Source organism: Sceloporus undulatus, chromosome 4 (genome assembly GCF_019175285.1).
Source record: "Sceloporus undulatus isolate JIND9_A2432 ecotype Alabama chromosome 4, SceUnd_v1.1, whole genome shotgun sequence".
Taxonomy (NCBI): domain Eukaryota; kingdom Metazoa; phylum Chordata; class Lepidosauria; order Squamata; family Phrynosomatidae; genus Sceloporus; species Sceloporus undulatus.
In genome coordinates, this window is record NC_056525.1 from 191,617,892 (window position 1) to 191,689,980 (window position 72,089).

Consider the following 72,089-nt stretch of genomic DNA (forward strand, 5'->3'; position numbering starts at 1 on the left):
CCTGGGAACCTGGGCCGGGATGGTTAATCTGGAAAAGCCTGCCGGAAGAGATCCGTCTTGACCGCTTTTTTAAAGCTGTCTAATGATGTTATCTGACGGATCTCATCCGGCAGGTCGTTCCAGAGTTTGGGGGCGACAGCAGAGAACGCCCTCTGGGAGGTCGCCGCAAGCCTAGATTTTAGAAGCTGTAGTAAGTTCCTCCCAGAGGAGCGGAGAGCGCGTGGAGGATTGTACGGGAGGAGACAGTCTCTAAGATAGCTTGGACCCAAGCCATTTAGGGCTTTAAAGGTGATAACCAACACCTTGTACTGGGCCCGGAAGCTGATAGGCAGCCAGTGGAGGGACCTCAAAACCGGAGTAATGTGGTCCCTCCTAGATGTACCTGACACAAGCCTGGCTGCCATGTTTTGAACCAGCTGTAATTTCCGAGTCAAGCACAGGGGTAGCCCCATGTAGAGTGCATTACAGAAGTCAAGGCGTGAGGTTACCAGCGCGTGCACAACCGTCTCGAGATTCCTTACTTCCAGAAAAGGGCGCAGCTGGCGTATCAGCCGAAGCTGATAACAGGCGCTCCTGACCGTCGCATTTACCTGATTTGTCATCAGGAGCGACGAGTCAAGGAGCACCCCCAGACTGCGAACACAGTCGCTGGAGGAGAGTGTGACCCCATCCAGGACTGGAGGTTGCAACCCAATTCTTGGTTTCGGGGCCGCTATCATGAGCACCTCCGTCTTGTCTGGATTCAGTTTCAATCTGTTTTTCCTCATCCAGCCCATTACCGCCTGAAGACATAGTTCTCTGTGATAGCCTCTTCAGCAGGGCATGAATGCAACAGCAGCTCTCTCTCACTTGATCTCCTGAACCATCAAGTAATATTGAGAGGCATACAGCTCCTGAAACTAGAGGAAAGATTTATTCTGATGCTGCCTGGAGAGGTGCTGTTGTACTGAACCTTCATCAGCTGGCCATCTGGCTACTGGAGGCTCCGAGCAGCTGCTTGGAATTGGCATCACTTGAATGATTGCACCACCTTTTTTGCTCCATCCGGTGCAAAAATTGTGCCAAATCTCGGCGGAAGTCTTGTGAGATGGGAAATCCCATGAGACTTAGTGTGATGTTGTGCAGGCAAAAATATACCTACATGTGTGATGACTGGACATTTTCAGCCAGACCTACCACACAAGGAGGATACACTGTGTCAGGTACCTTTCTTTTTGAACTTTCTGCCATAAGGCTTGCCCAGGTGAGGGAATGGATGTGAGTTGTGTGGGTGGGTGTTTCATAGTGTGTGTGTGTGTTTGACTGAGTCTTTCTGAGTCAGGGTAGGATTCTAGGGTGGGTGAGGTTTGCATACGGTGGGGTCAGCGCTCCCTTCCTTCTCTTCTCGTAGTCCCTCCCCATTTCCTTTCCCTATTACCTGTCTTGGGCCTGGTAGATCAGGGGGATAGAAGATTGGTTGGAATCCCCAAGGGCTGGGTGGGGGAGATTTGTGGGTACACAGGGCAGCAGAACTGGGGGTGGGGAGGGAAGGTTGACTTTCTATGGCTTTGTCCCTCCTTATTTCTTTCTTTCCATCTTTCCCCTTCTATTCTCTCATTCTTTCCCCTTTTTTGCTCTCTTTTCATCCTCCTACTGCTGTCTACCCATCCTCCTCCTGATCTCCTTCTCTCCTCTGCCCTTCCCTGTATACGTTTTCCCCTTAATCTTTATTTTTGCTTCTTTAGCTGTCACTTCTTCCCTTCTTCTCTCTCTCTCTCTTTCTTTCCCCCTTTTTGTCCATGCTGTGCTTTTGGTGTGGCCAGGACAGCCACATGGTGGACTCCGTGTCTGCTCCTACTATCACCACTCATAAGAAAATCCCCTCCTCATCCTCCTTTCATCCTGCACTTCCACCAACAATACCTCACTACTTCCCTTCCCATGACTTTAGGAGCTCCCCTTCTCCTTACCCTCAGAATCTGCCCTTGCATCTCCCCCACATAATACTGCCATAGCTTCTCCCTCTTTGCATGCTCCTCCAACATTGCTACAACCACCTGCTGCCTCAGACATTGCCTATATAGGCAGCCCTTCTAACTCTCAGGCCTTTGTGTCCCTATCCCTTCCATCCTCCTCCCCTCCTCATCTTTCTTTTTTCCTTCTCTTCCCTTGCAGTGCAACATTACTTGTTACATGGTCTTCCCTAGTTACCTCCGCTTTCCTGTACCTGTTGTCACGGACTGCCCTGGGCCTGACTTAGAGACACAGTCAAAGGACTCAGACTCTGAAGACATGGAGGAGCCTGAGACAGGGGCAGATCTGGGTCTGCCTATATCAGCAGTCCCAGAGAAGACTAAGGAAGCTGTAAAAGGAGAAATAGACTCTAGGCTGCAAGTGCTAGGACCTGTGGAGTGAAGACAGGTCAAAGAGTCTTAGGGGCATTCTTCCCGGCTAGAAGCCAAAAGGAGAGCTAATAGGTTACAGCTAAGCAGAGGCCTTTTAAAAGACACCCAGGTGCAGAGGTTCTTTGCAGCTGACAATCAGCCTTGCAGCCTTGTTGTTTGTGTGTTCCTTGCTCTTTGATTCATGACTCTGGTTATCTGACCCCTGGACTTGCCTTATGACTCTGCTCTTGCCTGTGATTGACTGACTGGTATTGTGTGACCTTTGGACTGGACTCTGGGTTATTTCTTTGTATATTCTCCTGCTGTGCTGCCTTCAGTAAAGGTAAGCAGGACACCTGTGGCTCTTTGGGAATTGGCAGGATTCATTGTGATTGTCTTCTAATCATTCATGGCCTCCTTGACTTTTTTTGGCATTCTCCTGCACTGTCGATCCTTCCTCACTGGGATGTGCGTGCACCCCCCTGATCGAGGTGGGTATGCTGCTGCTTTAAACCAACCTTGCTGATTTCACTGTTGCACTCATATTTCTGTAGATCCAGCATCATGCTGTGGAGTAATAAAAAAGCAACAACTACCAAAACCAAAAAACAAACAAACAAACAAAACCAAAAAACTGATGCTGATGCCCAATGGTCATTGCTGCTAGTAGAGTTATTTGCATGGACAGCATTGCCAAGGGGTTTAAGGCTGTGTTTGCCCATTTCATACAACTGGACAGCAGGAGGACTGTTTGGGAGAATGGTTCACAGGTGCTGACATTGGAGGAGGTTCAGCAAATGGCACCCAAAGTACCTATGCTCCCACCACCTTTGGCTGCTCCTACATCAACACCATCAATCTGGCTCCTCCATCATCACTCCCAACATGGATAACACTTCCATCAACTCATAACCCCATCATACAGTGGCAGAAAATGTAGCTCTCCCCTCCCAACCTACTATGGCAAACCTACTTCAGTCCATGCAGGGACTGATGTCAACTGTCTGGCCCACACTAGTGCATGCAACTCCCTCATTGTCATTGGTAATCTCTGCACCACCACCTGGTCAGCATTGCTGAATCGGGTATTCCTGAACTTTACCAGCTCATTCAGGGCTTAGTCAAGGCCATCAAGACTGGTAATGCCCCCATCCTCTGTTATGTACTGCTGCAACACCACCCCCTTGCAATAGCAGTCGCATCCATTTCTGCAATGGAGTCACATACCTCTGCCAGTTTACCCTCCTGCTAGCCTGTGTCAGTTTGTGTGTCAGGCTCCCAAGAGGAGGGTGCACCAAAAGCAGTGGGTAGCGGGTACCCTCCAGAGGGTAGTCTGGCAGTTTGTCCTCCCTCTTCTGCACTAGCACCACTGTCAGTCACAGCAGTAAATGCAGCACATTCCTTCCCTATCCTGCCTTCCTCACCTAACCCATGTCTTTCTTTGCTTCTGGAGGGGAGCACCTACTACCAGGGAGAGCATTTGGAAGGTTGCATACATAGATATTTTCTCCCCCATTCTTTTGGGACCTAGAGCCCAGGGTGTTAGTGAAGGATAGGGTTTTGCTCAACTTTCCCAGGAAGTTGAAGCAGTTGACAGATCAGAAGATAGAGAAGAACTTTATTAACTGACTGACAGGGTGGACAGTTTATCTGGGGGTAGTATTTGAGATGCAGTCACACAGGTGCAAAGATTTGGCCAAGTACCAGGATATCATGTTAGGATGTCTGTTAGGATTTTAATGCAGTCATGTGTAAGAGACAGGTGTACAAGTATGACCACTGATGCAATACCTGTGGGCATCAATATTTCAGCACTACCTCTTTCAAAACAACGGGCCCCACCTTGGGTAGCAAGGACTCCAACTCCAGTTAAGCTCTCCACACTTGGTTCCTGTTTGATGCTTTTCATAATCTTGTTTGAAATATCCTTAACACAAAGAAAACAGACTTCTTATCCAAAAACAATGTTCTTTTTCATGCATCCTACACACCTCTGTGCACCACACAGGATGTGATGGCTTAGTGGTTAACATGCCAGTTCTGACAGTTGGAAGATTGTAAGGCTGGCAGTTGGAGGCCTGAGTACTGCATGTCACTAGTCCCAGCTTCTTCCAACCTAGCAGTTCGAAAGCAAGCAAATGCAAGTAGATAAATAGGTACCATTTTGGTGGGAAGTAAAAGCATTCAATGCAGTCATGCTGGCCACATGACAGCCAGAGCAGTCCTCAGACAATGCTGGTTCTTTGGCTTAGTAAAGGTGATGAGCACCAGACCCTACAGTCAGTTATGACTAGACTATACCTTTACCCTTCTCTGATGTTATTCAGATCAAAATCATTTCCACTTTTATATAGTATTGATCATGACTACTAGTCACTGATAGCTCTATTCTTCACAAATTTTGCCCACACACCTTTAAAAGCTGTCCAATCTGGTAGCCCTCATCAAATCTATTGGCAGTAAACTTGACATTTTAATTGTATATTGTGTGAAGAAGTACTTATACATCTGTTTTTTTTAACCCTTCAGCCACAGAGGATGGGCAGGGGAGAGATTATTATTATTATTATTATTTATTATTATTATTATTATTATTATTATTAGTTTATTCATATAGCGCTGTAGATTTACACAGCGCTGTACATGCAAACAATAAAATCAATAAAAATGGAACCTGCCAATGGCGTATATTCTACAAAATACATATAAAACAATAGATAATAATACAAAATAGAATTAGATAAAAATAAGCAGACAACAAATTAAAAATATCAAATATCAAATCAAATATCAATTTGTCTTCTCATCTACTTTTTCCTTAGTAAACTGTGAATATTGCAGTGCATGAATAAACATTTTTAGGAGTAGCTTGCTATTTTTATATTTGAGAAATAAATAAAGAAAAAAGACTAAGAATCTACAAGCTGGAAATTTAATTTACACTGGATTTTATAATGAAAATGCCTATCTGATGATATTAAAGTCTTAAGTCAAAGTTAATACCTACCTTACTTTGAGAGTTTATCTGCATCTCTATTTATCAGATCAATATCCTAGGGGGGAAAATCAGGTGGCGTCTGACAACAAGATAGTACAAGCAATATGTTTTCCCCCAACATGCTCATTTATTGAAAAAGAAGATTAACACATCTAAGAGTTGTTAATTTTCATAGCAATAGCTAGGTGAAAACCTAAATTAAAACAGACTGCTGCTGTTCTGCTACTGGTTAATTTCTCCATTAGGTGTTCTGCACTTCCCGACAAGTTCATCAAACACGCAAACCATGAAAGTCTTTTCAAGTGCAAAAGTATATCCTGCCAAATTGATGTCATGACTTCCTGTACTGTTCCTTGCAAATGCTGTATTATTTTTCTAATGATGTGTAACCTCCTTCTGTTTGGGATCATGCTAACATTAAGCTATTTAATGGCATACACAATCATGTTGTTTTACATTATGTCAGCTGTCAACAGCTGACACTGCATTGGAATGGTGCACAATTTATTATGGATATTTTACTTTTAAAAATCTGTCTTGAAGGAAAAGAGTCCACGGAAAGCTGGAAATATGAAACTCAAGCCATGAGGCTTAAGTAAGCAGGTTTTGGAAGGTAGACAAAAATGGAATAAAAGATTCGGACTGAAGCCTGAGGGGAACAGTAGCCAAGCATATGGGAGGGACTGCAGCAGAAAGGTGATATTTTGGGGTGCTATTTATACCCATAAACCCAAGCGTAATCCATAAAGGTTTCGTGAGAAACCAAAACCTTGATTGCCCCTCAAGGCAACCTGAGAAAGTTTCCAAAGTGGAATGTTTGTTTTGAGAGGGGTTTGATTTTGATCAATGATGAATAATGCACTTACAACACTTAGACAAGATCTGGAGTCCCCAGGACTGAGAGGGCAGGGAAGGACTGTTTAGGAATATTCAAGACATGAAAGGAGGATTCCAGACTTGCTTGATTTGGTATAATAGCAAGCTCCTCACTCCACATGGCTGGATCTATGTGTCACTCACAGTACCTATTTCAATGCTATGCATGCCATCACAACCACATTTGTTCATGCTGGCACCTACTGTTGTATCAAACAATCACTGGAATAATAAATATATTAAGGGATGTTCAGATCTTAGAAGGCTCAGGCCCATGGCCCCCCAGACTGAGTCTAGCCATCTAGCATGTGGTCTTCCTCTCTTTCTACTGCTCCCTACCTTTCCTAATGTCATTGTATTTTCTAATGAAACATGCCTTCTCATGATGTGGCTAAAATACAACAATTTCAGTTCAAACATCCAGACTTCCAGAGAGAGTTCAGGCTTTACCAGTTCTAGAACCCATTTGTTTGTTTTCTTGGCCATCCATGCTGTCCTCGGAAGTCTTCTCCAGCACCACATCTCAATTTTATTTCTATTAGCTTTCTTCACTATCCAGTTCTCACATCCATACATGGTGATGGGGAATAAAATGGCTTAGGCTATCCTCACTGTAGTGTTAGGGCAGAGCCATCAGCAGTAGTAGCAACTGTTCAGAGTGATTGTCTGCTGATGTTTGCCCCTCTTTGCGTAGTCAAGATGAACTGCCCATGGGGAAGGTGTCCTATCGTCTCAGGATCATGCTCCATGATTAGACACCAGGTTTAAAGCAGCTCTACACAATATGCCAAGCTGAAGCTCATTTTGGAGGGTTGAGTCAGAGGTGAATTAAGACTGAGCTGCCCCCCCCCATCAGCCCTTTTTGTCTTCAGACTTCAACCCACCTGCCCACCCTATGTGCAGTATGAACTCTGCTGGTCATTTCAGGGCCATCTTACTTTTTCTGAGACATTCCATATGTAACCTGTTGCATACTGACCAAATTCCAGTAATTTAATACAGCTAGGATTATGTGAATGGCAGAATATCTTAATAAATTCCATCAAAATCCTTCCCCAAAGCAGCAGCAGCAGCAGCAGCAACAACAACAACAACGTCACATGTAACATGTAAATATCATATGTAAATGTTTCTTCTTAATGAAGGGCTGATACAATAAGGACACCACCAGTTGTTCATTTTTTGTGTGAAAAGCGTCATTCCCTCATTCTACATTCAAAGGCTGACATCTCATTAACAACGGAAATGGTAATAACAACTAAAGCTCAAGAAATGTAATCTCTTGCAAATAAGCCTCCAATGAATTTTGAAGAATAACAAAAGCATTGAGGCCTGAATCCAGTTTTTGGTTCCAACTAGAGATGCTTTGAATCAATGGAATGTACTTTAGTCTACATTTTACCAAGTTTCTATTGATTTAAGTAGTCTATTCTGTTTAGGACTAACAACTGAATTTAGGCCAAAGTGCACAGAAAGAGTCCCTTAGCTTTTATGGAAGAAAGGCATCTTTAAAATGCATGTTTTCTCTGAGATGATGAGAAATGATTGTGAGGAAGTGTGTGGGGAGAGAAAATAGAAATATGATATGAGCATTTTGTTTTGAAGGATTGCAACATACAGTATTTACAAACCTGTTACATAGTATGAGGTAGAATATTTCATTAAGGAACAGTGGCCATTTAGCCTGATAAGAAGAGAAAAAACTATGCATTCTCACATTTGAAGACTCTGTAAATACACTGTTCAGAGACTTATCTGCCTCAGTCCATTTCTGTTATATTTTTATTGGACATTTTATGTTTTGCTTACCCTTCCTCTAGATTCCACAGAGCACAGCGAAAGCATATATTTGCACAGGAAATGAATTCCTGAGAAAGAATTTTTCCTCTTATCCTATAAGCTTAATTGACTACATCAGCACAGATATACAGTGGGGAATGGGTTGGTGATGGGAGGAAAGGCTGAGAACCATGTTCTAAAGATAACAACCTGTTGTTACTAATTGCATGAATTTGCTTGCCATTATCTTAAGATATCTGAGTGAACAGCAGATTAAGACCATGACAAAACTTGGGAGGCTTTGAACACCACATACCCTTATGAAAGGTCTTGCTCAGGATGCTGCCTGACCACCCTTTGCTAGTTTGATTGCTTCCTAATGGTCAGAAAAGATTGGCTGATATTTCCTCTATGGGTAGTCCAGGCTTTAACAAAGGTGCCTTAATGTTGCTTTAATGGCCATGGATGTTCTCCTGAATGGGCAATCTATCAGCAGGTGGTCTCTGAACACACAGCTGTGTTTTGTGTGTGTCTGTGTGTGAGAGAGAGAAGGAAGGAAGGAAGGAAGGAAGGAAAGAAAGAAAGAAAGAAAGAAAGAAAAGGAGAGGAGAGGAGAGGTGATAAAAGTCAGTTTGAATTTGGAAAGGAACAGCTGAGAGATTTTTTTTTTAAGTTGAAGTTGGGGTGATTTCTTATGGAATTACTCTGGTGGTTTGGAGGCATTTAATGCAGAGTTAAAAGGTCTGTTGTTTTGTTTGTTCCCACTATGCTTTCCTCATGTTTTTTTGATTTGGACACATGCAATGAGACATTGCAAGTTTCCAGCAGTTCATATCAAAAGAAAATAAAGTGTGCCCCTTAGAATGTCTTATAATATAGGCTAGTAGGAAGTTCATAAATGCATTATCAGAAAAAGCAAGTATTTCTCTCTTCCTTACCACCAACATTTCCCAGAACACAAAAGCAAGTTAGTGCTGCATATTTCCTACACCACAATAATCTCTGGCAATCCTCAGGTTCAATGTGGATCACCATCATAAGAAAACTTTACAAGAGAGGCAGGGCTTGTATGCATTCTGAGCACACACACACACACACACACTTACCTTGTACTTCAAAGAAGATTACAGTACAAATTTTGACTTCAAGTGAGGCAGAAAGTGGGTGAAAAGAATGGGTGTGACAATGAATGTAAGTAAGCACGTTCAATTAATTATTTTTACAATTCTAAATATGCACCAAGCCACAGAAAATAAGAAAGGATGCTTGATAACTTAAAACTTTGAGATCCACAACTCTTAGATATCTCTCATGTGCAATAAAAACAGTCTAGCTACTGGATTTTCAGAATTTCAAAATGTTATCACTAGGAATCTACTTCTGCTTTTGCACAAAACAGATTCCACTGGATCAGATTCCAGTAATTTTTGCACATTTTAAAATGATTTTTCAGACTTGGGAATTTTCGTACAATAAAAAAGAAAAGAAGAAAAAGATTTGCACAGAAAACCTGGAGTTTTGTACAAAAGGAAACAACTTTGTGGATTAAACAGTGTAAAAATGTTCTGAATTATGTAGTGTCTCATGCCAATGTGGCCATATTCTCAGTGAGGTGCCTTGATAAATAAAGTACAATAACATCCAAAATCCACAAAACAGCGATAACTGTATTGGACCAGCCAAAATGTACAAAATAGATGATGTGAGCTTTCAAAGCTCCACTGGCTTTTTCAATAGGTGACAAAGTATTCCAAAGTCCATCAGATAAAATTTGAGTTCCATTGAATGCATTGGAATACTTTGTTCCCAGTGCCACATGGCCAGGAGGAGGAGGACTAGGGGGCTAGATCAGGTCTGTGGCAACTGCACACCACAACCTCAATCTGGCCTATGGAGAGTGCAAAAAGGAGCAGCAAAAAGCAGCTCTTTTTTGCTCCCTCCAAGAAGGACCATAGCTGTAGCAGTGCGGCTTTATGATGCCCCTTTGGTGCTGCATCATGTGGATGCAGCACCAGAGAGGCATCATGATGGTGCACACTGTGTGGACTGGCACACACCAAAATGATGCCTCAGGGCAAGGTTAGGCCATCCAGTGTGCAGACACTGTGCCCTAGCTCCGCCCACAGGCTGGCACAAAATGCCGGTCTGTATAGGGCCTTGCTTGCATAGATCTCCCTCCAAGAACAACATGCCAACAATACCTTGAGAAAATGCAAGCCTATGACTAACATTGTCATTTTATAATTTTTTTTCTCTTGTATGATTCTTAATACCTTTGCCTGATGAAGAAGTCAGTGGCACCTTTGAAGCTTGCATCATGTGTTTTGTGCATCTTGGTTCTATGAATAAAGATATCAATGTTTTGTGGATTTTGGATGTTATTGTGCTTTGCTATATGGGCAACATGGCTAACCCTGAAAGTGTTTGATACATAAGGATATTCTTCTTCACTGATGGGAAGCTATTATGAGTATTCCTCACTGCCTTTGTTGTGACACAGTTCATAACACTTTAAACATATCAAAATGCACATACACATCTTAACAGGAAAATACACTGAAATATCAATTTTGAGAGAAAACCTGTAGTTTGAATGGTCATTTTTACAAAACAGCTGCAGAATAAAATGAGAAAGGAAGGAATGGAAATGTGGATAAAGATATTTGATAGTTAGCTGGATCAGATATAGGCATATTTTGCTTTTCCTACCTGTGACAGAAAGACTGAAAGATGTGTGCTAACTCAAAAAAACAAAACCCTGCATGTGTATTTCCATGTTTTTGATAGAATAATATTGCGCATTACAGTGCTATGGAGAAATGGGAATATGGTTGGGAAAATGGCATGGTTTTTGTGTTTGCAAGGCTGGAAAGTAGATCAGAGTTTTTAAATACAATGTAACACAAAAGAGTGCTAATCTAACAGCAAATAGTCAGTAGCCACAGTTCTCTTGTGCATGTTACATTTCCCCTGATGGGAAACTATGCCAGTTTATTTTTCAGTGGGGTTTGTGTGGGACAATTTCCTGGTTTATGGTGAGCCTAGAGTAAGTTCAGAGGAGGAAAGGAAAGTACACCAGTAGGCCTCTGGCTTTCTGCTGAAGTTACAGGGAGGTAGTGCCACTTGAGCAAACAAAGACATATGGCCAGAGGTAAGAGAGAGCAGTCTTAACAAATTAGCATGTAAACAACATTTTGCATTGTATGTTTTGCTGCAGTGATGCTGATTTTACAACTGAGCATCTGCTTAAAGTCTTTAAAAATAACATTTTTTTAAAAAAATTGTTATGATGCAGAACTATTCTTTCTCTTTCTTCAGTGTTTCTATTGGAATGATATCAGCCAACCGATCTACTAAGGCGTTTGTCCTCAGCATTATAACTGAAGTATTTAGCAGCCTAGACACAAAATTTAGAAGATTTTGGTCGGTTACAAACCGGCATTTGGGACGTCCGGAGGAGGCCTAATACAGACTCCGTCCGTACAAGATGGCGCCGGCCCTTCTACATGGCCGGTGCCATCTTTGCGTATCGGACGCTGAGCGTCCATACGCGTCGCATCCTTTGTGACTCTAAAAGAAGTTCCATTTTGGAGCTTCTTTTTCAGTCTGCACGGGAGCCGCGCTGTGTGAAGGCTCCGGCTCCCCCGCGGACTAACCAGCGGCGGCGGCAGACGGCCGCAAAGCGGCGGTTTGTATCCCGCCATTGTTCTCCTGTATTAAGAGAGAGAGAAAGTTTGAGAGAGAAAGACAGAGAGAGAGAGAGAGAGAGTTCTGATGTGGTTCAGAGTATCTTCCCAATGAAATCAGATAATATATTCTTAAGTTCACAGAATGGACATATGAAATTTTTCAAAAGTCAGTAAAGCATGTGTGTGTGTTTGTGTTCTCATTGCCTTTACTGAAGCCACTTGGGTCTTAGGCTTCCCCCACCATTGCTAAACTGTTAAATTTACAGCTGCAGTAGCAACTAATTCAGAGTTTGGAAAAGTTAGTTTTTCCAGGCACAGCTCCTTGAATCCCCCAGACAGCATGGCCAGTATACCACACCCTTGGTACCTTCCACTGCAATTGCTCCTTGGAACAAGGTGCACACTTCTTATCTACTTGTTTTGAATGTAAAATGCAAGGAGAGGTTATTTCTCATACAGTTGTGAGAAATTCAGAGAGAGGGTGTGGGGGAGAACAGGGCAGATAGGGGATGTCAAAAATGGGATGTATGTGGTCCATGGGCTTCATATCTCCTTCCCCAAAGTAAAATATACTTTGTATGAAAGCATTACAGGAGGGGAATGGTGAAGGAAAGTAGGCTGTTAAAACTGGTTCAATCCAAATTAGCTGACCTGCCAGTAATGAAATCTACTAAAATGGGATTTATTTTCATATGTTGCAAGGCTGACATTAAACAGGGAATGTGCAGTGCTGTGAGCCTGTTCACTTGCTTTTCCTTTAACATTTTATGTATAGAAACACTGTGATGTGACACTGCTGTTCTATTTCTTCCCCTTTCTCTTTTGCATCTAGCAGACGAAGGGGCAGTCTCAATAAGATGACTCCTTGTTAGTATTTGATGTAAGAAGAAATGAACAGACATCTAACCTAATTTGTCTTTTATAAGGTTGAGTTTGACACAAAAAAATAGCCTCAAAGTTCCTTAATTTCCATTGAATGAACTTTTGAATGATGAATCAACAGTTATGGAAACCCCATTGATTCAATAAGTCTAGTTTTACGGAGAGTATAACTAAGATTCAGGCCCCTGTGTCATAACATCTTGTGTAATTTTGAATATTCTGTCAGGAGAACTCTTAAAACTGATTTCTTAGGTATCAGTTAACAAATCAAAGTTCATGGTAACTGCTATTTTACCATTTTCAGTTACCATTAGCATTTGCATTTATAGGCACACCATTTCATTCAATTAAACAAAGCTAACAATACAGACTGGTCAAATCATTATGAATCTTCAGCTTTTAAAAAAATCAATTCACACAACAGACCTCTGATTTTGACAATGGATCCATTCACTCAGCACAATTATAGGACTATATTCCACTTTAATTGTCATGACAAAATCCCATGGCAACAGGGGATTTGCAGGCTAGGGAGGGGTATTTAGAATTCTCAGCCAGAGTGCTCCAGTGCCTCACCAAACTGCAAACTCCCAAATTCCACAGACTGTTGCCATGGCAGCTAAAGTGGAATTATAATGCTATATTTGTATAGTGTGAAATGTCTTTGCAAAGTAGGGATGAAGTAGGGAAGGAGAGAAGATGCCGAGCACAGAAAACGATAAGGTTAGGATTAATTTGCTTTTGAATTTGATATGTTAAGGACTGCTACATTGTACCCAGTACAGTTTTAATAGGTACTCCACCATGATGTTTGTTTTCTAGAAATCCCTCTGGCTGGCTTGCATTTGTTTAAATCAAAGCTGGAAAATTTCCCTATTGTCCACCCACCCCTCCAGAACAGGCACCAAGTATGATTATGTTGTGGTATCAACATATTTATCTTTCGTTGAGCTCTGGTTCATGAATATGTAGAATGAAGGTTCCATAAAAATGTGACCGCACCAACAATGCTTAATTTTTGAAAAATCCAAAAAAGAAAATTAATAAAAAGAAAAGAAAGCATGAGTAGATCCTTTAAGAACAGTGGCACAGCTGTTTATATAACAAGATTATTTCTATAATAGTATATCAATTTAAAATATTTATTATTCTCTAGTATTGTTATTTTAATTATGTGTGTGTGTGTGTGTGTGTGTGTGTGTCTTCTTTAAAGAGTGAAAAGAAACAAGCACAGAGACAGAAGTAAATACTGTCTGGTCATTGTTTCATCCTCTTTTTGCTTTTCAGTCAAGAAATTGCTGAGAAAGGTCATATATGAACCCACCCAAGGGGGATGGAGAAGTGTCTAAAAAATAAAAGGAAACAATGATATGACTCTGAGGTAGACTGGGGTTATTTTCCACCTAGGTTCCACAATAGTAATGGTTGGTGCCTGCTTCTGCCTGAAAATGCACTCCTCCTTAATTTGGTATCCTTTTGCTCCAACACTGCTAGGCTCAGTTCTACTTTTACCACTCTCCAGACTTGGATCTTATATAGTAGGGCTGCACAGCTTTCTGAAATTTTGGGGATGTTTCTTTCCAAACCATCAATTTTGCTGCAGATTAATGTGACACATGAAGTGACACATTGCTCATCCCATCATAAATGGAAGGGGCCCTGCATTTCTTGCAGAGGGCCTAGAAGATCCTGTACATCAGAAGAATGACAACCAGAACATTAAAAGCATTTCTATCATTCAATATTGGGAAAATATTGAATAAAGTGATGGAATTTCACTAGTGATGGGGCTCTTTCAATCTTTATATAAGCAGAATATCTGGCAGAAGGAAAGTTGACTTTGACTTATAAAACCAGGTCTAACATCAAGTAGAGATGGAAGAAAAATTCAAAAATATTCAACAACAATGGCTGAAAAACTTGTTTTTTGAGCATCAAGAAAATGTGATGGGAAGACTTCTGGACTGATGAAAGTCCTTATAGTTATAATTTATTGAGGGCAAAATTTGCACGTGATAGTATTGGGCAGAAAACAGCATTCTCTGTACAGAAAACAATATTTTAAATATAGGATATAGCTTTAATACATAGATATACTATTTTACACAGCAGAAAAGGTTGCTTCTTGTACAGAAAATGATGTAATTTGGGACTTATTATAGGCAAAATTCACGTATGGTTCATTTGCACAGAAACAGCTTTTCTATGCAGGACTTTTTCACAAGGGAAAAATTGGAAGGTTAACCCAGGGTCAATCTGGAGTCATCCACGATATTTCACATAATTTTGAAAAGAATATCAAGCGACACCAAATGCAATCGTGGGTCATCCCAGAAATAGCTAAATTTGGAAAACTGTCAAATTTATAAATCCTTTTCCACAGTGAATTTGAATTTGTGTTAGTATGAAATGCATCTCTAGTTCATCCATGGGATTCCCCGTCCCCCCGTTAGAAACAGGAGACAATTCCCACGATCCTTTGTTGTTTGTATTTTCCTTCCTGTACTGCATTGCTGCTGAGAGCAAACCAGCTGTTTCAGGAAAGATTGAAGGGGGGGGGGGGGAAGTAAAGGCAAACCCCTTGAAGAAATCATGCCCAGAAAACCCAATGAAAGAGTCTGGCATATGTCTGAAACGACTTGAAGGCACATAGTGACAATATATAAACTCACTTTAATGCTCTGACAGGAAATGTTTCCAAATAAGAGGAGGAATAAGGTGGTGGTGGTGGTGGTGGGGTCTTTTTGGCTGGCTTCCAGATGTGATGCTGTCATCCTTGCACATGTGGAAACATGCTAATTTGCAATCAAGAAGCCGATGGGTAAGTGCTCATGTGATGAATGAATTCGCAAGTTGTTCTGCTTTCTCTTGGGATGTATGCTGTGTTTTCTTTGCGTGTGATGAGCTAATGCGTAATTTCATGCATTTTCAAATTGGCCCCACTTTCTTCTTTTAGGTTGGTGCTACATTCCTCCCATGTGAAAAAAATCCACAGAAAATAAACTCTGTCCAGAAATACATTTTGAACATTGTGGATATATCTCTGCCCAGAAATACACTGTGGGCAATAAAATCTCTGTCCAAAAATATATTGTGTAGAAATCCTTCTTAATGTGCAGAAAAAGCTGTTTTCTGCACAAAACAGCACATGCAAACTTTTCACAGAATTGTGCCTAATTGTGTACAGACCTCAAAAACTGTGTGGGTTTTTAAGATTTTCCCACAGTGACAAGAAAATTGCTAAAATTACTTATTCCTTCCTTCAAGAAGAAAATTAGTGAAGAGTTACTTCCCTACCTTTAATCTTTCAGCCATCTCACCTAAACTCCTTTGTTATTGTCATTGCCCACACTGGTACATGCTATCATACACATTTTTACAAATTGTTACTTTCCTGAATTTCCTTCAATCAAATCCTTTTGGCATCATTATAATGCTAGTGAAAAACAAGTTACAAACTCAGTCAATCCTACCTGTTTACTGTAGGGGAGCGGAGGAAATCAGAGGATGATGCTATAATAGTCTCAAATATTGGAATAGTATATTTTCTCTTTGCTAGAGAATTCCTAAATAGGCTTTTAGAACAAAATATTTTATGTACGTTCAAAAACAGACAGTCATTCCTATAAACAATAGAACTAATAATGAGCTGCTTAATGGAATAGACAAAAACAAGCATATGCAATCAGCCCTTCGTATCAGTGAATGCCAAAAACCATAGGACCTTAATGATTTTAATGGTGGCACAGCCATGTGCATGTGCTGCCATTCGGGTGAATGGGGGGAAGGCCATCTGCAGATGCTCAAAAATCCATGGATGGCAAGCCCATGCTTTGGGTGGCTGGACTGTGTTAAAATTGCAATGTGCATTTTAAACAAAATCCTCATTTTGGTGATCCAGTGAAGTTTCTTTCCCATGTAATGTCTTCATCTCCCTTCCTTTGTTTGTATTTGGATGATATTTTCAGAAGTAAGAAAAGGCGACTCACCTGGATTTCTTTTACCTGCCAAAGTTGGGGAAGTGGAGAGAGGAAAAAAACAACTGCAGTCTTGGTGGACCTGATTAGAAGGGGGACTATGAGCGGGTGTGATGATCCCTGAGGGCAAAGCCCTGTGCTTGGCTATTACTCTCAGGGGATCCCTTTTTAAAAAAAGAACTTTTCGCTGCCACCACCCAGTGAATGAAATATAACTATTTTTATACGTAGCCCCACAGCTACACCTCCCCCACACACACTGGGACTTGTGAGGGATAGAGAGAGAGAGATCTAGTTTCCTTTCTTGCTAACCAAGAGCAATCAGTAGCCGAGTTAATGCACGTGTACAGGAGCAGAGAGATAGCAGATGCTTTTTAAGAAAGAAGTTTATTTTAAAAAGGGATAGAATAGGATAGAAAAAAATTATAACACTCTTGCAAAGCCCCTTTGCCTTGCAGGTCAAAGAACATAGTTATAGAGTTCATTCCACACAAGCCATTGCTGAAAATAACAAAAGGCCTAAACGCACTAGCTAACACGTTCCTAACTACTCACGGAATGATGGGATTTGTAGTCCTTTTGAGTTCCTGGATGCAGGGAGGGCCCCTTGCCTCTCGACCTGCATTCCCCTGAGTCTGTGTCTCCCAGACTCCAAGAGACACCATCTGGTTCCCCCCAGGAGAGGACAAAGGGAGAGACAAAGAACCGCATGGCCGCAAAGGGCCTTTTAAAGATTTCCCATAGAAAGTTCTTGAATCTCACGGTCCTACTCTCTGATTGGACAGTTAGACCTTACATCAGCTATGATGCCACAGCTCATTAGCATGTGATGTCATTTCTCATTAGCATGTACCTCCTCCCAGATTAACCCTTTGTAGTTCAGGAGAAGTCCTCAGGTGACTGGAGGACCAGTCATCACAGCGGGATAAAGGAATTTAAATCTCAGGAGTTTGGATATGACTAGAATGGGTTTCTTCTGTTTGTTGAGATGGAATTGGAGTCTGCTTTCTTTGCTTGGGAAGTCTGCTGGAAAGGGCACAGAAAGAGATGTGCTGTGCCTCCTCCTATTTTGTCATCTGTACCTGCTACAGAAGACATGGCAGAAGATGTGCTATATTTCTCTCCTGAACTGTCTGCTAGAGAAGGGAAACCTGCCATAGAAGGCACAGAAGAACATTGTTCTTAACAGTTACCCTCTCTGTGCTCCTATGAAAAGGATCTGTCAGGTCATGGCAAGCCAGCTCATGCCAGCCAGCCCCTCCTCCCTTGACATCAGCAGCTGCCACCTCTCTTGGTCCCTCTGGAGAGGATCTGCACATTTCTATAACCTGGAAAAGGTAAGCTACTGTATGTTGGGTTTTATTCTTCAGAATTGGTGGTGGGTTGAGTAAAATCACTAATATTGTAGCTTTGTCAGCTCCACTAGAATTTTTCTGCCTGATAGCCAATGATTTCTTATGGAAATGGCTCCCAAATCAGTGCCAAATTGTATAGGAAATCCAGAAACACAGCCCTGACATAGACTGAGACCTACCTGGAGTAGTTTAGATCCTTGATCTGGAGATATCACAGATTGGATCCCTTGGGTTCCATATCTCCATCATGTGCTCTACCACTGCAATTTGCATACTATGGGTTTTTTTATCATGAGTTGAGAAACACAGATGATGCAGTGATGCAGTGATTTATTTGGGTATATAAAATGTTCTGCGTATGCTCAGAAGCACTTGAAAAATTCTGAATAAGAATTGTCAAGCCTTGATTCACTGATTGATCCTTCATGTCAACTGTTTATTGTTGCACTTGCAATGAATCAATGTCCTGTCAGTGAAATAAACACGTCATTCTTTATTAACCTTTGATGTTACTTCTCATTAATCTTTAATAAGGTGTTTAAAGGGTCTGTACATTGTGCACATGTTGGCAGTGATAGGATGGGAGAAATAATAGAGAAGAAATGCAGATAAGTAGTGAAACTTAATTGAAGATGTTCTGAGGAAAGCCTTTCCCAAATCGACTCTTTCCAGATGTTTTTGACTCCCATCATCTCTAGACAGCAGTCATTTTATGGGATTTGTAGTACATTTGGGAAAAGGTGCCAGGCTAGAGAAATGACAAAAGGAGTTCTTTTGAAATAATGACAATCCCTATGCCACTCTCTGTAAATTATATGTCTTCTATTGAAAGCTAGCAACTCAAGTAATCCAATGAATGAAACCATTTCAAACAACAAGTTAATCTCCCCATTTCTTATAGTCAGCATTAGCTAATTAATTTTTAATCTAAATGTTCCAAATTCTGCTTGAAACATCCCATCCAGAAGCTCACATGGCAAGCCATCACACTCTCCTAGCCCTAAAACACAAAGATATTCTCTTTTATTGATATTTTGGTACTGAGTTACATTTGTTACACTGAGAAAATTTCACTGTTTTTGGTGCTTTTTGATAATGAGGGTTTTCAGTGTATTTAGTCCCCCTTTTCAGGGTCCCTTAGCCTATCCCTTTTTTCTCTCTCTCTCCTTGTTTGTCTGTTGGTTATTAATTTCATTAACTAGTAACATTTGCTTTAACTTTACTTCTGCTGTCTCTGCTTTTATTTTTCATTCAGTTCCTTGTCACTCCTTAGTGTCCCAGGTTTTCTGCTACGGGGTTTCTTTTGAATTGTCTGGGTCTAATACAACTACAAATATTCATGAACTTGTCTTTTAAAAAGATTGCCATTTTGATATTACAGAAATCTCTGTGTGTGTGTGTGTGTTTGTGTGTTTTAATTCATGTTTTTCATCCCAATAGCATCACTGGGATTTGATTTTATTTGTTTTTCTTTAGTCTCTGTGTGGTTATCTCTCCACAGAGCCCCCAGATCTCCACATTGTGACATGAAGATTTTCTTATGAGTGTAACCCACTATGCAAAATATATTTGATTCTTTGTTCTTCACCCTAATAAAATGTATATTGATTGATGTAAGAATGATCAAATCTTTATTCATATAGTCCAATAACTCACTATAATGAGGAGGGTAACATCTCAAATTATTACTTTCCAATTGACATCAGAATTTATCATCTTGAGGAACACTGCCAAAAGAATACTAATTTTTTAAATTTGGTATCAAACCCTAAAATGCACAGTCATAGTTTCTGACATTCAAAATGGGAAGAAAATCTTGAATAACATAACTCTTAAAAAAAAAATTAACGTTGTATCTCACTAAATCAACATTTGGTTTGCCTTGATACCCAATATTTTAACCGCCCAGTATTTAAATAACAATTTAAAGTATTTATATGTCTATTATGCTATGCAAAACTACATACTGTGTGTGTGTGTGTGTGTGTGAGAGAGAGAGAGAGAGAGAGAGAACTAAACAATATAAAATGAACCCCCCCCCCAAAAAAAAAACCTTTTAGCTTATTCAGTTGTTGTTAAAGATGAAAGTAAGTTGGTCAGACTTGAGATTTACTTGGTGTGAAACCCATGTTAATAATTGCAGGTGCAACCAGTCAACAATATGTGTTGAAGGGGATTTTTAAAAACTCTTTAAGGTTTCTGATATTCAATCATAGTAGACTGAATTCAGCAGTTTACTTAATGACATAGTGCCAGGTAAACTCTGGTTTAGTAGCCCAAGTATTCACAACAAATAAGCAATTAAACCAATTTTATATAGGATTCTTATAAAAACATGCAGTGGCAGCAGCTGAGCAACTAACAACTACGGGGGCATGTACACTGTGGAAATTATTCAGTCTGACATCATTTAAACTGCCCCCGATGCGTCTGAAAATGACCCCACTTTTGCAGGAATTTAAATCCAGTTTTGGAATTTAAATCCAGTTCTTGCACGGGATTTCGGCACTTAGCCTCCCATGTGATCAACGCCAGAGACTGGTCCAAGTTTCATATTTCAATGGGAACTTAAACCCTGAACATTTCAAGTCCCAGTAAGACACTCTAACATTTCCCACTTGCTAATGCTGTCTTTATACTTATTGTAAGAGTGTGTATGTGCATTTCTTTCTGTGTAAAATAAATAAAGTGCTAACATGCTGGACAGAATACCAATAATACCATGGATTTTCATGCTCCTTATTTATTTGCAAGTAATCATGCTAGGGTTACAGGCATTTCTCAGCTTGTGGAAGCACTTAGGCTAACTGCAGGGGTCATGGTCATATGATGTTTTTATTCAGTTTGGCCTCATAAGGAAGTAGCATTTTAGTGAGCTCCATGTGCTATCAAACCTTCATTCCATATTTTAGTGTTTGGGAAGGCTGTTTCTCCCCCTTCCCTTTTCTTTTTTCAGTAAATATCTGTTCCCATATGTCATGCTTTGGCTGAAGGTTAGCAACATAAATCTTTCAAATGAAGAACAAAGGTCTACCAACCTTCTTTTAGTTCTCTGTGAGAACACAGCTATTTTCAAAACAGCAATTACCTAACACCATAAAAATACATCTTCCAATTCCCTTCTCAAATCAGAGACAGGAAAGATTTTTTTCATGGGGTAAAATGGATACAAATCTTCACACATGGGTGCAGAGAGAGAGAGAGAGAGAGAGAGGAAGGTGGGGTGAGTTTCATTTACATTGTCCAAGTATTCTTTGTGTCACAGTGTTTTGATCAATAGCTTTTCATTTTACATTCACTTTTCCAGTAGAGATTATAGGAAATTGAAGGCTACAGATCTGACATTTTCTGCAAAGAAAAGCTGCTGCCATTTTTATCGAAGTCTTAATTGCTTGCAGTTTGGATAACCTTATAAAGATCAAAGGGAGTATGAGAATAATAATACACAGCAATTATGCACCACTTTTAACCTCTGAAGAGCTTTACAAACATTAACATTTCACTGATGACTAAAATGAGTAGAGAAGTTAAGCCAAGGTACGAAAGAGAATGAGAATCAGTATCTTTTAGAGGTTTGCTTTAAATACATTTGCAATAGGATGACTGTGTCTTTGGACTACAATCTATTAAACAGGACATGGAGAAATTATTTTTTGGAATGCAGTGCCCAGAATCCTTAGCCAGTGTGGTTAGTGGCCATGATAGCTGAGGTATTCTGGGAATCATAATCTAAAAACGTAACTTTTCCAAACTCTGATATTAGATTTTGAATCAAGTGGGTGTTTCTTTTCTAGTATCTAAGTCAATCAGAATTTATTGTTACCAGTTAAATTTTAGTCTTTAGGAAACTTCAGTGTGTGACATATTTGTAGAATTATGTGAACATTTTATTTTGCTGCAGGATACACGACAGGGAAACTGCCTTATTTTATAGGATCTTTGGAGAATTTTAGAAGTCTGAAAACTAGGGTGCAAACTGGCACACAGCCACCACTCATGTATAGTTGGCATCCATTGCAGACACTGGTCCTAAACTCATGGAAGGAAACAGCACAACAGAAAGGGTAGAGCTAACATACTCATTCATATTCTCCTTTACACACTCATAATCATATGGAGAATTAGAACACCATAATATGGGTTCATTTAAAGTTGGATGCAGGGACAATGGGCAGAGTGGACCCATGCAAATGTTACAGACAAGAATGGCAAAAATGGATAGGCGCCTTTAAAACACATGGGAGAATGCAAAGTGCAAAGTATACATGTACGGTTCAATTCACTAAGATTTTCTGGATTCATCCCATTCTGAACCTCCCAGACTTAAAATGGAGCAATTTCTCATCAGAAATCTATCAATTTCTGGGCTTGAAATCCATTCTGTGAAAGGGAAAAAATCATGCCTGACAATTTTGCACACATTTTAAATATAGGTGAATATCAACAAACCAACAACTAAACAGCGTACATTCCTAAAATACGCATAAAAGCATTCTTCAGTCAGTGGAGTCATGAAATCATTAATATGGCCATGATTCTATTATTGTGCAACAAAACAAAACAAAACAAAACAAAAAACAAAAACAAAATAACCCCTCTCTTTTCTGTTTAAAAAGATGTGTATGGAATGAACTTGGAAGTCTGCATGAAGTTTTGTAAAGTTACTTTTTGGAGATTAGAACTTTTAGAATTATTCTGGAAGTTGTAGAGGAAGTTATGAATCCACAAAAATAAACTTGACTTATCTGTCCATCCCTCACACAGATTTATTGCAGAGCTTTTTACAGTTGCTAGTGCTCTTGACCCACCCAACCTCTTAGTCTTCTGTTTCAGCTCAGAGCTGCTCTTGTTGTAAAAGACAGGAAAAGATACATGTGCCTATGAATCTTGCATGTGTGCCTTTGAATCCTGTCATGTAAAGGAAAACCATCAAAACTTCCAAACACATTCATGTTCAGAATGCCAGTCTTCTTTTCATTAAGATCTGCTTCTGGAAGGTATATCTGCTGGTTCCCCATTGAGAGTGAAAGAGTGTCCCCTTCCTAATGGAATAAATCCCCATTTGTAGCCTTGCATGAGGTATTGAACTATAAGTGGTGACATTTGTATCCATAGAAAAGCTGTCACTGGTGCCATGGTCTGAAATTACACCTGCCTGGGAATGAAGCCAGAGATGCCAGATGCACAGAACTGCTGAGAAAGCCCTGAGTTTAAACATGATTGACTGGATGATCTCCTGCTGATTTTGAGAAACCCAAACCATTATCTGGAAACAGTGTGATGTTCAGGTGTGTGCTGTTCTCCACAGTGAAAAAACTTGGGGGTTCTGGTAAAGGAAGGCCACAAATGGAGCCTCTGGAAAGGATCGAGTTAGTGTGAGCTAGTCAAATGACATATTAAGAACTGTGATTTAAAAACAGGAATCAGCAGCTATGAGAATAAATGTACACTTAAAATTTAGAAACAATAGAGTAAACTAAGAAAAGCAAGGCAAATTGGGTACTTAATTTCTTATGTTTAGTTCTTAGAAAAGTCATTTTTAAGGGGATGCAGCTTCCAGAGTCCTATAATCAGTATGGCTATTGTCCATGATATTAGGGGTTTCAGGGAATTGCAGTTCAGAAAGTAACTCTTCCAAGCTCTGCTGAGGTATCTCTCATTATGACTCCAGGTTTCTGAAAATAAGTGTTTATCTTAGCATGAACCAGAGGGAATGATACTCTTCCCTCACTTACCATCTTACATAAAGGAGCCAACCAGACTCGGATTTAGATCAATAGTGGCAATAGAAGAGTATACCCAATTACAACTAGTGAGCTACTGTAAGGACTGGCTACACAGCACATACAACTCTGTTTCCACCACTGGTTTCTACTTCTGCTCTCTGTCTCATAGAATCTGATGCCTGAGGCGACTATCTCCTTTTGCAACTGAGACGGTCAGGTCTGTGGATGCTCTGCTGTTATTATTAATTTGATTGTTCTGTCTTGAACTAGATCGTGTGAAGGTTTAGACCTGCTCAGAAGGGTTGTGTGTCATCTTGACATGTGTAGTGCTAAGGCATGGGTGGGAACTCTGCAGTGCTCCAGATGTTGTTGGACTACAATTCCCAGTATTTCTCACCATTAGCTATACTGGCTGGTGCTACTAGGAGTTAAGAGTCCTACAACATCTGGAGGACCACCTTTTTCTCACCCCTGCTATAAGTAGTGAATTGTGTAGCAGATGTTTTCTCTCTTCATATAGTGTCACAAAAAGTCCTTTTACCAGTGGTAGAACATACCTTTCATGGAAATAAACTTCTGGATGATTACATGGACATCTTACCAATGAAAAGTAGTGGCCACAAATGTACAGATGAAGAAAGGATATGAGCAATATCATCAGAGAGGTAGAAGAACAAGTCATTACTAAGCTAGAAAACTAAGACATTACTAAAGGAGAAGTGGATTAAAATGTTAAGATACACATTTTTTCTGTGCAAATTGAAATAAAATATATTTTTATTATAAAAAAGAGTAAAGATGGAGATATCTGTGAGAACTATCCAATACAACACCCTTAGGATGTGCATTTGAAAAGCTTAAATAGTAGATAGATAGAAATGTGTACTGTATACACAACAATTTCATGTGCCTGACTGAATAAATACAGCATAGTTAGAATTAACTATTACAAAGGGGAATGCACTTTCTTTCACATTCCTCTTTGGGGTCCTTCCTTCCCCTTTCAGATTTATTTAGCACATTTTTTTCATGTCACTTCTGGGACAAGTAGCTACATTTTTGGGGACCACTGGGAAATTGAAACTGTGTCACCAAATCTCCAGAGGTTAGGTTGAGCAGCTGTCTCCATTAGCTTGCACTGGAGAAAAGAAGAGGGACATGCAAGAAAACAGCGGAACGAGGAAGAAATCTCTTACTGTTACCAGATGAGAGAGTGATCAGTGGGAACACATAGGTGATGCCACACCCCAGAATGGCCAGGAGAAATGCCAGCAGCAGGCACAGGCATGTTCTCCCCCCCCCCCAAAAAAAAACCTTTTCACGTTATCTGTTTTGATGGAGAACTGAACAAAGAATCAATCTCCCTTGCAGGTGGCCTTCTTACTATTTGGCATTTTTGTTCCTTTTGGAGTATGGTAGAAGAGATCTCCAATTCCCTACCAACACTGTTGCTTATTACCCTAATGTCAACAGCTGTAAAAGACTAGTGGGAGAATTTCCTCTTTTGAGCCTTTGCAAATAAACTAGGGAATAATCTTGCTCCAGAAACCCATATGTTAAATAAAAATTAATAGAATGACATGCTGAAGCCATCTGCAATGGAACAGTGATAGGTTGCTCTGGGACCTACCACAAAACTTAGTCAGTGTTACCTTCTTTTCCTACCCATTTGATCCTCACAAAAACTATGGGATTGAAATTAGTCTGAGAGATGATGAGTTGTATGGGGCATAAAGTGAGCTTCATGGTTGGGGACCTGGACTTTAACCTCAGTCTCTGTGGCCCTAATGTGATATTCTCTAAGATCTCTTATTAGTTTTGTACTACTTGAATCCTGTGTAAATCGAGTATCATATTAAGAATATATGTTGTTATGAGAATGTGTTCATGTTAGTGCAGCAATTTCACAGGAAGGGCGGGTCAGGGCAGATCAGGTCATATTTCTCTTGCATTGATTGGTGCAGTGGAGATCAACCATCAATGGATGTCAGTGGATGTCCCATGTCAGTTGGGAAATGAAGCCAATCTGGATTTTAATCTGAATTTTTAAGGAATTGTCCAAAATTCTGAACCTATTTTGGAAACAGATTCAGCACCTTGGATATCTCCTTTCAAGTCTCAACTCAGAGCAGACACTGCTCCATTGGCTTCCACTGACATAGAAGCCAGATACTGTTACTACTGATAGTGTTGTATATGGGAACATGTAACCATGCATATGTGTGTTTATTGGTTCCTTTGATCAAAGTCCTTTGATTTCTACAATGGCTGTTCTTGAAAGCTGAATAAGAACCAAATTGGTTTTGAAAAGTGTGGGAAATCAATATGAGTGACATTCTTGTGTTTTCCTTTTCCTGCACCTGTACCCTTCTTGCTCCGAAGCCTCCTCACAAATCCACCAGGATATGAACTCTACACATTACTACATGCAGATGATTTATCCTTAACATGCTGTACATGTTATATGTGGATGATTTATCATTAATATGCTGTACAAAGAAAGCAACTTCTTAGAAGCTAATCATTGTGACTGTGTATTAGAAAACATGTCCAGTGAAATGAAAGTGGTGGTGATAGAAAATGTGTTTTATCAAACTATTTTTGTTGAAAGATTTGCAAAAAGCTTTTTATGTTCCTGAAAGTGTAGTCACACACACCCTCCTTTTTTTTTTTTACTTGAATGTACCACCTGCTATTTCTCCCCACCCCCTGATAAAAAGCCACTCAGGTTTTTTTTCTACTTATCTGTCAATATAAAATTCTTGTTATTGTGCAAAAATGAGAAGGGAAGATAATACCCAGTTTCCAGAACTTTCAAGAAGAGTTTTATCTTGCATTTCCTGAAAAGAATAAAGAGAATACAACAGTTGCCTTTATAGAAACATTCTAAACACTAAAGAAGGGAGGGAGGTAAGAAAGGAATGAGAGTGGGAAAATGAGAGGGAGAGACAGACAGGTAGCCTATGGTGTAATTCTATATTCCATGACTCTGGAGTGGAGTCTGTCTTTCTTTTTCCTGTGGTAGCTCTCCATGGAACAAACAAACAAAATATGTTCAGACGTTTACCAGCTCCCTATAGGATGTTTTAAGAATTCCTGGGTTGTAAGAGGGAGGCTGGAACTGTTGATTGCAATGGAAGCATCAAGGTCCATTGGAATGGAACAGGAAGCTAGGAATTAAGTCCAAATCCTTTCAGTTCCACTTACTAATGTTACCATTTCTTGCATGCTGAGTAGGGATGCAAATCTTTACTTATTTCATTCTTGTACACAAAAATGTAAAATTTTAGTATTTTTTTTTCTCTTTCAAGACATGATTATGAAAGCTTTTGCACTGTTCAGTGACCCCTGGTGGTGTAGTGGTTAGATGTCTGTACTGCAACCACTCACAAACCACAAGGTTTGATGGAAGGATGCCAAGCTGAGTTGTGAGGTTGTGAGTTCAATACCAGCCAGGGGCTCCAGGGCAATTCAGTTTGGCATCCTTCCATAAGTCACCAACATGAATACCCAACTTTTTGGGGGAAGTTGACTTACATTTTTTTAAACTGCTTAGTACATCAGTAAGCAGCATAGAAATGTTATTGCTATTGCTATTGCTATTTTTCATTGATTTTTCACATGCCAGGCATCTCCCCAACACCCCCCCCCCACATGTTGGGGAAAATGGTTTGGGGCAAAACCCAACAGTCTTTCACAGAAAATGGTACTTTGCATCCATTTATTTATTTATTTTGCCCAAATGAATACTTTGGGGGGAGAATTCAAAAATGTGAAAAATAGTTGAGCATTTTTTCAGTGATGTGTTTCAATCAACAGACACACACTTCTATTACATCCATAATGATGAATAGATGGTATCACTTTTAATGTCTTATGTGGGTGTACTCTTTTTCTCACTCAGTCCATAGGGTATTTACAAAATGGTCATAAACATGAAATTTATGAACTTATATCTCATGGAGCTAGTAGTAAAGCTGTCTATTAAGTTGAAATTCAGCTTCTCAGGCAGCCATTTTTGAAAAGGCAGCAAACAATTAGGATTTCCTACCATTTTATTTGTTTTATTGTATTGTCCAAGGAAGGAATGTTTTGGGGCCCTGTACCTTGCATGCCACAATATTTTGGCTAGCCTTGAACCTTAAATTGCAGAAAAGGTTGCAAAAATGTCCAAAAATTCAAATAACAAATGTTGGAAATGTAAGAAGGAGATTGGGACCTTCTACCATTGTTGGTGGACATGTAAATTTGCCAAAAACTATTGGAAAGACATCAATGATCAAATTAATTTAATTATGGGAAGAGAGATAAAACATAAGCCAGAATGTTTTTTATTGGGAATATTTGAAGAGGCTATAAAAGGGAGAGAGGAAAAAATGTTGTATTACATGGTTGTTATGGCAAGGATATGTTATGCGCAACATTGGAAGTGTCAGACAAACCCGATTTTTGAAGACTGGATCTATAAACTCTAGAAGGAGTAGAAATGGACAGACTGATGCAGTTTATGAAAGATAAATCTAAAGACCAAGTTAAAGAAGATTGGGAGGGGTTTTTCAAATTTTTGGAATCCAAATGGGGCAAAATAGCTACATGTTTTGTATGAGATACTTATACGGATAAGCTGTTTATTTAAAGATATAGATTTACAGAGGACTGAGGTTTTAAGACTGTGTACATGATAATATATATGGCAATTTAGGGTAAGTGGATCTAGGTTAATATATTTTTGTGATTTAAGAAAGGCAATATTAATCAATAATAGAACACATACTGGTGAAAGGAAGTCAATTTATGTGTGTATGTAAGTGAGAATGGGAAGGGTAGACCCAGATGAGACTGAAGGGAATGTAAGAGGAAAACGGAATGATAAGGAGTTAGTAGTTGAGAAAGAAGAAGAAAGTGAAGAAGATTAGAGTAAGTAGTTAAAAGAAGCTAGGAGAGTTGAGGAAGAGGAAGTGAGAGAGTTAAGAAGGAAGATTAGGGTAGGATAGATAGTTGAAGGTTAATAGGTAAGAGGGCTAGTATAAAATTTAAGACGGTTTTCCTCTGGCAAATTATTATGAATGTATAAGAATGAGATGTTTGGGTTTTTTTTCTTTTTTCTTTCTTTCTATGTTTATTTGTTTGATGTTTTGTATGATGTTTATTTATTATCTAGTTGATTATAAACTTATTTATGTACAATACACAACTGTTTTAATAATAAAAATTTTTTAAAAAATTGCAGAAAAGGCATTTGTGCAAAATGAACTGATCAAGATTTGATATCTGAGGACTATTGTGTGTGTGTGTAATGTTGTTGTGTGCCTTCAAGTCATTTCTAACTTACGGTGACCCTAAGGTGAACCTAACATGGAGTTTTCCTGGAAAGTTTTCTCAGAGGAGGTTTGTCATTGCCATCCTCTGAGGCTGAGAGAGTGTGACTTGCCCAAGATCACCCAGTGGGTTTACATGGTTGAACTGGGATTCAAACATTGGTCTCCAGAGTCATATTCCAACTCTCAAACTACTACACCATACTGGCTAACTCACTCTCATACACACACACACACCTCTAGAGATCTGGAATTTGGAAATGCTATCCATCTAATGCTAAAATATTTTTGTCTTCTTTACTGATAATGTAAATGTGCAACCTCTCTTTTTCTTTCCTGTGCATCTTGGATCTTGGTCTCCTAGAGCCTAAAGGGAAAGGAGATGCAGTTTAAGTCAAGCAAGGTCAGGTCAGGTAGTCTTAGGCCTGTTACAGACTGCCAAAATAAAGCTGCTTTAGGTCTCTTTGGAGATATGCTATTTAAATGATGCATGGGTCCTAAGAATCCGGAAGCTGCACCAAAGCTGCACTCCAGTGCTTAGGAATGGAGTGTGGCTTTGGTGCGACCTCCGGACTCTTAGGACCAAAGCAGCTTTATTTTGGCAGTCTGTAACAGGCCTTAATCAAGTCAAAAAATGCAGATGTTTTTAAAATGAAATCAGGATGATGGACAGCTCTGAGTACCCACCCACCTCATCAACCCCTGCTGACCTATGGAAAGATGTTATTTTCAACAACAGGAGATGCTCTCTGCAGATGACTACTGTACTGCAGCTGTAACTGACCCCTCTTCTTTCTAATTCTGTTTCCATTTGCTCCCACATGGCAGAAGGAAAAGGAAACTCATTCTCTGAGTCCTGTATCTCCTAATCTTCTAATAATGATCTTTTTGGGGGCAAGAGGATGAGCGTATGTTGTCAGTGCCTGACTTGCTTTTTCAACTTATAAAATTATTTCCCCCTTTTTCAGTTTGTACAATTGTAAACATCTCAATAAAAATATAGTTAAAATCAAACAATCATTGCATCTCATAACAAGAAACTCAAAAGAACAAAAACAAAACAACTCTTTGTATATAATGGTGCTAGTGAAATCTTGGGGTCTTTATTTGTTTATAGTAAGTTGTGCTGATAAATTCAATGGGAAATTCATGACTCAAGTCCTAGACCAATATAGAAGAATCTTGTTTTTATCTCCCTTTTCTAAATGGTTAAGAAATCACTACATTTAACTGTTAATGAATCAGACTGTATTGTGATAAAAATATAGGCTGGAATTCTACATGCGATACACATATATGTTAGAACTCCAGGTTACACTTTCATAACTGTGATAGAGAATTTGCGTAGATTTCTGTATTTGTAGCAAGAATCTAGGCAGTTACAAAGGCATATGATATATTTAGGGGTAACCATGTTGATAATACAGTACAATAACATCCAAAATCCATACAACAGTGCCTTATCATGTACATGCTTGCATCATGTATTTTGTGCATTTAGGTTGGCCAATAAAGATATTACTGTTATGTGGATTTTGGATGTTATTGTACTTTGCTGTATAGCCAACATGGCTAACCCTGGTTATGTGTTCTGGATTTGAAGATACCACATTTTAGCAGCAATAAGGGTATCCTAAAGAGGGAGCCAAGGCACTTGGACTTTTTAACCTCCAACAAGGTTGTTGTTTTTTTTTAAACGGAACTACATTTGCTGTGTTTTACCAAAACAGCATCTAAAAGATTATCAGAGGCAAAAAGACATTAAAGAAATTAAATGTTCTGTGCCAAAGAAGGAGGTGGGTAGCCTCAGCACAGGACAGAGACAACATGCATCTCAATGGAGGTTTCTTAATGGACTTTACATTTTAGTTCCTGTAGTTTACAACCCACTCTGTTATTTGTTACTGATTGTTTTGCAGCTCTGGGTAGAACCAAGTGAGCAACTAAGTAGATGAAGTCTATGGATTGTATCTTCCAAAGAAACTGGTGATGAATATGGAGAGAAAATAATCAGAATAGTATCTATTTCTTACCATTGCAGAGGAACAAACAGCATTTTATGCATTCCTGTGAAGATGTAGAAAACAAGTGGGTGCCATGAAGGTTGTGGGATCAAATTTAGAAAGAATAAGCAACCATTTTAGGTTGATGAGATCTGTGCCCAAGAAGAGGAGCCAATGGCAAGGATATATGGGAGTTGTTCCCACTACGTTTTAAACCGGCTCTCAATCTGGTGTAAACCACAATGATTTCCACTTAATTTGAATCCCTGAAACAATGCGGAAAGGGGGAGCATGGATTTGACACTGCTTTAACTGCCATTGTTCAATACTATGGAATCCTAGGGTTTGTTGTGGCACTAGAGCTCTCTGATAGAAAAGGCTCAATATCTCACAACACTACAGATCTCATAATTGCATAGCACTGAGCCTGACAATAAAAGCAATGTCAAACTGCATTAATTCTGCAATGTAGATGTAGACTTAATAGCATGTTAGAAAAAATAATAATATTTCAATGTAATGCAAATAAAAAATTAGTTTAGCAATTGCAATATTAATTGGGGAACAATCAAATACAATCATGTATGTACTCCCTTACCCAGACCACAAGTTTGGAGTAAGTGACACTGTGAAATGGTGGCTGGCATCCTGTTAGTTAAGATGTTGTAGGTTAGACTTTGTTGTTGTTGTTATTGTGCATCTTCAAGTCATTTCAAAATTACAGTGATCATAAGGTGAACATATCACAGGGTTTTATTGTCAAGTTTCTTCAGAGGATGCTTGCCATTGCCATCACACTGAGAGAGTGTACATGGCCAAGGTAATGCAGTGAGTTTACATGGCCATGCTGGGATTACTGCAAATAACCTTGAACCCCACCATAAAATCCAGTTAGACATCTTGAGCCATGGAGGTCTATGTTGCTGGTGAACAGGGCACTGCAAGATTACATGACCAGCCCCCTCCTACTAGCAAGTGACAGTATGATGAAGAGGTGCAACAGGACTTTGTTCCTTGTGGGCAGAAGATAACATGATCCTGCCCTGCCTCATGTGCAAGGAGCACATATCTCAATTATTCTGAATATCTGACTGGCTTTCAGGAGTTGGATAGGATGATAAAGTGTAGCCATATGTTGTGGCAACATATCTGATGTAGGATTTTCCCCCATGGCTTCTCAGTGGGCTTTGTAGACAAGTGGTATTTTGAACACAGAACATTTTTCAATCCAGCTTCAGAACTTGAACCACTTCGTGGTACTGATGCAAGTTAAAGACATACTTGACTTGTCCTTGAAATCAATTAAGTTCACAAGCGTCCAGCAAATTCAAGTAGTAAAACTATTTTGCAGAGAATTACATTTAAAAAAAAGAAAAAGAACTCAGAGAAATACTTTGAGTAATCAATACAAACTACAGTTCTGCTAAGGCTGCTGCCTTCAAATGATTTACTGCCATGTAGTCCCCACTAAATTCCCTATGAATTCCTAAACATCTGCTCAGTGTGTATTTCTTACAGCCAGAAATAATGTCATAGGAGATTATCACATGGGGGAAAAGTGGGGGGGGGGAAAGAAAGGCAGAATTCCCGCTAAATTGTATGATTGTGTGGAAGATTTTTGCATGGCATCGCGCTTATCCCGCACTTTGCCCAAGAATAACCCAACATGCTCCTGCAATAAACAATTCATGGGTAACTCCCATGAATGGTTTCTTAATTGCACAATTGAAGCGCAATTGCGAGAGTGCAAAAGTCAATTGCGCTTCATTAGCACTATCGCAGGTGCAACAAGGGATACCCAGAATACACTGCAGTGGAAGCAATCTGTTCTCATTACCAGGATCAGTTTTGCAATTAATTTCACTTTTCTTTTGAGGTGTGGGACACACTGGATGAAAACAATGTGCTGAAGTAATAAATTCTATTTTGCTGTCTTTATTCTGTGCAGCCCCGGAAAATGATTTGCAGACATGTGCCATTGCACTGAAATGGTGCATGCATGAAATGATCAATTACAGTTTACTAATTATTCATTTATTGATGTGTGTGAAAAACAATTGCGATATTAAATGTTAATTGTGATAATGTACAACTGTTTAAACTATTGAGTGCTACAGAACTAGTGTTGCTTTTTATTTACATTGCTATGATTATTGCTGAATTGGCTGTGGCCTGATAATCTCCTTAGTCTCTGACAATGCATTGGTGCACCTGGCCATGTTGGACAGTTGAGTTTTTACTTTTGAGGCTATAGGAAGAGTCAATTGTTGTCACAAAGCCCTTTTATTTTCTTTTTAAAATTCTCTTTATTCACACAAAGCAATAAATTAAAAAAAAACAGAAATGAAAAATAAGTTAACAAATAAAAGGTTTAAAATAAGGTCACAAAGCCCTTTTCAAAAGACTTTCTACATAATTTTGCTAACTGGCGTAATTCAAGTAGAAAGTACTCTACTTGAGCTTTCCAAGAAAAAAAGCTGGTCATATTTCATATTTAAATAAAAGAAAATAGTCATAAACTTTGCAAATGGTTTAGTACATAACTACTGTACCTTCCACTGCATTCCTGTGCATGGATTCTACATGAGTATAATGCAGCAAGGGAAAAAAACAGATGGTTTCTTTCTGCTTTGTTTCTTTAACAATAAAAAAAACATATTTTAAATCTTCCTTTAATCATGGAGAACTGGGTTAATAATTAATCCATGATATGGTTTAATCTAATTACCCTGGGAGCATCGATGAAAAAAATATTTATGTTCTATGGATTTATGACTGAATAATTCAACATTCCTCATCCATGACAGGTTTGCAAGAGGCAATTCTAGTTGTTATTATATGTGATTTCTTTATTGATTTTCATGCCATTAAGGATGAAAGTGAAATTACTGGGGGTGGGGGTGGATTATATGTTAAATTTTATTCTCCCCTGCTCATAAATCAACTATAAAACTAATCAACTAATTCCCAATATAGGATTTATATAATCATTTTAATATTCTAATTCTTAGATTGTTTTACTCTTACTACTCCAGACGTATATGAACAAACACATACCATACATTCCTTAGGCTCCTGATAGCTGTAATGCTCTAAATAAACAATTTCAGCCAGACAAAGCTAGTCATGACGGTAACTGATCTGTCTAATTGGTTCTGCTATGCTGAGTTTTATAGAAAGTAAAGGCAAGAAAGAATGAGACATAGTGGAGAATCTTAATTGCTCCTTTCTCACAATCTCTGTTCCATCTTCCCGCCATCAAACTCCATTATTAGAAAAGATTCTGAATGGTAGGTAAGCCTTGGAAGAAGAAGCTGAAAGGAAATTAATGGAAAGCATGTACATGGGGGATCCATGGTCTTTAAGATCCAACTCATTTGGTGCTTAAATTGCTCACCCATGGTCTTTAAGATTCAACTCAATTGGTGCTTAAACCAGACACATATATCCCACATATTCCAGTTGATATGCAATTCTGGCAGATCCAAGTATGAGAATACATGGAAATGCCACCATCATATCTACTAATTTCACCTTGTAAACTTCACTAGTTTTCTAGGCTTTTACTGGATGTGCAATTTTATTAATCTACATCACCAACAGAATGTGAGATATTGCTAGGTGATTCAACAAGGAAACAAGTTTCCTTCGCACCTATGTTATGCTAATATATATATATATATATAAACCCTTATAGAGGCAAGCATTAATTTCTTACAATCCCAGAATCCTAAAGCTGGAGGTGAACTATGCCACCTAGTGGTGGGTGTGTTCTTGGGATGTAAATCTTTGCTTCTTTCATTTTAGCAGGCATGAAGGAAGAGTTTCAAACATTTTCTCAACTTTGGATAAAATTATCAGTTTTGATTTGGGGACTTTTGTGAAATAAAAAAGAGATAAGAAAAGTTAACTATTGGACTGTTGGCCAGGCTGGCTGGGAGATTTTAGAAGTATGATCCAAAAAAGTAACTTTCCGGATTCTGGAATTGGGCTTAGCAAACCAAGTCAGATGGCTTAAATTAAAATATATATCCAATATAAATCCAAGTCAAATTCGAATTACATCATGCTCTTGAAGGCCATGAGAACTTTATTCTTCAGTACAGATGCCTGTCCCAGCTATAGAGAAAATCATTTTTTTTAGGATGATGGAAATACTGGCAAATGAGGGAATTTGTTGATGAGAAAGCCTCCTATCGCTGGCCCTATTATTATATTATATTACAGTGGTCCCTTTCTATCCGTGGGGGATCCATTCCAAACTCCCCTTCCCCCTTCATATATAAAAATAAATAAAATAAAAATAAACTTTTATTTGTATCCTGCTTTTCCACTATAATAGCAATCAAAGCGGCTTACACATTAAAACAAAACCAATACAACATATAATAAACAGTTCATAATAATACATCTTACCCCTCCCCAAAAGGAATTAAACTTCTCACAATTTAAAATATAGTCTATTACAATCTATTAATAACAACAAATGCAGAGAGGCAGCATAATACAAATAATAAAACTTTAATAAAACACGGGACCTCAAGTCCCATTGATTCAAATGGCAGCACGGTTCTGCACGTGATGTTGTTCATGTGGTGCAGCACCATTTTGTGCATGTGGTGCAGCATGTGGTGCATACACCATTTAGTCCCTCCAGGCCTGCTGACTGTGTGAACTCAAATACTTGGATGTTAAGCCCGTGCATGGCGCGGGCGGACTGTATATTATATTATGTTATTATATTAATATAGGACACCACACATTAACATAAAGCGGAGAGCAGGAAATGGCCACTGGCTGAGCTCTTTCAGTCATGCATCTGATCCTAGCCTCACCCTGCCTCCTATGCCTTGGTGTGAGGGAAAGCCTTTACATAGCAGCATTCCTTGATAATTACTGGGATACATGTATGATCAGAGTCCCAAATTGTGAAGAAGTATTCATGATTATAGATCAATGTATTCAAATTTGGGAAACCCAGACAACTAAGAGGCAATTGTGTGGTGCTGCTTCCTCATAATTTTGGAAGAAGACTTTTAAAAATACAAAGCATGTAAAGTTCTAATTAGAACCAATCCTACTTACCCTACACAAATCAGGATTAAAGTAAACATTAATGTGTTGGCATCTTCCCAGCAACTAGCATGTTTTCCCCTCATGGGAAACAGGATTTCCTTACAGATGCATACTTCAGCATCTACCTCTGTGTACCTTCCAGTGGCCAACAACAAAACCAAAGCAAGCTGGAATGCAAGATACAGAGGTGAGAGAAAGCATGTGCTCGGACAAACAATTATTTTACCCTCTAAGGGGGCATCATTCCTAAACATGTGCACTGTTTAATTTCACTCTCAGTTGCAAGTAGATTGTGAACAGCTTTATGTGAAATCCATTTTATTGTGAAAAGAAAGAGAGAAATCAAAAATCCTGATTGTGCTCTGGAAGGAGAATGATTTTAAAAATAACAAAAGTAAGAAAATATTCTTGAACTGGGAGAGAATTAAGTGTGAGGAGCAATGTAAAAGGAATAATGAATGTTCACATGGCTAAGTGAACAATGAGGATTCCCAGGAGCTGCTGGGAGATTTATAGGTGGCTGCCTTGGGACTCTAGGTTCTTGATGAGTCAGAAACTCCTATGTAACAGCTACAGATTCTTGAGACATTTATCTTTCTCTTTTTGCTTGACTTCCTAGAATGAGGGTGTCTCTTCAACATATATTAAGTCATGCTGAGGAGAGAGCCCTTCAGTTGCTCCAGCCACTAGGTTCCTTAAGTTTGGAGATGGAGGCATCATTTGGAGCCAGAAACTCCAATCCAGTTCCTAAACATCAGATTCCACAGCTTCCAGAGAGTGAATTATGACAGCAAGAACAACAGCTGGAGAGCTACAACATTCTCTCACTTGCTTTAAACATAGCATCTCTTGTTGCTCCAACAGGTCATTGTCTAAATAACCTAAATCAGAGACTGAGATCCTATTTCACATCCTATTTCACAGCTATAGTTACAAATACACAACTTAGGGCCTAAACAGATGGGCCATAAATGCCGGCATTGGGGCAGGGGGGTATAGACCACAAGCCACACTCCCTGACTCTGCCCCCATGCCAGTGTGATGCTGTGCACCTCACCGCACTGTGAGAGGCATTACACCATGTTTTGATGCAGCATTTACACATGCTGTGCCAAAGAGCCACGGAAAAGCCATGGCGGTAGCAACTAGTACACCCTTTCCACGGTGAAAAAAAGAGCCACTTTTTGTGGCTTCTTTTTGTGCCATGGAACTACTGGGTTGGAGGTGTGGCATGTGGTTGCCGCGTCCCCAACCCAGAGCTTTCAGGGGTGGCACAGAGATTCCTCTTAGGGGTGGTCTGTCAGCCTCTATGTATCATTTTCTGCCCTGACTCCCCAAACCTACATTTACAGCCAGCAGCTACACAAAGTGATGGAGGTCTGTTCTGCTGCCAATTAGGGCACAAAAGATGTCCCCTCCCCACAGCAATATGTGGTGTGACAAGGAGTTGTGACAGGGCTTCTGTTTCTGCTTGTTGCTGGTGAATACTACCCCTCCTCCAAGAACCACAATCATGAATATGAATACTGAACATTTATGAATGTATAAATCTCCCTTATACATTCATAACTGCTCAACAGAATGTGAGCCAGAGTTGTTAAAAATCACATATTATTAGATAAACACATCTAAGGTGAGATATTTTTTGGCTGTCGTGGCATTATTGATTGATTTTACATCTACATGAAACGTATGCATTTAATTGTCAATGGGGAAGCCCTGTGATTTGCCCTCTACAAATGTCAGCTTACTGACCACATGATCAGGTAAATAAAATATTTTACTGATTAAAGGTGTTGTTCCATTTTGTCCTCTGAAATTCATTGAGATTGCTTTTTCTGATGAAGAATGGTTGTGAAATTTCCCATTTGTTGAGAGACATAAAAAGCTAATACATATTTTGACATTCAAGTTGCTTAATGTTCAGCTCTTCACACAGGGCATTACTATTTGAAAAATGACCTCATTCCATGTTGATGTAGATAAATTAAATTAGTTAAGATGATTGTAGATCTTATTCATATATTCAGACAGTAGAAGACTATATCAGGTCACTGTCCCAGTGATCTTTCCTGAAGTGAAAAATTACTTATGCTATCAAAACCCACATGGTCTAGTATTCATGGAGAGCTATATCAACGGCCTATCACTGTACACAGTTACATCACTAGAATTCCATTTTAGCTGTCATAGCAACATCCTATGGAATCCTAGGATTTGCATTTTAGGCAGGGGTATTTAGGATTCACAACCAGAGAGCTCTAGTTTGTTACTGAACTACAGACCCCAGGATTCCATAGGATGTTGGCATTGCAGTTAAAGTGGAATACTAGTGCTATAACTGTGTAGAATGAAAGGGCACCAGAGCTATGCAAGGACAGAGAAAGTAAGAGGGCCAAGTCACTGGATTTCTATAGAAGGAGAAAAAATCTTCAGCATGTTTTCAGTAGTAAGGCTTGCCATTACCCATGGGAGTTGTGTTGTTTTCTCCCAACCAACCAACCAACCAACCCACCCACCCAGCCAGCCAGCCAGCCAGCCAGCCAGCCAGCCAACCCTTTAGAGTCTCTCACACTCTGTTTTTGCAGCCTCTTCATCTTGCTCAGTCATTCCTGTGTTTTACACCATCTAGTGCCATTTGAGGAATGGGGGCTATCCCTATAAACAAATAATAGAGAATATTAGTCATAGAACATTTGGCAAAAATTACCTTCTGAGATCTTAAAAAGTTTTCAGAACTTCTCTCAAAATGTCCTTGTGGGGAATTGTGGCTTGCCTCTCTTTCTCCACAGATATGCCCAGTGAAAAGCCAATCAACACAAAAAGAATCAGGCAGCATCTGTATCTATACCCCTCTCTCTCTCTCTCTCTCTCTCCCTCCCATTCTCTCTCTGATTGCTTCTGGAATATGTTTGAGATGTTGGGAATTGCAAGTTGTATAAGCTTGAAAGTAAATCAAAAATGTTTCTTTCTCATAACTTCTGTGTTCTTTGAAACTTTCTGTGACAACAGAAAACTGCCCAGTTTTTATTATAGAGCAGATGTGGTTTGAATTGGTCTATTATGATCCATGTTGGGTCAATTTATAGGTGTCTACTGTCAGAGAGTGAGGGAAACTAAGGCCTGTTACAGACAGCCAAAATAAAGCTTCTTCAAGTCACTTTGGAGGTATGGTATTTCAATGATACATGCGCCCTAAGAGTCCAAAGGCCGCACCAAAGCCACGCTCCAGTCCTAAGGACTGGAGTGCAGCTTTGGTGAAGCTTCCAGACTCTTAGGACTCATGCATCATTGAAATACCATACTTCCAAAGTGACTCGAAGCAGCTTTATTTTGGCTGTCTGTAACAGGCCAAAGTTCGTATCTGTGTTGCATTCCAGAAAGTGTCTGTGGTTTTAGGTTCCACACAAGTTCATTCAGAAACTAAGAACATGCTGCATTGGTTTCAAGCTGGGTGAAATGGTCCATGAGTCTCAAGAGTTGGTCTCTCAGCACCCCTAGTGAAAAAGGAACATGCAAACATCTTACAGCTGGAACCATTTAATACAGAAATGACACTGAGACTGATGACAACATGCTGGAATCATAGGCAATCCTATTAATGATGCATATTAGTATTCATGTATTACTATGGAGATAAATTACTGTAATATTGACAGTTTAGAGGACAACACAGTGGCTTTCAGCTCTGGCATATTTGAATTTAGTATCTCTCAGATTATTTTATTTATGCCTTTCTAATGCTTTAAATCTCATCATCATTCATAAACTTATCAGAGACATCTCCAAGAACACATCACTAATTGTCGAGATAATGATAAAACAAATGTTGTACTAAAAGAACTCTAAAAAACTGCTTGTAAATGGCTGCTTTAGCATGGAACCAAAGTTCAAAGCCCCATTTGACTTACCTAAGATTATTTAAAATAGATAACATGCAAGCATCAAAATGACTTTGAATTAAGATAACCACTGTAGTGGTAGTTCAGGGAATGAAACAATGAGCAATGGTATGCACTTCTAATGGATCTTATGATTTTTGTTAATAACACTGTCCAAGTTACACTTTTTGTTGAACTAGGTGCTATTATCAGTCATTATAAAAAAGTCCATTCTCCACCATGAGAATTAGCAAGTGCATATTATCTTGCCAAAAACAGCTGTAAATAACTAGGGTTGAGTCATGTTTTTAAGCAAACCCATCATGATATACATGACAGCTTCAGCTCTTTTCTCATGTTTGACTAGCTGCAGAAGCTGCAATGAAATCAGGGAAGCAATCAGCTTCTATACAGGAAACTAATCTTTCAGCAGTGCAATAATAATACTTATCCTAATACCACTTTCTTGAAAGAAGAATCTTTCACTGCACTTCTGGGGAAGACAAAATTTAGATTTGTATTCATTTTTCCTCCTTCCATTTTTCTTTATCTCTCTTTACCTTTCAAGCCCTTAAATGCATGTTTCTTGGTGAATTGACTGTGCTGCTTACTATTTTAATCAAAGGTGTGCTGAAGAGTTAATTGGAATCTGCAAGCTGCAAGGCAGATAAGGGACTCTAAATAACCAGAAAGAGGAATAGGTCCACTAGATCCACACTTTGGATGGGCTTTCCAATTGAAAGATGGAATTTTAATAGGGTCGTTTCATATATATTTCTCGTCTCTTTTATCACTGAGTAAATTTTTCTAGAGTATTATTGTAAATCAAGTGGTATATAGATTATATTTTTGATTATGTGATTATAATCTCACATGCCTACAATTTCAGTTTGTGTCTCATCATCATCATCATCATCATCATCATCATCATCATCTCCACCACTCATGCATGGGAAGCCACCAAGAAACCTCTTTTAAAGGCCAAGAATACCTAAGAAGTATAAGAAAAATAAGCAATACAGAAAACTTTAGGATGTGATTCTTCTCTTTGTTGAAGACTTTGTCTGGTAAGGATGCACTTGGTATAGGTTGGTCACACATTTTCTTGGGGGGGGGGGGAATCATCTGAAATTTTGCATTATTCCAACCTAATTGCAACTGCAATTATATCCAAATTGTATTCCAGTGATAGGTAGAATCTTCTGAATGACTGCAAGCCCCCCTTCAGAGATAGCTTCTCTCTGTGTTCTGATTATGGCTCAGTGAACCACACAGAGTAAGCATTGCCCCAACATCTCACATTTATCCTTGGTCCTTGTTCTGAATCTTGTTTGCTGCTTTTCTACTCTACTGAAAGTAGAAATCATGTTTGCATTTGTTTTTTGCTACATGTACCAGTGTTGCAACCCCTGCCTTGTTCACTGTTCTTTATTTGACAGTCTCCTGCTTCTTTTATTCTCAGATCTTGTAATCTGTTTGCTTGACCAGATACTATCTTGCACCTGTTCATCCATTCTGGTAAAAGAAAGCTCAGGTTTAACTTTCCTCAAGACCATTGAACTATTTGAACCTATACCCTACAAACAACCCTGCCTAATGGTTTAGATTATTCCAGTATTGCCTTTCTACAGAACAAGGTCTCAGATGGGCCTTGAAGACTATTTGTGTTTGCCCCAACTGTTTAAAGTACAACAACTATATTAATTACTTCACTGCTTTTCTGTTGCCACACAACTCCTATAATCAATGTCAATGCTTCTACCTTTGTCTTCATATAAATGTTTTATGCATCAATATTGGCTAACACCAATCTCCTTGTGAGAAAGCTCATGAGGTAAAAGTAAAGACCTCAGAGTATGCCAACTGTTTCTGATGAAAGGCAAAGATGAACTGGCACACATTTAAAACATGGAAAGGAAACCACAGTGCTGTGTTACAGAATTAACTGAATCAGCTTTTAATACATTCACCACAGCCTGTCTTGTGTAATACTTGCTGAGAGAGATCACCCATGTAGGTTTGAGGAAAGAGGAAAGCAAGCATACAACTTTGAAATGTTTTTATCATTGGCTAATGAAGGATGCCATACTATGTGTACTTAACTGGGTCTGAAATCCTATTGAACTCAGTGGGGTTAACTTATAAGTAGGCATATCTAGGATGACGCTGTCAGAGAAGTAAAAACATAAACAGGTAAAACCTGGTTCTGGTGATAAGCAGACCAACTTTTGCCTGGTCTGCTTGCACCAAAACTGGGCTTTGGGCCATGCACTGTCTGGTCTCCCTGCTAGGGGAATGGTGGGCTCGAGACATTGCATTTTACTGATGCAGACAAGGTCTTATTTATACAGAAAAGTTTTCCAACTGAGGATGACTATGGTTAAGTTTCTGGACAGTAGAGAATCATGTGACTGCAGGATGCAAGAGAGGTCAGTGTGCAGCATAGCTATGATTATTCCACAAACAGCTCATTAGAATTGGTCAAAAAACAAGCTCAGAACAACATTAGGTTTTTTCCATAGCCAATTTCAGTGGCAACTCCAGTGTAACTTTGCAACTTGATGGGTTATTTGGTTATTTATTATATTTTTATTATAATTTATGTCGATAAAGGGTTTGCATGAAATGTGTATACTACTGAGTGCAAGGCCAGGGTTGATGCATATTATTTGGTGAGAGGCCTTTGATAAGAGAAAAGCTTGGAATGTGGCATAGGTTGCTAATGCATAAGTAATGAGATTTTGATGTATTCAGAATTCTTTGTCCAGACTGAATTAATTTTTGTATGTTTAAAACTGTTTACATCCAATAGAATTGTGTCACAGAATGTCTTTGTTAAGATGTCTATAAAAAGGAGGACTTTACTTTTATTCTTTATCTCAGGGGTTAATTAGGATCCAAATCCTAAACTGAGATCTTGCTAGCAAAATAAATTGTTTTCTTTACTAAACTAGGGCGGGTTACAAACCGCCAAAAAATATGTATGGAATACGTATTAGGGTTAGGAAGGGGTGGTGCTTCCGCACCCCCCTAACCCTAGTACATATTCCATACGTACAATATGGCGTCGGCCCTTCCACATGGGGGCCGCCAAGTTTACATATTGGACACTGTGCGTCCGCACATGTTGCAGCATCTATGATGTCACAAGTCCGCCCCTGGCGCCTCGCGACGTCATAGAGGCACCGCTTAAAGAAGCTCCATTTTGGAGCTTCTTTTTTGCTCCGCAAGGGAGCCGCGCGGTGTGGCTGCGGCGGCTCCCTTACGGAGCAAACGGCGGTGGCAGCAGACCGCCTCAAAGCGGCGGTCTATAACCCGCCTAGGTCTTCTTTGCTTGTTTGCTGTTCTGTTCAAGAACCCATCATTTAAATTGGTTTATTAATATTGATTTCTTTAACAATACAACTGAACACAAAAGTTAGAATCATAATTGTACTCCCTATTACCATGTGAGAGCTGGACAGTTAAGAAAGAAGATAGGAAGAATAGCCATTCATTAGAGATGTGGTGCTGGAAAATATCCCGTGGAAAGCCAAAATGACAAACAAATGGGTCCTAGAGGAGATCAAGCCAGAAATCTCCCTGGAAGCCAAGATGGCAAAACTGAGGCTGTTGTACTTCATCCACATCACAAGAAGACATAACTCATTGGGGGGGGAAAACAATAATGCCAGCAAAGTTGAAGTGAAGCAGAAAGAGAGGAAGGCCACATACTAGATGGATGGGGTCTATCAGGGAAGTCACAGGTATGAGTTTGCAGGAACAAAGGAGAGCAGTGGAGGACAGGGGTTCTTGGAGATGTCTCATCCACAGGGTCACCATGGGTTGAAATGGACTTGGGGGCAGTTAACAACAGGAAATGACATTTTGTTTTTAATATGTATGAACACTGCAAATAATAGTCATGGAAGGGGAATTAGGCTTAGTACTTAAAGGTTTTGGGAATGAAAATTCCAACCACCATCTTGAGGGGGAGAGAGGCCTGGCCTGGAAGACAAAGAGCCCTGCTCCAACCACCATCTTGAGGGGGAGAGAGGCCAGGCCTGGACGACAAAGAGCCCTCCTCCAACCACCATCTTGAGGGGGAGAGGCCAGGCCTGGAAGACAAAGAGCCCTCCTCCAACCACCATCTTGAGGGGGAGAGGGGCCTTGCAATTTTTTGTATTGTTTTGCAATTTTAATGTACACCGCTATGATCATTGCGGAATAGCGGTCTATAAATAAAAATTATTATTATTATTATTATTATTATTATTATTATTATTATTATTATTTTCCGTGGTTCCAACAACATCCCCCCTCCAGTGCTGCTGCTTGTATTTGAATGAATCTACCTTTTGCACCAGGAGCTTTCTACCAATGCAAATAGTTTGGGCAGTGCGTTGAGTTTGTCAAGACTCTGAAAGGCCAAGAAATTCTCTTTCTAAACTCCATAAGTTCCCAATTCCATGTTATTTGCATTTTAAAAGACAATCATGTGTGATGAACTTAAAAATATGCTCATTGGCACATTTAGTTTAGTTCTTATATCACAGTACATGAATCATTTAGAATCAGGATTTTTCACTCCTTTAGTGCAGTTGGATTTTGTAAGCTATTTTGTTCAGTAACTTCTGCCATACAATTCAATTTCAAAAGGCTCAAAATGAGACACTTTAGTAATTGCATATAACTTCACTGTAAATATGCAGTTCAGTGCTATGTTTCTATTAGAAGAAAAATGGCTTGGATAATGTTCTCAACACAAGGAATAAAACAAAAAAGAGACAGTCAATACTGCAGTGTTTGGTTTTGTTTTAAATCTATATGTTAACTGATTGTTGAAGAAGCCAGAACTTTGTATGGTGTTTTGTTTGCTTTAATTTTTGCATTTTATGTGATTTTTTTCTCCCCTTTAGAAATTATGCAGGTGCTCTCAGAAAAGCTACATTTTAAAATTGATACTAGAGTGGAAGACTGATTGAACATAGTAAAACTTGTTTTCCATCACATCAATTGCATTGCCAGTCTGGTGTTTAGTTTTCTTTCAAAGCTTAACATTATCTTATAGAAACACACAAACCCTGCCTTGAATTATATCAGACTAGAAACCATATCCAGGGTAGCCATGTTGATCATAAAGAAAAGTACGGCGGGATACACACCGCCATTTAGTACGTATACAATACGTACTAGGGTTAGGAAGGGGCGGTGCTTCCGCACCCCCCTAACCCTAGTACGTATTGTATACGTACAAGATGGCGGCACCCCTTCTACATGGGCGCCGCCATCTTTACGTACTGGACGCACAGCGTCCAGACGTGTCGCGGCGCCTATGACGTCGCGAGTCCGCGCCAGGCGCCTCGCGACGTCATTGAGACGCCGCAAAAAGAAGCTCCGAAATGGAGCTTCTTTTTTGCTCCGCGCGGGAGCCGCGCGGTTTGGCTGCTGCGGCTCCCGCGCGGAGCAAATGGCGGCGGCGGCGGACCGCCTACATCTTTTAAATTTCTTTTCCTGGAGTTTACAACTCTTTGTCTCCAAGAGCTCACATGACCAAGGAGGAATAATGGACATGATTTGATCAGATTACTGTCTAACTTGAAATAACGAGACCAGACACAAATGTGGGTTGAAATAGGGCCACTTTATTTAAGGAATTAACTATTTATAACTGTTTTTGAATACTTGCAAACTAGAGGGGAGCAACCTGATGTGGGAGTAGCTGTGGCAGGTGGTCTATCCCTCATGCCACCTCCTCAGCTTTCCCTGGGCGAAACACCTGAGCTCCGAGGATAACCCAATGACTGGGTTGCTCCCCGGCCAGCTTGCATATGGAATGCCAGCCTGAGATTTCCACAGTCAACTCGCCAGACTTGACTGAGGATTATATCCCAGGTCAGCCCCAAGGAAGGTCTCTTTTTCTCTCTCCTTACTCGCAAGACCTAAGAAGAAGTCCAAGAGGCCTAACCTTCACCCCAAGTGGGTGCCATAGGTGTTCACCAGACAATTACATCTCCCCCATAACCACCACAGATAGGGGCAAGCATCGGCTTAGCCCCTATCCCCCACCAGGCTGGCTAAACAAGCCTGCAACCCCTTTTGCAAATCTTCAAAAAATATATTATTGCCGGCATCACTTAAATGAATGCCATCAGGCCTATATAACTCTGGGTGTTGTAAAACCATAGCTGGATGAGCTATGTAGTGGCCCAACCCACGATCCAGGGCATTGTGAATCTCGTTATTAGCTCTACGGCGAGCCCTATTAAGTAAACAAGGATCACCGCCACCACCCCAAACTTTACGAGGCACCATGGCCGACCAAACAATTTGAACAGAAGGCCAACGATCCAAAATGGATCGAAAGTCTCAAATAACTTGTAAGATAAGGGCCTTGTCTTGAAGAAGTCCCAAATCATTACCACCAAGGTGAATGAGTAGAATATGAGGCGGAGGCCGATGGCACTCCCCAAACAGAAGGGGCATCAAGCCGTGCCATCTCAGGCCATGCTTGCCCAACCATTCAATCAATGATGTCTTGGCCAGGCCCAGGTGACATCTGAAGGGTCCACGTCTGGCATGGCGAGCAGCCCAATACTTGAAGCTTTGGCCACAGATCAACACCCGCAGTCGGCTCGGCCATAGGCTAGAATCATAGAATCGTAGAGTTGGAAGAGACCACTAGGGCCATCCAGTCCAACCCCCTGCCATGCAGGAAATCCAAATCAAAGCATCCCTGACAGATGGCCATCCAGCCTCTGTTTAAAGACCTCCAAGGAAGGAGACTCTATCACCCTCCGAGGGAGTGCATTCCATTGTCGAACAGCCCTAACTGTCAGGAAGTTCCTCCTAATGTTCAGGTGGAATCTCTTTTCCTGCAGCTTGCATCCATTGTTCCGGGTCCTGTTCTCTGGAGCAGCAGAAAACAAGCTTGCTCCCTCTTCAATATGACATCCCTTCAAATATTTAAACAGGGCGATCATATCACCTCTCAACCTTCTTTTCTCCAGGCTAAACATCCCCAGCTCCCTAAGTCGTTCCTCATAGGGCATGGTTTCCAGACCTTTCACCATTTTTGTCGCTCTCCTTTGGACACGCTCCAGTTTCTCAATGTCCTTTCTGAATTGTGGCGCCCAGAACTGGACACAATATTCTAGGTGGGGCCTGACCAGAGCAGAATACAGTGGCACTATTACTTCTCTTGATCTAGACACTATACTTCTATTGATGCAGCCTAAAATAGCATTGGTCTTTTTAGCTGCCGCATCACACTGTTCACTCATGTTCAACTTGTGGTCTACTTGGACTCCTAGATCCCTTTCACACGTAGTTTCCTTCAGCCAGGTGTCACCCATCCTATATCTGTGCATTTTATTTTTCCGCCCTAAGTGCAATACCTTACATTTCTCCGTGTTGAATTTCATTTTGTTAGCTTTGGCCCAGCTTTCTAGTCTATTCAGGTCATTTTGAATCTTGATCCTGTCCTCTGGGGTATTAGCTATTCCCCCTAATTTGGTATCATCTGCAAATTTGATAATTATGCTTCCAATTCTGTCATCCAGGTCATTGACAAAGATGTTAAATAGCACTGGGCCCAGGACAGAGCCCTGTGGGACCCCACTGGTCACTTTTCTCCAGGATGAAAAGGAGCCATTGTTGAGCACCCTTTGGGTTTGGCCGGTCAACCAATTACAGATCCATTTAACAGTTCCTTTGTCTAGCCCACATTTTACAAGCTTGTTTGCAAGAATGTCATGGGGAACTTTGTCAAAGGCCTTACTGAAATCAAGATATACTATATCCACAGCATTCCCTTCATCTAACAAGCTGGTAATTTTATCAAAGAAAGAGATCAGGTTTGTCTGGCATGACTTGTTTCTCTGAAACCCATGTTGACTTTTTGTGATTATGGCATTGCCTTCTAGATGTTCACAGACTCTCTGTTTAATGATCTGCTCCAGAATCTTTCCTGGTATTAATGTCAGACTAACTGGATGATAATTGTTGGGATCCTCTTTTTTCCCCTTTTTGAAGATGGGGACAACGTTTGCCCTCCGCCAGTCTGCTGGGATCTCTCCTGTTTTGCAGGAGTTTTCAAAGATTATTGCCAATGGCTCCGATATTACATTTGCCAGTTCTTTTAATACCCTTGGATGGAGTTCATCTGGTCCCAGAGACTTAAATTCATTTAGATTAATAAGGTGTTCCTCTACCATCTCTTTACTTATTCTGTACTGAAATACCCCTATCCTGTCCTCTGCTCCATTATCCTCAGGTTGAGCACCCTTTGCCTTTTCTGAGAAGACTGAGGCAAAGAAGGTGTTGAGTAATTCTGCCTTTTCTCTGTCTTCTGTTAGCATTTTGCCATCTTCTCCATGCAGTGGCCCTACCGTTTCCTTCTTCTTCCTTTTGCTGCGGACATATCCAAAAAAGCCCTTTTTATTGTTCTTAACCTCTCTAGCAAGCCTGAGTTCATTCTGTGCTTTAGCTTTTCTGACTTAACCCCTACACATGCCTGCTATTTCTTTGAATTCCTTTTTTGTGATTTCCCCCTTTTTCCATTTCTTATACATGTTCCGTTTCAAACTTAGCTCAGTTTAAAGTTCCTTAGTCATCCATCCTGGTTTCTTGAGACACCTCCCGTTTTTCTTTCTCACTGGAACTGTTTGAAATTGTGCCTTCAGTATATCCCTTTTGAGAAAGTCCCATCCGTCCTGAACTCCTTTATCTTTTAGTATTTCTGACCATGGAATTGCCCTCAATACTTCTCTAAGTTTACTGAAATCCGCTCTCCTAAAGTCTAGGATGCGTGTCTGACTATGCCTGGCTTCTCCTTTCCACTGTATTACAAACTCCAGGAGAACATGGTCACTTCCACCTAATGATCCCACCACTTGCACCCCATTAACCAAGTCATCCTTGTTGGTTAGGATCAGATCTAAAGTAGAGTCTGAAACAAGACAAAAAAACAATTAGAATTGAATAGGTCTAACGTATCTGCGATAGGTATCAGAACTCCACCGACCTAGCTTTTGAATGGCTTGTGGCTGAAAACCAATCATCGCTGCTGTGGATGCCACCCCAATCCTAAAGGAGTGTGTCCCAAATTTAAGTCCCTGGAGTCCTAGGTGATCTAGTGCCTTGGAAGTAATGGACCAAAATTTAAATTTAGTAAGGGGAGACCTATCTTGATGACAAAAAAGGGGGCCAGGATGAGAACCCCAGCATCTAGAAATAATCTGAGGGCGAGAACTGGGCAAAGAGAATGATCACTGCATTGGCCCAGCAAAATTTTAGATCCCCTACCCAATTGATCAGTCTTGGAAAATCGGATAGTAAGTGAAAAGCCATTTTGATTAAATTGGATATCTTGAAAGCGCAACGCCCTGCCAGATTTATCATGTCTGGACGTTGGCACTAATTCAGAGACCCTTAAAGCACCAAAAAAGGCGGTTAAGGCAGCAGCCTGGAAGAGCAACACCTCATAATGAGAGTTGCACAAAGAGGACCAAACAGTGTTTAGCCCCTTAAGGATAGTGGGGGATAGAGGAGTGCGTGCATCCGTTGTAGTGCAGCTCTCTCGGGACCAACCTTCTAACATTTTAGCTATTCGAAAATCAGTAGTGTGATCAGTCAGGCCCTGAACCTTTGACCAAAAGGCAAGAGCAGATAATTTGGACCTAATGGAGCATGACTTAAGTCCTTTGTTGTGGAGGTAAACACAGAACTGAAGAATATGAGAACACGGTACCAGCAGCTCCTCGACTAGCTTTTGACTTCTGCGAAAAACCAAAAATTCTTCAATGGCTCTAATATAGCTCTTTTTGGTACTTGAAGCTAAAGACATGCCAATTGCCCGTTATCACCTTGTGATGCCAAGACTCCAAAGGTCTGGCGGCATTGGATCTGGTGACGCAGCAGCGTTTGGAGCCAGAAGTCTGAACCGCTCCATCTGTGCACGAGAAAGGGCGTCAGCTTTCTCATTAACTAATCCGGGAATATGGTGAGCTGTGAACAGTATATTAAACTTTAAGCACTGTAATGTGAAAGCCCAAACCAGCCCCATAACCCTCGGGGATCTGGATGTTAAAGAGTTTATGACATGAACTGTTGACAGGTTGTCGCACCAGAACTGAACAGAAGAATTTGACAATTCTTTGGCCCAAATTGTGGTTGCGACTACAATAGGAAAAAATTCTAAAAAAGTGAGGTCAGAGGTAATGCCAGAGGCAATCCAAGCATCGGGCCAAGTTTGAGCACACCACCGCCCCTGAAAGTAGACGCCAAACCCACAAGAACCTGCTGCATCAGAGGCCACTTGTAGTGCATCTTGTAGCTTTTTCTCTTCCCTCCAAAAGGAAACACCGTTAAAGTCAGTCAAAAAGGATAGCCAAACTTCCAAGTCTTCTTTGATTTCTTTAGATACCCTCAGCCTGTGATGAGGCAATTTTAAACCCCTAGTAGCATCGCACAAGCGTCGTAAAAAGGCATGGCCTGGCGCTACCACTTTACAAGCAAAATTTAAATGGCCAATAATTTCTTGTAATTCTTGAAGTGTGGCCTTTTTTAAAGAAATAAATTGGCATAACCGAAGCCTAAGCTTAATAAGCTTGTTTTCAGGAAGTCTGCAAAATTGACTGACAGTGTCAATCTCAATGCCCAAAAAGGTTAAACTATAGGAGGGGCCCTCCGTCTTATCGGGCGCCAAAGGTACACCCAGTTCATCAGACAGGGAAATAAATTGAGACAATAAAGCTGAACATTGACCAGTCTGATAAATTCCAATAAACAAAAAGTCATCAAGGTAATGTACTATTCCCTGTTGACCAGATTTGGACCTAATGGCCCATTCCAAAAATGTGCTGAAGGTTTCAAAAGCTGCGCATGAAACCGAGCAGCCCATGGGGAGAGCCCTGTCAATATAATAACCACCCTCAAAATAAAAACCTAGCAGCTCAAAATCTCCAGGATGTATTGGGAGTAAGCGAAATGCAGACTTAATGTCACATTTTGCCAACTCGGCCCCAATGCCAAATTTACGGATTAACTTAACAGCCTGATCAAAAGATGTATATTTAACTGAACACAGGTCTGCAGGGATTGAATCATTCAGCAACTCAACCCTGGGGTAGGAGAGATGATGAATCAACCTGAATTCTCCAGTGGCCCGCTTTGGAACTATTCCCAATGCAGAGACCCTTAAGTTGGGAAAAGGTGGGTGTTGAAAGGGCCCCAAAACCCTCCCTTCTTTAACTTCATTTTGAATTTTAAGTCTAACAACATGTTGTAAACCATTAACTGATTGTAAGTTTTTGGCCATAAATGGGCGCCGAACACCACAAAAGGGGATACGAAAACCCTCAGTAAAACCTGCCTGCAAATAACTGGCAGCCTGACGATTAGGGTAAGCCCCCAAATACTGGAGCAAGCTCTCTAGGTTTATAGGGCTAGGTCCCTTTTGGAAAAGAAGAGGTTGTAGCTGATGACTTTTTTCCACCCTGTTGGTCTCGCTGGTTGACCTGAGACCCTTTAGCTTTGGGGCAGTTTCAGAAAGAGTGATTAGCTCCGCAGATGGAACAGTCATGTCTGAACTTGCATAGTTTTCGAGAGCAAAAACCCTGGGATCCAAACTCCCAGCACACCAATTTGTTTGTTTGACCAGTGGTATTTTGGGGACGAAAGGAGCCAGAATGACCTGTCTTCTGAATAAGATGGCCGCTATGAGACCGTTCTCCCTGAATTGGCCTGGATGGAGTCATGAGTTGCATCCACAACTGTGGATGCATCATGTCCCAACGCAATGAGGGGTATACAGTATAGCAGCCCTCATGCGAAAAGCCTTGTCATAGAGAAGCCAAGCCGGACCAGCAAAATCAACATAGGCTCTATGGATGATATCCATGTATTGAAACAATGATGAAGCTCGCATTGGTTGAGACCTGGCAATGAAGCCAGCGTAAATAAACATACCTGACAGCCAATTAGACCAATTTCTGACAATCCGTTTCTTTTTCAGCTCTTCCCTTTCTTTTTCATCAAGTTTGTCTGTATCAATTTTATCAAGTTCATGATTTAGAAGAGAAAACACATCTACATATTCTCCTCTGAGAATTTTTTCTTTGGTTGACTGAGCCAAATGATCATCTAGTGGCAAGTCAACACCACCAAATGGGATAGATGACCCAGAAGCAGCTGAATAACACCCAGACGCTGAAGGTCTCATAACTAGTGGATCTGTTCTAGTCCAGGGATTGTTGAACCACAACATAGGATCAGCGTAAGGCTGGGATGGAGAGCCAATCGCTAAATTTGTGGCCAATGGACCTAACTGTCCACCCACCTTAGGGGCAAAAGGTTCTCCTAAATTAGGTGTGTTAAAACCCCAAGGCCAAGTAATCTGAGAATAGGAAGTGTTTAAGTTAGAGACATCACCTTGTGAAACTGGTCCAGATTGTTGAGCCAACTTTGGCTGAGCCGCATCTTGAAGTGAAGGACCAGCATTTACCTCATTGGACTCTTCAGGGGTAAGCGGAGACTCAGATTGAGCATGCAGCTGTTCTAGAGCAGATAGACGACAACAAACTTCATTGTAAGCCTGTCGTTGTTTAGAAATCCTAGTGGACTTTCACAAGGAAGGGGTCCGAGAGCTGCGCTGTAAAAGAGCCTGTTCTAGAGACTTTGCCCTGGCAATAGCCTCTTCCCAGGGAACTTCACTGTCATCATCCGATGACGATGAAATAGCTATCTGAGGCCGTTTGGTTGGCCGTTTAGCTGGGCCTTTTCCTTTTTTGTTAGAAATACCTTTCTTAGGACCCATATTTAAGAATTAATAATAGGGTCAAATATAACTTAAAACTTAAGAAATAATATCTAAGAATCAATAACACCACTGTAATAAATATCAGTGTATAGTTGGGCCAAAGAAGCTGAGAGAGTGTGACCTACTTGGGGCTTTAGTCAAAATTAACAGACTGTAATGAACTCCCAGGCCCCCAGGGGGCGCAATGAAGCTTGGCCCCTTTGAAAAAGAAATAAAGCTATGAACACCAGAAGGAAAATAATTGTTTTTAAAATCAATCTAAAACCCAAACCAGCCTTGAACCAACAACCCCTTAAACTGAATAGAGGCCTAGTTAACCACTGAGCTACCAGGGAAAAGCTGCAAACTTTGGATGGAGAGCTGCAGTGTAGCAAAATAAAGCTACCAGGCAGGTAAATTATTAACCAGACCTCTGCAGAATGAGAGAGAGGGAAAAGGAGGGAAAATAGGAAGCTGTGCCTTGAAAGCCCACTGGAAAAGACCCACCCAGCACAGCAGAGCAACAGGTAAGGGACCCAAATAGGAACCCAGACAGAGGCACCACAGACCCAAATAGGGACAATAACCAGCATTGAAGCTCTAAACTGTTTGTTGCCCACAGGGAATGCAGAGATAAGGAGGCAGGGAAAGGAGCATGCACACACAAACGGAGCAAAAAACACCAGAAAGAGAGAAAATGAGCAGGCACACACAAGGCAAGCACCAGCAGGGGGAAAAACAGGCACACACGAGCAGAGCAGCAAACAAACAGGGAATGAAGGGGGCAAGCAGGAAAAAGGGAGCCCTGCAGGGAACAGAAAGGAGACCTAACTCCAAACCCCAGGCTGTAGTCCACCTCAAGAAGGGAGAGGGGCCCAGAAAGAACCATGGGCAGAGCAGGGCCTACTGAACAAATGTCAGGGGCCCAACTGCCTCTCCCCACCCAAGGCAAACTAGAGCCCAAACTTAGAAAAGGGAAACTTAGCCAACGTAGAGTGTTCCTCCTCCTGGAACAACAATTCTTGGAAGAGGGAGAAGGGAGGGCGGAGCAGGCTTAAATAGCCTTAGCCCCGCCCCTAACTGTCTCCCAGACCTGGGGTGATGCTCCAGGTCCAATCAAATTACTGGTCTCTATTCAAATAGACCAGTAAACTCCCATCCCAGGCATACAGCCTGGGGATGTGGATTCATTAGTTTTAGAAATAATATGGTTCATAACAGTGTCACAGTAAGATGCAGAGTTAGGACAATGTTCCAAAACACACAATGAGACAAATATAGTGGTTTCCAGCAGCTTTGAAGGGGGTGGGGGTAGACATCACACACCTTGAAAGTGGCTAGAATCCAGACCGACTCCATGCTCTGGCGCTAAAAACCAGATAAAAAGAAGCCAGGATAGTCCAGTTTATGGCAGAAAGTGCACATCTTTGCATCTGCATATAAGCACAACATGAGTGCAGGTGCAACAAATCAAAGAAATGAAAGTGAGACAACTCTACAAAAGCTCATGCTGCCAACTTCTTTCTTTCCGTTACTACAAGATCACTCTATGTACTGATTCTACAGACTTACATGGCTATATCTTTGAATTCTACCAATATTTTATACTCCTCCTCACATGAGCCATGAAAAAATGAAAGAAAAGAGGAAAAGGGGAAGACCACATTATAGATAAATAGACTCAATCAAGGAAGCCACAGCCCTAAGTTTGCAACACTTGCCCACAATATCCCCAAATATGGACCTTATTTGGAATAATTAAAAAACACCTCAAATCCTCCAAATTAATTGAATGCCAAAGCAGTTATATTCCTTGTGGGATTGGAGGGAAATTAAATACATTTATTTTTAAAATTTCCATTCAGAGCATACAGACATCTATGTAGGTTTGTATGTAACTGTAATTTAAAAATATATATACTGTTTTCAACTAGATTTCGCAAAAGTGTTGAACATTATATGACCTACAAAATAATCTAATCTTTCCAAGTCTTCCCTTTTCCATTTCTCCTTTTGTTTCTCTTCGTTGAATTCCTCCATCCTTGTTTCTCTTCTCACTTTTTTTCTTTTATCTTGGCTCTCTTCTCATTTCTCTTTTGTCTTTCCATCCATCCACCCCTTTCTCTCAGTCACTCTGAAACTTCCTTCCATGTGCACACATGACTCCACAACATAGCATACTGTAGACTTCCTACTTCTCTCTCCCTCCTGATCTTTCGGGGCCATGCTTGCTGCTCATTACACCCACCGTGAAGTGAAAAGCTATTTACATTCTGCTTTAAGCCTTTCTTTAATATAAAAAAACCACATTTGACATAATTAATATTAGTACACGGTTCATAGCTCATAAGATGTCAAATAGCGGAATGGGCCAGATTACAATGAAATACTTTACAAGGTGGGTCAAGCCTGTATGCAAGCTAATTAGAATAAGAGCTTCAAGGACTGAATTGCAAGGTTAAATAATAGTTGCTTCAATCCTATGCATATTCACTTGCAAGCAAGCATGATGGAACACAGTTGGACTTAACTGTGAATACTATACATGTTTGAAACCAATTTCAGCCTCTGTAATATATCTAATATTTCAGGATTTCTTTTAAAACAAGTTAACATTTCATTTAACAAATAATTTAATGTATTAAATACCTCCTCCCCCCCACACACACATACACTCTGATGATGTAGATGGAATCAGCTTTTGGGATTTTCTTCCATCCATCCATCAACCTTTATTAGGCATCTCAATAGACAATACACAACAAACAATACAAAACAAAATTAAACTACTTTAAAAAAATTTCATCCTTAAAATCATCTAACACTAAACTCTAACAATTATTTAGTTTGTGCCAGATTTTTGTTGCCTCCATTAGAAAATTGGCCATCAATCGTGTAATCTGTACATTACAATCCTCCAATAGATGTACTAGAGTTATATCCGTTAAGCAGTAATTCATTTCCATTAGTTTCTTTAACAATTTCGCTCTCGGTTTTTGATACAGCGGGCAAAGAAATATAATATGTTGGAGAGTATCTGGGGATAGTTCACATATACACTGCTCCCTCGGGTTACGAAATTAATTCGTTCCGCGGCCGCTTTCGTAACCCGAAAAGCCTTCGTAAGCCGAATTGCCATAGGCGCTAATGGGGAAAAGCCGCGTTTCGTGCGAAAAAGCGCCGAAAAGCACCAAAAAAATTTTTCGTAACCCGAAACAACATTCGTAACCCGGAACAATTATTTCCAATGGGATTTTTTCGTATCCCGGAAATTTCGTAACCTGGGTATTTCGTATCCCGAGGTACCACTGTACATATTCGATTTGCAAAAGGGATCCTCAAATATCTACCCCTGGTGACACAGGAAGGGTGAATATTCAACCTTGCGAAGAGGAAAGCTTTCCTCGAAGCCTGAAGGGACAATGATTGAAAGTAATTTGGCATCTCACCACAATAGGGGGGAATGCCAAATACAGAAGGGGAACACACTCTGGGAGGAGTGGAATAGGTCATCTTGTAGTCCCAACTCAATAAACAATCCTTAATTGTCTTGAAACACTCCTCAGTTAGAAGGAGTAGATTTTCTTAATTCTAATTCTAATACCATTTTTACTATCCAAGCTCTGGGCTTTTCATACTAGTCAGAATCATAAGGTTGGAAAAGACCACAAGACCCATCTATTCCAACCCCATGTCATGCTGGAATACATAAAAAAAACCTCTCCAAACAGATGGTCATCTATGCTCTGTTTAAAACCTTCAAAGCAAGGAGATTGCACCATATTCTGAGACAGTGTTCCACTGTTCAACAACTCTTATCATCAGAAGGCCCTTCAGAATGTTTTGGTGGAATGTCTTCTCCTGTGGCATGAATCCATTGTTATGTGTCCTAGTCCCTGAAGGAGCAGAAAACAAGCTTCCTCCATCCTCAATATGACATCTTTAGAAATGCTTAAACATGGCTATAATTTCATCTCTTAACCTACTCTTCCCCAGGCTAAACATACCCAGCTCCCTACCCCTCCTCATATTGCACAATTTCCAGACCTTTTACCATTTTGGTCGCCCTCCTCTGGACATGCTCTAGCTTATCAATATACTTCTTGAACTGTAGTGCTCAGAACTGGACACACTAGTCCAGATGAGGTCTGACTAAAGCAGAATACAGTGATACTATTGCTTCCCTCTATTTAGATGCTATATTCCTATTGACACAGGATATGATCACATTGGCCTGTTACAGACTGCCAAAATAAAGCTGCTTCGGGTCTCTTTGGAGGCATGCTGTTTAAATGATGCATGCATCCTAAGAATCCGGAAGCTGCACCAAAGCTGCACTCCAGTGCTTAGGAATGGAGTGTGTCTTTGGTGCAACCTCCGGACTCTTAGGACCCATACATCATTTAAACAGCATACCTCCAAAGCAGCTTTATTTTGGCAGTCTGTAACAGGCCATTGTGTTTTCTTTGCTGCTACATTATACTGTTGACTCATATTCAGCTTGAGGTCTGCCAAGACTCCTAGATCTCTTTCGCATGTACTGTTGTCAAGCCAGGTGTCACCCATCCTATATCTATGCATTTTATTTTTTCTGTCTAAGTGCAGTACCTTACATGTCTCCCTGTTGAAATTCATCTCGTTAGTTTTGACCCCAGTCTCTAATCTGTTGAGGTTATTTTGCTTTCTGAACCTGTCCTCTGGGGTATGATACCCTTCCTAATTTGGTGTCATCTGAAAATTTGATAAACATGCCCTCTATTCTTTCATCCACATCATTGATAAAGTTGTTGAATAGCACCAGGCCGAGAAGAGAACCCTGTGGCACCCTATTAGTCACCTCTCTCCAGGATGAAAAGAAGCCATTGCTGAGTAACCTTTGGGTTCGATCCATCAACAATTACAGATCCACCTAACCATAGCCCACATTTTACACATATATAGCCCATATTTTACAAGCTTTTCTGCAAGAATATAATGGGTGACCTTGTCAAAAGCCTTACTGAAGTCAAGATAAGCTACATCCACAGCATTCCCTTCACCTACCAAGCTTATGACTTTATCAAAAAAGAGATAAGATTAGTCTGGCATGACATGTTTTTGACAAACCCATGTTTTGTGATCTGCTCTAGAATCATTCCTGCTATTGATGTCAGGCAGATTGGGTGCTAATTATTTGGGTCCTCATTGTTTCCCTTTTTGAAGATATGGACAAGATTTGCCCTCTTCTAGTCTGCTGGGACCTCTCATGTTCACCAGGAATTCTCAAAGGTTATTGGCAGTGGTTCTGATATTACTTCTGCCAGTTCTTTTAATACCCTTGGATATAGTTCCTCTGGCTAGAGATTTGAATTCATTTAGCGTAGCCAGATACTCCTGGATTTCCTCTTTACCTATCCCATGCTGCCTTTCTGCTAGTGCGCCATTTGCTCAATTTTCCTCAGGTCAAGCATTGTTCTCCTTTACAGAGAAAACTGAGGGAAATAAAGTGTAGAGTAATTTTGCCTTTTCTCTGTCCCCTATTACAATTTTACCATCTTCTCCATGTAGCAGCCTTTCTTTCTTTCTTTCTTTCTTTCTTTCTTTTTTGGAAATAACTAAAAAGTCCCTTTCATGGTTTCCATCCTCTCTAGCAACCTGAGTGTGTTCTGTACTTTAGCTTTTCTGGCTTTCTTCCTACATATGCTTGTTATTCTGTGGTGATTTCCCCCCTTTTCTATTTCTAGTACACATTCCTTTAAAATCTGCACTCAATTGAAAGTTTGCTATACAGCAGAAAGACATCCATTTAGACATTCATTCTGATTTTTCTAAACACCTCCCACTTTTCCTTCTCTTTGGAATTGTTTGAAATTGTGCCTTCAGTATCTCATTTTTAAGGAAATCCCATCCATCATAAATGTTCTCTTTTTTAGCATTCCTGACCATGGGATCATTCCAAGTGTTTCCCTAAGTTTACTGAAATCAGTTCTCCTAACATTTACAGTGTGTATCTGGTTGTGTTTGGCTTCTCCCTTCTGCTTTATAACAGACTCTAAGAGAACATAGCGGCTGCACAGACTGGCATGAAATGTCGCTGTTGGGGTGAAATGGGGGCATGGTAACCGCACACCCCAACTCCGCCCCCAAACAGTGTCATACAACCCACCTGACCAGATGGTGGGTGGCATCACAACATTTCTGTAGTGCAGCATTTACACATGCTGAGCCGAAAAAACATGGAAGAGCTGCAGTGGTGGCAAGGGTGCATTTTGCTGCTTCTTTTGGTGTTGGGAAAATGTCAGATTGGGGCTGTGGCATGCAGTTACTATGGTCCCAATCCAGTGAGCAAAGGGGCAGCACAGAGCTGTTTCTTTACTGCCGTTTTTGGCCATAGTCAGTCCTAACTAAGCATCCTGCCACTGTCATCCCATTAATCAGGTCATCCCTATTGGTTAGAATCAGATCTAAAATAGCTGATCCTTTAGTTGCCCCTTCCAATGCAAGTCAAGTGAGGAATTTGGTGGATCTTATATTCTTGAAAGAGTTTGACTTCCAGCAAATGTCAGGATTGTAGAAATCCCCCATAACTACCACATCTCTCCATTCTGAATGTTTGATTACCTGTTCTAGGAAGGCATCATCCAAGTCCACAGTTTGGCTTCTGGGTCTGTAGTAGAACCCTACAGTGACATCATTGTTGTTGTTTTCTCTCTCTCTCTCTCTCTCTCTCTCTCTCTCAGTTTTTACCTATATGCCCTCAACTAACTTCCAGGATTTAAATCATGGATCTCTTTACAGGTGTAAACATCTTTGACATATAATGCTGCTACTTCTTCTTTCCTGTTTGGAAATTTGCCCAGTTCTCTCTATGATGTTTGGACTATTATCTCCAGCACATGATGAACTCTTGCCCTCAGAATACTGTCTCCCTCCACCACAAAACTCAGTTTAAAGGCCTCCTGATCAGGTCTGTGAGACTCTCAACAAAAAAGAATAAGAAAAGAAAAAAGAAAAGAAAAGACAAGTTCATGCTAACTGTTGTGAGGTACAACCCTTCACTTGCCAGAAGTCCATCTTCATGAAGTGGCAGACCATGTTTTGGTGGTGGTGGTGGCATTAAATGCCCTTGAGTCAATCTCAGCTCATGGCAACCCTGTGGATGAGACATCTCCAAGACTCCCTTACCTCCACTCCTCTACTTAGTTCCTGTAAATTCATACCCATGATGTCCATCCATCTAGCATGCAGCCTTTCTCTGTTTCTACTTCCCTCCACCTTTCCTAGCATTACTTTTTTTTCCAATGAATTATGTCTTCTCATGGTCTGGCCAAAGTGTGACAGCCTCAGTTTAATCAGCTTGGTTTCCAAGGAAATTTCAGGTTTGATCTGTTTTACTTCTTGGCTATCCATGATATCCTCAGCACTCTTCTCCAGCACCACATCTCAAATGAATTGTTTTTTCCCCCTCTCCACTTTCTTAACCATCTAGCTCTCATACCTATAGGTGATAATAGGGAATAAAATGGTTTGTACAATTCTGACTTTTGTGCTCAGTTGTATATCTTTGCTCTTTAGGATCTTTTCTAGTTTTTTTCATAGCTGCCCTCCCCATTCTTAGCCTTCTTCTGATTTGTTGGCTGCAGTCCCCATTCTGGTCAGTGTTTGATCCCAGGTTCAAGAATTCTTTTACTGTTTCTGCTTCCTTATTCTGTAGACCGATTTTCTGTAGACTCTCTGAGGTCATTATTTTTGTTTTCTTTGTGTTCAGCAGTAAGTCTGACTTTACATTTTCTTCTTTGATCTTCCTTAGTAGTCATTCTAGGTCTTTGATGTTTTATACTAGTAGTATGGTGTCATCTGCATATCTTAGATATTCCTTCTTCCTATTTTCACTTTTCCTTCTTCTGTGTCCAAGCATGCTATCTGTATAATATGTTCCACATATAAGTTGAATAGATAGGATAGAAACATGGGCCTGTTACAGACTGCCAAAATAAAGCTGCTTCGGGTCTCTTTGGAGGTATGCTGTTTAAATGATACATGGGTCCTAAGAGTCCAGAGGTCACGCCGAAGCCACACTCCATTCCTAAGCACTGGAGTGCAGTTTTGGTGCAGCTTCTGGATTCTTCGGATGGATGCATCATTTAAACAGCATACCTCCAAAGAGACCCGAAGCAGCTTTATTTTGGCAGTCTGTAACAGGCCATGGTCTATGAAGCTAAATCATTCCCGGTGGCACCATCTGCAAAACTGGCTGTTCACCTCTACTATTCTTTTCTCCCTTCCTGGACCATATTCATCAACTTGGAGAGCCAAAATAACAACCTGTGCATCAAGGTCTTTCAGCTTCCTACCTAGAGCCTTGCAATCCTTTATAATACCCTGAAGGCCTTGCAGTGTCATTGGTTCCCACATGGACTAAAAGGAAGGGGTAATGGTAATGGGTTTAATGAGTCTTGTCAATTACATTATTGATTTTTGCGCCAGGGAGATAGCACACTACTTGAGACATCCTGTCAGACCTGTAAACCACTGCTTCTCTTCATCTCCTCTACCACCACCACCACCACCACTACATATCTCCTCTGAGGATTGGCAGGGATCATTTTATGTCCTACATCTTCCAGTGTGTGATGAATAGGCCCAAAGCATGCATGCAGTGCCAGGAAAAGATTTCTCCATGTTGCATTCTTCTTGCTCTGTAGCATCTAAAGGATCAGGTTGCCCGTCTAGTCACAGAAGTGTTGTTTCTCAACAGTAGATTAATGTTTCAGTCATTATCTGGGTCTTGATATGTATACAATATGTCTAACTTGCACAATTTCCTATCAAATTTCAATCTGTTGCAGTTTTAAATGAAATCCTTTTACACTATACCATCTGCCAAAGCACAGTAATTAGATATATAGTTTATCTGGCAAGTGTTGGAGGTCTGTTCATTAATAGCTCTGATATTTGGTTTATGATGTTTTTGTTTTAAATTTTAATTAATGGAGTGAAACTTGATGAGGATTTGTGGTTCTTTTACAGAACTTTCACATACTCTATTTGTTGAGTTTTAAAAGAACTATAATAAAAATATAGCATTAAATGAAATCGGGGAAAACAGTGATCAGCTGAGGCAGCTCCACATTTAAGGAGGATTTAAGGAACCTGCTTCACACTTGGTATCAGCAACAGAAACACCTAAAGGATGGGTGAAACTTGACAACTGGAGTTCTCACAGTAGTCTAGAACATCCATTATAATATTACTCCAGAGCAGTGAGAAAATTAATAAATACTGAAGCTCCTATACCCAGATGGCTGGTGTGACTGCATTTTGGTTGTTGATTATGTGAATAAAAGAAATGTCAGCTATGAGGCAACTATTATGGCATGGTTGCATCATACATGACATAATTCTTCCCTAACCTGAATTTTAGATTGAACCACAGGCAAAAACTTAGGGATGAAACAGATGGCTCCTTTGCGGTGGATTCCCAGCAGTTTGGGGACATGTGATTTAGATGACACATGCCCCCAAGCTGGCAGGAAGCCACCATGAAGCCACCTACCGGATGTCAGGGATGATGGGAGTTGTAGCTCTTCACCTCTGGCTCGAACTCACCACCTGGTTGTGCACCACGCTGACCAGTTTTGGCCAGTGGTTATAGCTTAGCAAGAGTTACAGAGAACAGGCTGAAGACCCTGACAAGCTCTCCAAGCCTTCTCACTCTTGCTTCCACAGAAGTCTTCACCCTTCTTCAGGATCCAGCTGGTTCTTGTAGCTTCACCCAAGACACCAGACAACTCAGTAGTCTTAAATAAAAGATCTACTTTATTCTACTATATACAGCTCCAAAACTATCCAACACAACAATACTCTACTCCTCACTATCCACTACTACTACCCACTCTACAGCCCACTCTACTACAACCCACTCTACATTTCTTGTTCTTGGCATTCAGGACTTGTTAATTGTATTACCATTTACACCTGTGTGGTTCTCAATTGGCTTCTGCTGAGTCACCCTGACTCTCACATACATGTTTTATTTCACTTACTGTATATCCCATGTTGCTTTTTTCTTGACACCGGACCACACTGCGAGCAGCTTTGTGGTGCTCTGGTGGCGCAACATTTAGATGCTACACACTGCAGGAGTGCCCAAATCCATGGCAGCAGTGGAAAAGCTGGCATTTTGCTGGCTCAAAAAGGAGTGGCTTTCTGCCACTTGTTTTTGCACTGGCAAACAGCCAGGTTGGGAGTGTGGCATGTGGTTGCTATAGCCCCAATCTGGCATTCAAAGGGGTCATGTCAAACCACTCCTTTAGGGCCATCTGTTTCGGCCCTTAGTTCCTTCTGTTTACCTCCACGAATTTCCAAATCCCTCCTCTGTGCTAAATGTAAGTGTCTATCACCCACTCATTCTTCCACTCGCCTATTATTTTATCTTGCTGCTGCTCTGACTCATACTCACATCTTTCCTCTCACTCCCCTAGAAGTTTGCTCATTTCTATGGTCATGTTAGAAATCAGCTGTCTGGATGAAAATACTTCCCTCATTTGTATCTCTGAAAAGGTTTGCAGCCTATCCCAAAAAGGGGGCTTTGGAAAAACCTAGAAATAAAATATGAAAAAATTGAGGATGCCTTAGGGGGCATTTCAGGAGCTCTTCAATAACAACAAGCATAATTTTCCCCAATTCTGAAGAAACCCTCTCTCGACACCTCTTCTTTGTCTAGCTATCGTCCAAGTTCTCTTCTTCCTTTTCTTTCTAAGGTCCTAGAACGGGTCGTTTATTCTCGTTGTATTAAGTTTCTTGAAGCCAACTCCATCCTGGACCCTTTCCAGTCTGGCTTCCGCCCACGGCACTCTACAGAGACAGCCCTCACCAAGATCTCAAACGATCTCTTGCGAGCCAAGGCAAACGGCCTCTACTCTATTCTCATTCTTCTTGATTTGTCTGTGGCCTTTGACACTGTTGATCACTGTCTCCTGGTTGATTTACTCTCTGACCTTGGGTTCTCCGACTCTGCTCTTGACTGGTTTAAATCTTACTTGTCAGACAGATCTTTTGCAGTGGTCACGGGTGGTCAGACTTCATCCTCTGTTCCCCTATCTGTTGGAGTTCCCCAGGGCTCTGTCTTGGGTCCCCTTCTATTCTCTCTATACACACTGTCCCTAGGTAAACTCATCAGTTCTTTTGGTTTCTCCTATCATCTGTACACCGACGACACTCAGCTGTATCTGTCCACCCCTGACCTTTCGACGGGGCTTGAACAGCAAGTTTCTTCTTGTCTGACTGCCATCTCTCAGTGGATGCTGCTTTGGCGCTTGAAGCTCAACATGTCTAAGACTGAGCTTCTCATCTTTCCACCTAAACCCACCCTTCATTATTCCATTTCTGTCGACGACACTTCTATTCAACCGGTTCATCAAGCCCGCAGTCTTGGCTTCATTTTTGACTCTTCTCTATCATTTATTCCCCAGATCCAGGCCACCGCCAAGGCCTGTAGATTCTTTCTCCACAACATTGCCAAGATCTGTCCATTCCTCTCAATCTTTACTGCCAAAACTCTGGTCCATGCCCTAGTGGTTTCGCGACTAGATTATTGTAACCTCCTTCTGACAGGGCTTCCTCTTTCACACCTCCATCCTTTAATCTCTGTCCAGTATTCAGCTGCCCGTATTGTCACATCCGCTCGCCGCTTTGACCATGTTTCTCCTTTTTTATCCTCCCTTCATTGGCTCCCCTTCCCCTTCCAGATCCGGTACAAGCTTTTGTTATTGACTTTCAAAGCCCTCCATGGATTGGCCCCTCCTTACTTATCTGACCTTCTTTCTCCTTACATTCCTACTCGCACCCTCTGCTCTGGTAGTCAATGTCTCCTGTCACAGTGTAGGACTACCATTGCCCCCTCCCGAATTCGTCCTTTCTCGCTTGCTGCCCCTTACTCCTGGAACCTTCTTCCCCCACATGCACACCTCATCACTTCTCTACCCAGTTTCAAAACTGAGTTAAAGACTATATTGTTTAGAGAAGCATTCCCAGAGGTGAGCCCCTCTCTGACCCAGGAAGCCTCCTTTTAAGCATCCATTAAGAAGCCAAGCCCTTCCTCCAGTCCATCTGCCTTGGTCCATGCCTCGGAGGTGGAGAATAACTGCTGGACCTGATCCTATTCCCCACCACCACTCCCTTCTCCTTTTGTGTCGTGTCTTCTTAGATTGTAAACCTGAGGGCAGGGAACTGTCTGACTAAAAGATTGTATGTACAGCGCTGTGTAAATTTACAGCGCTATATAAATAAAGGTTAATAATAATAATAATAATAAAGAGGCACAGGAAATGAAATCTATCATACAGAATTACACATTATGTTATAAAATAATGCATGGACTTTATTGAAAGAGACAGATGTCCACAGGTTGTTTTTTTTTTAAAAGGATTATTGATTATTTACTAACAATGATGAGTCACCACAACCTTTTCGTCTCTTTCCATGGATCTGCAGGTGAGAACAGACCTGATAAAACTGCAATTATTGCTAGAAAGGGTCCTGGAGAAATTAAAAACAAAATAAAACCTTTTTTCTGTTTTTCAGGGAGGGTTTTTTAACCACATTTTGAGGAGGCATGAGGGAAGGGTTCATTGAGGAAATGTGCCCCCCCCCCCCAATCTTGGTAAGTTTCCCATGCTTGGCTCAGAAACAAATAATTCAAATGGTAGAGACTGTTATTCCTCATTATTCTGAAACTTAAATACACATTCTTTAGCCATGTCATTCTTGGATTCTTGTCCCAGACCTTCTAGCATTAGTAGCTTAGTAATTTTGAAAACATTTGGTTTTAGAAGTTTAATGATCAACAGGAATCTCTTATACTCACTTTATTTCAAAAAGGAAGAACATCACTGTTAATGACAACTTCTCAGGAGAGCTGATTATGTGTAACATTCGCTAGCTTAGCTCAGCTTATCAGAAGCAGCAATTTCTGTAGGTTTTTCATTATCATCTGAAACTCTTGAAGCTATTTTCTTCCCACTCCCTTCAGCTGTTAGAATTCAACAGTAATGTACTGGAACGCATAAGCATGAAATATGGTTTTTGATTTTTATACATTCTTGATCATATTTTTAAAGTACAGATACTGAAAGTACTTTAGGGCAAAACCGAAGAGCTCTTTTAAAATGTCCCTGCTGGCTAGACTGTGCTGATGAGACGGATAGTGAAACTGCCCTTGCTGATATAACACTATCAGTGCGGGGCTGTAAACGATGACTTTAATCAAGTTTTTGAACAGAATTCCAGAAAAAAGTGTTCTTCTTGGGGCTGTTGTAGTTTTCTAAAAGCACAGTCATTCGGCTCATTTTGCTTGCTCTTTTGTAGTTTCTGTTCTTTGAAAAGGAATTGCTTATGATAATATCCCAAATTCTGGGATTAGCTTGCCTGATTTTGTAATCCAGTGAGTTCTGCAATGCCTTAGTTAGGACTGTAAGGGCTAAATTAATGCAATCTCTCTCTCTCTCTCTCTCTCTCTGTGCATGTGTGTGTGTGTGCATGTGTTTATGCATGCACACAGGTACACTTAGCAAATGGAAATCATATCGTTGGATATGTTACACAGATGAATGGATTTGCTTTACACAGTTGGAGCACCTGCTGTGCTTTTTTTTTTTTTTTGAAACAAGGAGAAGGGAGAAAGAGAAGATAAGCAACAGGAAGATTTAGAAGAAGAGAAGCACAGGAGAATTATAATTAAACTATTAATGGGAGAGGTACTGGGAGAAATACAAGCCTCTTATTGCTTTTCCTGCATAGACATCTGTCTATTCTGTAATTTCTGTTTCTTTCTCAGACAAGAATCAACTCACATTCAGTTTGTACTATGAATATGTTTTTTGATAACATAAATATAAGAAAACAAAAGTGTATTTTAATAAAGGGTTAGCCCCTTAATCCATCCAGCCCAATATTGTGAACTGTGACTGGCAACAGCTCTCCAGGGGCTCTGATTTGCAAATAATCCACCAGGTTTGTTGTTAACTTTGAATGGTCGGACCTTGAAATGGGGATTTTCCACATGCAAAATGTTGATGTATGACTGAACATATTTTTCCCCCATAAACTAGATATTAATCTGCACTTACACAGACTTGTGCAGCTGTTTTGGGTATAGGTTCTACACCCATGTATTTGTGTGTGTCATAAGCCATAATCAAACACTCAACCACAAAACCATGCTGGCTCCCCATCACATATTATGGACTATGAACTGTGCACATACTAGGCTTGCCAGCTCAAGAGGTCTAGTATGACATCACCTGGAGAAGGAAGCTCCCTTGGTCAGAAGAACAGAACCCAGGTTATTCAGTGGTGGGACCAGAGAGCAGTTTTGGGTAGGTCTAGCAGTGAATCTTCATTATGGCATACAATTGAAGGGAGAAATACATCAGCCTATTTTTCTGGTACTCAGAAAAACAAAACAACAAATTCTAAGCCAATTTCCTCTCTATTCCTCACACATGAAGATATAACATCATATATTTAGCAAGACATGTGTGTAAGGCAGAAACTCTTTAAAGCCCTTCCATGATATCACTTACATTCAAGGGACACTGGAACCAAACCATAAACGTGATATAATTTGTGGATCAGTGATATCTAGTAATGTTGAAACACAGAAATTAAAAGGTCTACCATCTGGTAGATTTCTGACAGAAGAGTGTTTGGCAACATCAGTTACAAAGCTCTCTGTATTGAACTCACATAGATCATCTCTCATACTATGTGGGGAGTAAAGCCTCTTAGCTTGATCCATTTATTTTAATTATTTGTTTTATTCCATATTTCCATCTGTCTAGCATTAGCAAAAATTTGATCTTACCATTTCAAAGAAATCTAATATTCAAGTTGCAGAAAGGCTGGCCATTACAATACACAGCTAGAAGGATACAAGATAAATGTCCATCAATACCTTATTATATCTGACAAAAGACCTTTCTGCATTAATATGAAATATTATATAACTGTGAATATTTTACTGGCACCCTTCCTATTCCCCAGAACAATCTCTGGAGATTCAATGTCTAATAATGTGAACTCCTATTTTTAGTATATATATGCCTATGCATTTCTATAAGAAAACTATGCATGTGCTGTAACAAAAGGGTAAATGTGTACCTTTTACTGCCAGTCATCATTTCTATTGCTGAGCTAACAGAAGAAGAACATCTCATTGTCATCATGGTAAGGTATTATGTTGCATTTTGCAATGTATCTGGTGAGTATTATTTCTCCTTTACCTAACATAATATAAAACGTTATGTGCAATTATGCTTTTTGGTACATCCATTAGAAACAACATAAATCTGCTGCAGCCTGGATACACATGGAAGAAATCTTTTCTATAGAAGGGTAGGGTGGAGGGAATGGAAATTGTGAGTGTGAATTGTGTTATGAATCTTGAAAGCTTTTTTTTTTTAATTATTTATTAAAAGCTGACATAGCATTTCTCCAGATCTGCAGTTTTCTAACCTCTACACATCCACATTTAGGATGGCATCTAGAATGAAACTCTGCCTTTTCTTCTTGTCAGTTCAGGTGGGTGTTAATCATGCTAAGGAATCAAAATGACCATTACCCTTTTTGAATGAATAACCCTCACACATAGAAGACTGACAAACTTAGTGAGAGATATTTTTGGAACCAACTGCTTTGTTATATTGATGTATGAAATACAAACCAATATTTCCAATGCAGACTTGGGATGTTTACCCTAGAAGCAAGCTGAATTAAAGTAAGTGTGCAGGCAAGGCCTGTGAACACAAATTTATCCCTGTTTGGAACATATGTCACCTTTAACTGCCATGGCCCCATCCTACAGAATCTTGGGATTTGTTGTTTTATGAGGCACCAGCACTCTTTGGCAGAGAATGCTAAAGAACTTGTAAAACTACAAATCCCAGGATTCCATAGGACAAAGATAAAGCACTTAAAGTGAAGTTAAACTGCATTTATTTCTACAGTGTAGGTGCACTTTGAGGCTTTCAGCTCTGGGGTGGGATGAAGCGATTTATAAAAAAAAAACACACAATACAACACAATGTCAACAAATTCTGTTAAGGTTTTCCTTAGTCACTGAAACCCCAAAGTTTAAGGCTTCTGAAGCTATTAATGGCCATGCATTTGACAAAGATGCTATTTAGGCAATATCTATGGAATTTATGGAATGGAAGTGATCATGTGGCTGAAGTTACTATTATGACTATCCAACTGGCAAACAATACCATTCACATAGAATGCTAGAATTCCATTTTAGCTTCCAGCAGCAGGTTTCCATGTTAGTGGAACCAGGAATACAATACACCATTTTAGTCTGAACGTTAGAGGAGATATACAAAGTGCTGATACCATTTTGCAGATAGGGTTCAGCACACTGGAAAGTTCCTTTAGAGTTCAAACTAATATTCAGAGAATATTTGATACAGGCTGAGCACTAATTTGAGTTCTAGATTGTAAAATTTAAAACCTAAAAAATGTAAATAGTGTGTTTATAAAGCATAATATATAAAACAGGTCTGTGCATTGTGGAATGTGTGTCCATCTTGCTCTACAAAGTTAAAAATACATCTATGCAGAACAGGTACCTCACTCAGGTTCTCAGATTCAAGAACCACTAATCCACAGAGCCTTCATCTTATTCACACATATAGAGATTTATACACAGGCTAAGTTCCCACTAAGATTTAAACCGAATTGCTAATCAGGTTATATGACCGTCGTTCCCATTTGAAACTGGTTCTGATCCTACTGTGATTGGTTTCAATCATGATGAAGTGAGGCAAATGCAAAAAAAAAAAAAAAAAACACCCAAAAAACCAAAACGACTCTTTCCTGACACTAGTTCTTTGGAGGTTCTTTTGAAAAGAATAGATTCTGAAGCATATTCAATAAGTAGGAATTACAGATCTGAAGCGCATCATTCTGGAGGGGAGGGACTAATGGCAGAGGAGTGTTTACCACTCCTCCTCAGTTTTTAGTAGATGCACCATTCTCCTTCCCCCCCAGCTCTGCTTTTGTGCTCATGGTGTGACCTATGGGTGCATGATTTTTTTAAAAAATAAATCTGATAGAAGATTCAATTCATTGATTTTGCAACTACTTGCAATTACCTGGGCAATCGAATGACAGCTCATCATGAGGCAAGTAGTTGCAAAACCAATTAATTGAATCTCATACATACATACATACATCCCAAATATATCCCAAGCCAGGCTGCCTGGGTTGCACTTAAGTCACTGATGATGCACAGATGATTGACATGCATTTTGAAGCAGTGCAAACTAGTGGGGATGACAATCATGCCAAAAAAGAAGTGATTACAGGGGGATAATGATAAGATCCGCTTTCACAGTGGGAACGATGGACCTTTTGGAATTGATTTACCAACATGGAGCAAGGGTGAATCACAAACCAGTTTAAAAGTAAGTGGGAATGAAACCACAGCTAGTCTTTTACTACACTAGCAGCAGACATATACCACAGGTATTGAACTTGAGAAAGCAGAAGAAACTGATAAGTTTGTGCATTGTGCTGATTGTAATGACTTTAAAAATGTATTTAATTTCATTTAAAACACACTCAAAATTTAAAGGCAGCTAGCACAACAACAACAACAAAAACCAAACCGTAGAATAGGGCTGGACAGCTGGGAAAGACTCTGGGAGCATGTTAGCCCTCCAGGAGACTTTGGAGTGCTGCACCTTACATGGCACTTTATCCCCCCCCCAACACCAATTTTTGCCCCCAAATACCCCAAAGGCCCAGCAGGGGACATAGGGACAGGTTTTGGGGCCTCCCTGAGACTTTAGAGGGCATTTGGGGGCTCTTCAGAACAAAACAAAACAAAAATGTAATTTGTTAGGGACTTGTATAGATGAAGAAACTCCATTGTAATTCCATATAGTTTTTTCCTTAATAATGGTATACGTTGTTGTTGTGAAAGCCATTTGTGATTTAATGCAGCCCTAAGGGAAACCCTAAGGTGAAGATGTCATGCAGTTTTCTTGTCAAGTTTCTACAGAGGGGGGTTACCAGTGCCACCCGCTGAGGTTGAGAGTATGTGACTTGCCCAAAGTCACTCAGTGGGTTTCCATGGCCAAACGGGAATTAGAACCCTGGTCTCCAGAGTCATAGGGTACTTTCACATGGAGGCTTATCTGTCAGCAAAATGTTCCTGAAGTGTTTCTGAAGCGTGAAGGTATGGTAGCCAGTTGCGCTTCTAAAATGTCATTGAGGCATTTCGCTTCTCTCCTGTTGTCAAAGCATTCACCGAGCAGCCATTTTTTTCATAATGGGAACTTCTGTTATGCAAGAAATGGCTGCTCCATGAACACTTTGACAACAGGAGAGAAGCGAAATGCCTCAATGACATTTTAGAAGCGCGGCTGGCTACCATACCTTCACGCTTTAGAAACACTTCAGGAACATTTTGCTGACATTTTTCCATGGTAAATGCCTCCATGTGAAAGTACCCATAGTCCAGTGCTCAAGCTACTATACCACAGAAGCTCTCTGTCATTTTAAATCTCGATGTTTATTACAATCAAATGTATTATGTTGTGAATGATTCAAGATGAGTCAGCAGGCAGAATTTAGTGGGAAGCTGTTTGCATATGTATGATCATATATACAGATGGCAAATACAGAACACAGTGTCAGAAAACAAGACTATACAAACAAAAATGCATAGAGTTGCCATAACCACCCAACTTGGGGGGGGGGAGAGAACATGCTGCAGAGCAGCACCTTTGTTCTGTCAGCTCAACACAAATGTTTTAAGTACTGGTTACTGCAAATATTGTTTGAGAAAATTATATAACAATTCTTTTCAACTATTTTTATTTTTCTGGGTGGGAAAGTCCTTTAAAAAAAATAAAAATTCACTCTCTTCTCCTGCTTGTGCTTTCTTTTCCTTTGAATACAGCATTCAGTTTAATTTCATTTCAGTCAATGAAGGCCCACTTAAGACTGAGATCTAATCTCCACTGCAGAATTAATGCTGTTTGACACTTTCAGTTACCATGGCTCAATGCTACAGTATATAATTCTGGTATTTGTAGTTTTGTAAGTTATATAGCTTTCTCTATCAGAGAACTCTGGTGCCACAACAAATAACAGATCTCAGGATTACATAGCACCGAGCCACAGCAGTTAAAGTGGTGTCAAACTGCATTTTTCTGCAGCACAGATTAGACCTGAGCCTTACAACTGTATAGATACTGCATATTGAAAACTTGAATAGTCTGTAGTACCAACTGATGGGATGTACTGTAGATATTTTTGTTTCTGTGATGACACGTTAGTTATGGAATGTATCATTTTCTTCTAGCACCCATAATGTATAAAAAGAGAATGAAAAGAAGAGA